General features: G+C 46.7%; 1 protein-coding gene across 1 annotated transcript; it reads left to right on the top strand.

Annotated features, from left to right (window-relative positions):
* Positions 1-15,115: 15,115 nt before the first annotated feature.
* Ube2ql1 (ubiquitin conjugating enzyme E2 Q family like 1) lies at positions 15,116-55,328 on the top strand. The gene is made up of 2 exons (XM_036207208.1): positions 15,116-16,571; positions 53,988-55,328. The coding sequence occupies exons 1-2, from the start codon at positions 15,774-15,776 to the stop codon at positions 54,117-54,119; spliced, it is 930 nt and encodes a 309-aa protein (XP_036063101.1). The 5' UTR covers positions 15,116-15,773; the 3' UTR covers positions 54,120-55,328.
* Positions 55,329-72,089: the final 16,761 nt, after the last annotated feature.

Here is a 72,089-nt window from a genome sequence, read left to right as displayed (position 1 = left end):
ACACACACATACACACACACATACACACATACACACACACATACACACACACATACACATATACACACATACACACACACACATACACACATACACACACACACACATACACATACACATATACACACACATACACACACACATACACACATACACACACACACATACACACACACACACACACACACTCATACACGCACACACACACACACACATCTTGAACAAGTCCCTTTCTCAAAACTCTTTAGAAAACACAAATGTCTTCTTAAATTCTCTAAGTTACAAAAAACTTCTACAATTCTAAAATCCTCTAGTCAGAACCAAAATGCTGTTTATATAAGAAATTTGAAAATAAAAGGGAAATATTAGCAGACATTTTTCATGAATTCCAATAAGGATATACTCTGTGCAGAGGCAATCTAATTATAAAGATACACAATAAACTTCCAGTCTAACAGAGTTATTCTTTTCTATCAGGCAGATGGTAATTGCTTTTAAAAATATCTATGTATGTGTGTAACTCGCATCTTATCTGTTTGTGATCCCTTTGGAGGGAGGAATATCTATCCTTTTAAATTGCCTGCTTCTTTATTTTGTAAAAGCTAACTCTGAAGATATTATCTTCTTAGGAAAATATTGCTGGCCTAGGCCAAAACTTTAAAGGTACTAAAAAATAAAACACTATTTTCTCCAAAAAATAAAAATGAGATTTCAACGTGGTGGTAAGACTGGGGGAAATGGAAACGTTTGCCACCAGCTACTTAAAAAGGCAGAAAGAAAAATAAAGTTACCTGGTAAAGCGCTAGCTAGTCCCTACCCCACAGTAAAGTGGCAGAGTTCTGTGAACATTGTGGACAATTTTGTGTGACTGTTCTTAGGGTCTCATCAGAATGATTCAGTTTCTTTGAAACTTAGATTCAGACCAAATGTCTTAGCTCTCATTCTTTGCTGATGTGATGGTTGGTCTTGTCAACCTGACGACTTTTAGAGTTATCTAGGAAACACACCTCTGGATGTGTCTGTGGGTGCATTTTCAGAGAAAAATGCTAGCCTCAAACTGAATAACACCTTTCTACTGGAGGGAGGCCTGGATATGAAGAGCCCAGGGGAAAGGAAGTGTTACCTCCTGAGCAGGTGTAACTATCACTGTTGCTGCCCTCTTCCATGGGGACCACACTCCAGCTTCTTTGCGCTTTCAGTGTATATCCAACACCAGAGAGTCTCCAGGGAGCTCTGGGAATATAAAGATGCTACCTGGTTCTTCCATTATACCATGTCAAGTATATGAAAGAAAGACCTCAGAAACACTGCACCCAAGCTCCAGATGTGTAAGCACTTCAAAGTGCACACTGAGACCATCTCTCCTCCAAGACAAGCTTACCAAAAACCATGACCATTCAACCTGCTGACTTACAACACCTGTTTTTAAGTCCCATCCTCAAATGGTGTCTGTAGCAACCATGAGATCACTGCCTGGAAGAGTAGGGTTATGGACCTTGAGATGGGGGTGTGAGGAAGAACTCTGATCTGCCAGGGAGCATTGAATTTCCAGGTTCTGGTGGGGGTTTTGTTGTTGTTGTTGTTGTTGTTGTTGTTTTTGTTTTTTGTTTTTGCTTTTCTACCTTTGGTGGCATTTGCAGCCCCATCCCCTATGACATTGCCCTCCCTGCCCTTGACAGAGGTACGACAACCCCATTTTGTCTTTGGAACTGACATTCCCAAAAGAGATGCCAAGCTAGGTGAGTCTGCTGTTTCTCAGTGCCCACGTATCTAGACCTCTAACCAGATCCATTCCAGTAGGGTCCTTGTGTATAAAATATTTCATAAAAACAAGTATTTTGTGAGTGTGTGAGGAAGCATTTACTTAGGAGTGAAAACTATGCAGAATATGATTACCACATGGCGGATGAAAGACTATCAAACAGTAGTGAAATTAATGAATTAATGTGTTGATTGATTTTCTTATCACTGTGACCAAATACTGAAAAGAAAGGCAACTGAAGGAAGAAGGGCTCATTTCTGCTCCTGGTTGGGCAGTTTTTCATCATGACAGAAAAAGAATGACAAAAGGAATGAGCTATCTAACCACATCACATCTGTGATCAGGGAGCAAGAGACCAATGCTAGTATTTAGATGCGTTTCTTCCTCATGTTTGGTCTGGGACCCAAGTCCATGAGAAGGACCCATCTACATTTAGGGTGGGCCTTCCTCCCCTCAGCTAAAGTGTTCTAGATATATTTGCTTGCACAGATATGGTCTCCTAGATTACGCCAAATCCAGACAGACCGACAAGCTTCGGGATAAGACAAGTGAGAACACATCAGTATCTCCCTGACAGAAAGGGTTCAGGCTGCTGATGGCATTTTCTGCTATTCCAAACATACTAAGAAGACCTGCAGTGTGGCTCAAAGGAGCAAGTACCACATGGCAGCAAAGGACCATGAAATTCTGCTGGAATGTGAGGTTTGGGATCAAAACTGCATCATCCCTGCCTGGGTGCCCAGAGACAAGAAGCAAGCCCCTGGCTTTGTCTGTGTCTGGAGCTAATGACGATGGGGTACATATGTGAAGCAAAGTGGAAAGGATGTTGGTGCCTCAAGACATGCATGTGTACTAAAGGCAGATACAGACCCTGCAGTCGTTTTCAGGGTCCCTGTACTTCTAACACAGTGCTGCAGATTTGTATCCCTGTGATGCTGTATATCTTACAGCCTACCTCGTTATCTCAGGTGTACAAAATATATTTCTTGCTGAAAGGTTCACAGTGAAAATTTGAATTTTCCAAAATAGATGACAAATATTCCAGTGGAAATTTCTATGTCCTGGTCACACCCCAGCCTGTGGCACTCTCTCCAGACACATGTTCCTGCAGCCTGGAGGACAGAGGTAGCTTCAACTCAGGAAACCCAAGAAGTCATTTCCTTGAGGCCTCCTGCACTCCCGCACGCTTCTATTTAGTTGTTCCTGAGTTTATTAAACTCTAAACCATAATGGGATGAGACAGCCATGTCTTATGAAGCCCCTCTGTTGTGATGTGTTCACTGAAGTCATTGCCATGTTTGACAAACTAAGATTGTCCTGTCTTTTATTCCTCATGAACATCAACTCTAAGTTGAGGTAGAATTGAGTTCATCATTGTCGCCACCGCCGGTGTACATTTGAAAGGATTCTATGCTAGGCTGTCCTCTCAGCCAGTGTGTCCATCCAAGAGGCTCTTATCCCTCAGATGCCAGACACCCTTCTCTAGTCCTATGTGAGGAACTCTGGGGAAACACAAACCCTGAAAGAAGCCGGGGCATCATCGTGGCCTCTGCTGTCAAACAGCAGTTCTTGTCTATTCCTCGCAGGGAATTTTCAGTGGTGATTTCTCTACTACACATTGCCAACTGACTCCGGGGTTATGTGGACACACACACACACACCCCAGCAGTGAGGGACTCCCAGGAGTTGAGTGCCTGAGCTGAGACACACTGAGAACCATGAGAAAGGTTGTATACACAATGCTGTCCATTTATAACCCCAAAGGTCAGTCAGCTGAGGGCTTGGTGACAGCTGCTGACCTGCCTGTCTGGTGGCCTGGAACTGCAGGGGAAAGGCTGCAGGAACATGTATCTGGAGAGAGTGCCACAGGCTGGGGCGTGACCAGGACATAGAAATTTCCACTGTAATATTTGTTCTTGAATTAGTTCATTTCATCCAAAAAGGACTCAACAATTCATAAAAGCAGCTTATCCAAAGGTAACAGATGAAATCTTCTCTTACATCTCTCTTTTCCATTCCTTCTTCGAAGGTTTCACACTGTATACAATATATTTTAGGCACAGACCCTCCCCAATTCCCCTCAAGCTCCTCCTGCCATACCCCCTCCCAATCCCGGGTTTCCTTTTCATGACCCACTGAGCCCAATCACTGCTATCACTGTGTGCATGGGTGTATGTGGTGATATACTGTGTCCCCCCAATATATTGTCACCTTAATAAATTTATCAGGGTCAGAGAACAGAACAGCCACCAAATAGATACATAGAGGCCAGAAAATGGTGGCATTCACACCTTTAATCTTGTCATCTGGGAGGCAGAGATTCATCTGTATCTCTGTGAGTTCAAAGCCACACTGGAAACAGCCAGGCATGGTGACACATGCTTTTAATCCCAGGAAGTGATGGCAGGAAGCAGAAAGGTATATAAGGCGTGAGGACCAGGAACTAGAGCTGGTTAAGCTTCTAGGCTTTGAGCAACAGTTAAGCTGAGATCCATTTGGATGAGGACTTAGAGACTTCCAGTCTGAGGAAACAGGATCAGCTGAGGAATTGGCAAGATGAGGTGACTGTGGCCTGTTCTGTCTCTCTGATCTTCCAGTGTTCACCCCAATACCAGGCTCTGGGTTTGTTTTCATTAATAAGACCTTTTAAGATTCATGCTATAGGTATAAGGTCATCTACAAAAGCAAAGGCAACCTCCCAGGGGTCACAGCCCGGGAGAAAACTGACTGCCTCTGCCAGGAACCTTCAGCTGCCAAAGCTCCTCAGCCAAGGGTGAGGAGATATTCCTCGCACTGATAAAACTCTCTCTCCCTCCATTCTCCCTTTTCTCCACTCTCCCTGTCTCTGTCTCCCCTCTTCTTCCTCTCACTTTTAGCCCTGTTCTTCAGGCCCTGGGCTGTGGTTTCTCTTTCTCAAACGTTTGGTGCTGTTTTGATCTCTGAGATGTTGAATGTTTGGGAGGCCTTGCTCACTGTCTCTGGGGGATGATTCTGATTGAGAACTGGTGCTTTACCCTGAAGGGGTAACGTGGTATGTTTCCTGTGGGCGACCAATTTTTCAGTTCATCCTGGGGTGTGCAGCTGCACCCATGTTTTCTCCTAGACTGGAATGCCCAACAACCAGGGGACAGGAAGCCCCTTACCCTGTTTTGTTTTTTAGTCCAATCACATCATCATCTGTCTTGGTTACTTTTCTATTGCCATGATAAAAACACCATGACCCAGGAAACTTATCAAAGAAAGCATTTATTGGGTTTACAGGTCCAGACGATTAGCATCCATGGGAGTGGAGCAAAAGCACGCTGGCAAGAATGGTTGAGAACGCTCATCTCAAACTGAAGCTGAAGGCAGAGAGCAGGCTGGGCATGGCAAGAAGGTCTTTTGAAAAGTCAAAAGCCCATCCCCAGTGACACACCTCCTCTAGCAAGGCCACACCTCCTAATCCTCCCCCAAACAGTTCCACCAATGAGGACCAAGTGTTCAAGCATATGAGCCTAGGGACGCCATTCTGATTCAAACACAAAACTCCTGCTGTGGACACCCTGGGATATCTTCTCTCAGTATTGTTCATTTCTGCCATAGTCTTCCAGATATTCCTCTGAGATCCAAGCTCACAGATGAGCTTCTTTCATGTTCTCTAGCAGTTATATTGAAGGAATGTAAAATGCCACATAACCTTGGAAGTGTCTGGAATTTTCATATGAAGTTAAATACATACCTACCCCTTGACATAGCCAGGCCATGCTTTGCCAGCTGTGAAGAAAAGTAAAAATGCATCCTAGAAGCCATATGCACAGCAGCCCAAGCCAAAAGCAAGCTAAATGACCTCCAACAGAAAGACAGGTAAACAGTCTCTGGTGTCTGCATCCAAAGTCCATTTCCAGGCATAAAAAGCAAACTATCCCACACACAAGATGGCCAGTCTCAGCATGATAGATGCTAGGTATTCAAGAAGACATTTTGCATTATTCCATCCACATACCACTTGCACAGAGAGAGAGAGAGAGAGAGAGAGAGAGACAGACAGACAGACAGACAGACAGACAGACAGAGACAGAGGAGAGAGAGAGAGTATGTAAAACGAAGTTATGGTGATAAGAACCAAAGCAGGGTGCCTATGGTGATGGGGTAGTATGGTCTTGACTAGAAAATGGTATGGGAGAACTTTCTAGAATGATGGGACTCCTCCATGTCTTGATTGAGGTATTTTCTAAATTACATATGTGCATAGTTTTGAAAACCCAGAGTTATGCAGTGTTAAGCTCTGTGCCTTCTAGTGCAAGTAAATGAATGCTCTATTCTAAAATCGGATTCTCGTACCAAGCTGCTAGCAGAGTTTGAGAGTTTATTCTTGATTGTAGTTTTTCAAAGCTGACATTGTAGCAATAGACAGAATGACAGCAAAGTAAACACCCAGAAGAATCCACTCCGTTCTAATGCTCTGATAACCAGGATACACGTCCCATGCTTCAACTAATTATGGGATTCCACTCACCACCCTCAGCAACTGGGAAGCCGAACCAACTTCCTTTTCTCTGGGTACTACGTGAGAACCTATATTTAGACCTAGCATTGAAGGTGACATGGATAGAGACACCATCTTGTCACAATGCCAGCTGTCATCCTGCACTTCCACACCACCAGAGAGCGACTGCTTTGCCTGAAGCCAAGATAAAAAGGACAGGAGGAATGAGACTATCCCCTGGGAGTCTCTTTAGGATTGAACCATTTCTTCCTCAGCGCCACTCAACTGCCAGAGAGAACCTGCATTCCATAACGACAAAAATCTCCTCAGATCCCTTCTTCCCTGCTCAAAAGCAAAGCACAGCCCACAACGAGCAGCTGAGGAAGCCACATAGATACTGGACCCTCCAGGAGCCTACAGACCCACCTGTGCTAGGACCTGACCATTGGACATCTGGAGGTGACAGATGAACAGTGGGGCCATGATGCTCCTAACAGATGCCATAGTGACCATGAAAGGAACCCAACAACCATGCAGTGCTCAGTGGCAGCTCCAGGGCCATGACCTAGGTATGGGCTTGTGCTGTGAAGGGGTGTCAGCAGAATTCTCAGGATCACAGCCCTTCTACTCACTTCTTAAACATTCTCCTTCTTTCTTTGGTCCTTTAACACCCTAGCATTTTATGACCAATTATCTGGATTAAACTCTTCTGTTGGAACACACGGTGTACCCTGTGTTCCTGATTAGAGTTTAACCAATTCAGGGCTCAGTGTGAGGAATGTATCCAAACACAGAGAGCTATCTAATTGACTTTGAACCTGACCCTGGCCACGGTGTTAGTGCCACTCAGAAAGGGTAGTTGTTAGGAAAAAGCAGCTGCCTCAAAAATCCCATAATTAGCAATGACTGTGGTATCCCCCCCCCACCGCCCACCCGGTGAAGCCGAAAGCAAAGGGAAGTTCTGGGAGGAAGGAGCTGCTGCCCTTGACTGACTGCTGGGAAGGAGTGATGTTGACCATGGGAAAGTGGAGGCTGCAGAACTTGTGAAACAGGTAGAAAATTTGTAACTGTTTATATGGGAGAGAGAGAGACAGACAGACAGACAGACAGAGACAGAGACAGAGAGAGAGACAGAGAGAACACAGAGGGACAACCTGGAATGTCCCTAGTAAATGAGCATAACTCAAAGAGCCACGGAGCTGACCTTGTTGAAAACCAGCCTCAAAGATTTGAATCTTGAGATCTCAGAATTTACATAGTGCCTTGAAGTTGCCATCTTGCCAAGCCTATCATCTGAGAGTTAGATTGTGACCTGGGAATAAGGAAGACACCGGGATTGCTTGGACTTTGAGAACCTACATCCTCACACTCTTTGCCTCCATTGACACACCAGTCATTCCTTCTGACCAGGCAGGAAAAGCCTCCCATCTGAAGACCCAGGGCTATGTAGCTGTATCCTCCAGACTGAAACACCCCCTCCTGGAAGGAGGGGGTGGTTCATAAGGCTCACAAGATTCACCAAGATGCTCCTAGAGTTACAGTAGTGAGCACCTGCTAGGGAGAGATGGTGGGTGCTGCCTGTGAGTTGCACAGAGGTTCCAGTGATGTGGTGTTCATGAATGATGACCACCCCAGCTGGAATGGGGCTTTTGGTGATGATGCTCAATTCATCCATGCTCCCATAAGTAACAATTAAACATATTGGCTCATCAAGCCAGACTTGATAGAAGTGTTTCCTTGGCCTGCCAGTGCCCTTTATATCTGATGTGAACAGGCAGAGATGCCCCAGTAAAAGAAATACAATACCCAGTGCTGACTGTACCCTGGCAAAGGCTTTACCTGTTCTCTATTGTCAAACCAGCATCCAGCAAACCACCAGGGCACCGATGCTGTGTGTGCCTCAGGAAGAGATAGCTTACATCCTCAAGGAATCACAGTGCAGTGTCAATGAATCCTGGCAGGAACCTGTGTCCCAACCAAGGGCAGTGGGGAGAATTGCTCTAGTGTAGGTGAGAGGAAAGGCCAACAAAGAGGATGGCTGTGGTTAGTTGGAAACCTATGCTTTAGTTTTTCTTTCTGGAACTGAGCTGCAAAAGAGGAAGAACACACCAACTAGTTATCTGATTCCAAAATGTTCAACCCTGAAAACACGCATCCAAGTAACATTATATAGACTGAGAAGGTTATATTTATGTATTTAAGAATATGCATGCATATACATATGTGTATGTAACAGCAATTAATAAGAAAGAAGCCACAAATTTGAGAGAGCAAGAGAAGTATATGGAAGGGTTTGGAGGTAGGAAAGTGGGGGGATGATGTAATTGTAATCTCAAAAAATAAAAAAAATAATTAAAGTCCACTTAGGACAGTCACAAAGTAAAGACTCTTACTACTACCCTATGTTCATTGGTCCCATCTTATTTCTAGTGAGAAATTATGTGGACTCACACTTTCCTTCCCTAGACCACTCTATAGCTAGATGGAAATGAGGTCCATCACAGGTGCCGTAGAAATGGCCAGGTTATTTAATTACAGAGTTTTCTGGAAAAGGTAGTAGCTGGAGCCCCTATGAGAAATGTGTTAACTCTCCTCTCCTATTACATAGGAAAGAAACAAAAACAAACTTTTTCGATTGGCTCTTGTTAAAGCAGTCTAGCATGCTCTATTGAACATGAGACAGATTATTACAAAATGTGAATTCTGCTAGGGAGCTATGTGTTATCTAAAATCCATATTACTTATGTTAGCCAAATTTTCTTCTAGATTCTATATAGTTAATTAAGTCCAAGTCCTTCTGGTGTGGGTCTGGATTCTCCCAGCCCCAGAATATGATCTCCTGAAAGTCTCCCCGACAGAGTGCTGTTGCCACTTCTGCTGACTGGTCCAAACTGGTGAAGTGATAAATACTCACCTTTCCTGACTTAGGCTTGGGTGGAAAACAGCAAACACATGGTCACAGAAGTGAAGGCTTTGAGAAGCTAAAGGCAGGGGACAGCCCATGAATTAGGGAGGAATGAGTGATTGATAGCACAAGGTATGTGTGAGTGAGCACTGTGAACAAACACTATTCCAAGCAGGGGCCATCTAATGCACACAGTAAGTCTGTCCTTGGTCATAAGCAATGGGAGTCATCTCAGCCATTGCAATCAGAAAGGAACATACAGAAGCTACCTTAAGATTTTATGATAGAGCTGGGTGTGGTGACACACCTTTGATCCCAGCACTCTGGAGGCAGAAGCAGGCAGCTCTCTGGGTTCCAGGCCAGCCAGGAGCTGCATAGCAAGACACTATATCCTACCAAAAAAATCTGTAACAGGGTTAGAAATATTTATCTGGAAACTCTGACGCCTAGGATGTCACCCAGGCTGGTCTGGGAAGGATGAGGGAACCATAACTCCTAGGCTTCAAAGCCCTGTGAGGACTCTGGATGCAGCTGCCCCCAGCAGCATGTGGTCCTCCACTGCCACCCCCGTCACTCCTTCTGGGCTTCCCTCTTCACCCTGAAGTTTCACTATAGGAATCAGACCACATGTCTGTGCCTGTCTACAAGGCAATCCTAGAAAGTGGATGCCTGGCTTCTGGAAAGAGTGGCTATATCTACATAGACAATGTACAATTTACCCACTATTTCATCATAAATGGTCCCAAAACATAATGGCTTGACTCAAAAGGATTTCTTTGTCCACCTCTCACAGTTTCTGTGGTTGAGGAACTCACTACAAGACTAGGGCCTCATCTGAGCTGCTCAAGGCTGAAGACTGGAATCATTGATATGGCTGCCAGGAACGGTCTTGGGCTGTCTGCAAAGACCTCAGCTGGGTTAAGGACTTGGATACTCATGAGGCTTGGTCTTCCCCACATGGTAACTGGGTTGCAGAGACAAGAGTTCTGACAGAAAACGAGTCAACTCGGCGTCCTGTGATGATAACAACCTCAAGACACCTGGCTTTGCTGCAGGCTCGTATTACCTTGGTCTGATCAGTCAGCCCCAGCCTGGAGTTGACTGAAGGGAGCATGGAACCCACTTCTCCCCATCAAGAACAGTGCAAAGAAGGCATGAGAGGCAATGATGTATGGGTGTGTCCTTGGAAAATGCCATGTACATCAGGGAAATTCTCCAAGGGTAGGAAGGATTGCTGATGGTGTCCCTGGGGCACAACTAACATGCAGATCTTCCCTTGGTGGAAAACCAGCTCCAGGAAAAGAGGGCTTTCCTCCCAGCAGCCCCACAGTGATGGCATTCAGGGGCCTCATGGAGCTGTGGAGCAAGCACCACCAGGAACCAAAGCTGGGGACTTAAATCCTGGCTCCCCTGGGACAGCTTGACCTCTTTGCATTTTAGTTCACCTGACTGTAAAACTAGGGTGGACACATTGCCTACCCAGGATCCTTGTGGGAATTAAGCAGGATCTGTACACAACGTGCTTGGGGGTGGTGCTTAAGATATGGTGCATGCCAGCTCAGTGCAGACTTTGCTGATGAAGATGTGAAGGAGAATTGGTCCTATGACCTTGTAGTATCACAGGTCCGTACAAAGAAGCATTTATGTCAATGTTCACAGTGACCCTAATACATGTCCTTGAGAATATACAGCATGTGCAAATGTAGGGCAGGAATCTCTTGACATGATTATTGTTGATGTCTTTTTACTGACCTTGAGTTTGGAGTTCTGAAGAAAATAACCAAAAGCACCTGGAGCCAGTCTTTTTATTATCCATTCATCTGTTCACTCACTGAAACAGTCTTAGTATGTAGCTCAGGCTGATCACAGTCCTGTAGGGGGTGGATGTTGGAGCCATGCCCTAAACCTCTGCCTCTAGTGGGGTAGCAGGTAGCTGTTACACTTGCCTATGACCTTGAGGTACACTCCCCCAGGGCATGGCTGCTGGGGGACCCTTAAGACCTGGGATGCATGTATGTGCTCTCTCTCTCTTTCACTACCTCCTGGTGTTTTTGGATACTGGTATGGACTAGGGCAGAGCTTGCTAGAGAACCACGTTGGACCGTGCCTCAACCTTGCAGGATCCTGCAATAAATTCCTTTATTCTGTCTTGTGAATTAACCCCCAAATAAATTCCTTTGATCATTAAGCAGGCTCCATGGATTGCTAGCAATATAATCCCATTATCTGGTGCCCAACTCCCTGACTAGCATCCAGCAGCTTACATCCATTGGCTGGAGAGAGCGAGGAAAGACATCATCCACCTGCTCTAACATAGTGACTGCCATTCAAAATGCCCTTGCTGGTCCTTTATTCTCGGCATACCCTAGTGTGCCTTTGTAACTACTGTGTAAGACTATGGACACAGCTCCTCACTCTTCTTGCTCATTTAAAGGTTCTGTGTGAACCATGAATACTTCCACTCCCTATATAACCTGTGTAACTGCCATGGCACTGCTACATGCTAAGTTCCCGAGTGGAATATGTGTGACTCCCTTCAACATCTCCACTTACAAATTTTGGTTATTTTTTATTTTTTAACTAACATTTTAAATGACATTTGGCTTTGGACATGTCTTTTAAGATTTCATTTTATTTTTAATTATATGTGCACATGGAGGCCAGAAGAGGGCATCAGAAACTCTGGAGTTACAGGTGGTGGTGAGCCACCTGACCTAGGTGCTGGGAATCAAACACAGGTCCTCTGGAAGAGCAGTCTGTGCTCTTAACTGCTGAGCCATGTCTCCAGCCCTGGCTTTAGACTTTTGTAGAGTTGGTGGTCCTGGATTCCGTGAGGCAGATGACACAGGAGTTAACCCTAGTGTCTGTGGGTCAGCCAGTCCTGATTGGACCTCTTGACCCAGCTCCGGCATTAATCCTGATCATTTCATTCTCTAACAGTGTCTACAACAAGACACATTACATAAATGTTTTATCACTCTGACTTCCATTGCTACAATAAAACTCCTGGGTCACTTGCAAAGAAAAGTTGTTTTGGCACACTGTTGTGCAAGCTGAAAATCCAAACAGCGTGGAACCAACTCTTTCTGACTGTGTACATTGTGGTGGATGGCCTTGCAGAAGGAGTGTTTACAGATGGAGCCAAAGACTGGAGAACACCAATAATAATGTCCCTCTAAGCCCATCTCTTAAAAGACTCATGGCTCCTAACTTCTTGAGGGTTTCAACACATAAACCCTTGGGAGACACACCATATCCACCTGAAACAATCACCCCAGGGATAGTCCCTCAGAAGCAGGTGCAGATCAGTTACTGTCTAGGACTTCCAATGGCAATCCTATTCCAGGGGGATGGACCCATCACTACCCAGGTTCTCCAGTTTAGAGATCATGGCAATTGCATTCAGCCAGGCTTTCTCATCTTCTCTGCTGGGGCTAAAGCACAGCAAATCAGTCTCAGGCCAGCTGTCAGCAGCAAGCCTGGAGAGCCTGAGGACTTGGGGGCCTAGGTACCTGGGGGCCTGGTGGTAAATGGTCACCAGGATATGGGTTCCTGCTAGCACATCTCTCTTAGCATATGGCAGTGTGGAGCCAGCAGCTGGGTCTTTTTAGAACTCAGTTTCTTTGCCAATAAAATGTGCCTTAGAGAACTTGGGAGAGCTTCCACAGAAGTTAAATCATAAGGCAAGATAATTAATATTGATTATCAGCTTGGTGTGATTTAAAATCACCATGGAAACATACTTCTGGCACATATCGATGAGGACATTTCCAGAAAGGTTTCCCGGAGCAAGGAAGACCTACTCTGAATGTGGGTAGCACCATGTCATTAACCTGGGCCCCTGACTGAATAAATATGGGGGACAGAAGAAAGCAAGCTGAACGTCAGCATCCATCTCTACTTCGTGACTGAGGATGCCATGCAACCACCCACCTCTGGCTCCCACCCCTGTACCTTCCCCACTGTGATTGACTATGCCTTCAACTATGGGCTAAAACAAACTTTCCCTTCTGTCTTAGTTGGGGGTGAGTATTACTGTGATCAAACACCATGACCAAAAGCAAGTTAGGGAGGAAATGGTTTCTTTCAGTCACCCTTCCATATAACAATACATCATCAAAAAGCAATGGGGGCAGGGACTTATGCAGGGCAGGAACCTGGAAGGAGGAGCCGATGTTTATTAGCTTGCTCATCATGGCTTGCTCAGCCTGCTTTCTTGTAGAACCCAGGACCACCAGCCCAGGGATGGCCCCACTCACCATGGGCTGGGCCCTCCCCCATCAATCACTAAGAAAATGCCCTAGGACTTGCTGCAGCCCTATCTTACAGAGACATTTTCTCAATTGAGGCTCCCTCCTCTTTTGATGACTCTCGCGTGTGTCAAGTTGACATAAAACTGGCCAGCATTCGGTCCCTAAGCTGCCTTTGCCAGGCATCTTGTCAGAACAATGAGAAAAGTAGTTGATACCAACGCCTGACCAGCCTCCTTCGGTGCCCGCTTTTCACCTGCTTATGCAGCTTGCTTGCTTAAAGGAACTCCCAGGAAGCTGCAAGCAGATACTTCTACCCTCTTGCCCTTCCTTAGTGGTGTTGATGATGATGATGATAAAGACTGTCATGGGGATGCAAATGATAAAAATCAGAGAATGGTATAAAGCCATAAACCAAACCATCAGAAGACTTGGAAAAACAGACATTGGGTCAGCTTCGCTCTGACTTCACCAATAGTCTGAGTTGTTCTTGGCCCAAAACACTGTGTGGGTCCCGCTGAAAGCCAAAGAACCGCCAGGGTCTCTGGGGAACCCCCCTCTCCGAGCGCAATGCCGGGTGAGCAGGAACCTTCTGCTCCTCTCTCTACCAGGTAGGTTGCTCCCCGTCCCCCCATTACACATCTATCTCCAAATCTGAATCCCCAAACCCTTCCGGTCTGTGCCTTCACAGTGACCTCACCAGTTATTTTCCACGGTGAAAATTCAAAATTTGGTAAAAGATGTCAGAAGCAGAAAGGCGACGTTCTGGCATCCAGAAGGAATGAGAACTGAGCGACTCCCGCGCCTCAGCATCCACAAACCGGCAGCGGCAGTAGAACCTGACGTCAGTTAGGGTGGCATCAGGATAGTGTCTGTACTTGAGGGATTGATTGTTTTTGCCTTCTCAATGGGGCCACACAGCTTCACAGTTGGAACTCATCTGAAATACCTTTTAGTTGGAATTTTCACCAGATTTTAAATGTGAATTTCCACAGGCTAAAGGAAGAAAAGGCAGGGAGGGCCGGGAATCTGCAGGTGGAAGGCGGATCCCTCCCTTATTCGAACATTGGGACGGTCCCTCACGGAGGGGAACAGCGCTGGAGGCGAGGGAGGTGCTGCTCAGAAGGTCCTCTCCGGCCCTCGGCACCAGTCAGCGCCAGGGAAGACATCTGATGTGCTTCTCTACAGCATTTTGGAAAGCCGCCACTGCGCACAGCCTGGCCACGGAAAGCGGAGTGTCGGCTGCCAAGCAGGCGGGAGGGAAGCGGCCCAGTGAGGTCTGGGTGCGTTGGCCAAAGGTTTGCTTTTACTTTAGTCGTAACCTGGAGGCTGTGCTTTTAAGGTTTGCGTCTGGTCTGGCCTCTCACCCCGCTCTCGGGACTGATTCTTTGATCCGTCCTTAAGTAAGTGTCCCTCCGGCGGTCCTCCGCTCCACCCGCCCAGAACTGTTGCGTAGAAACATTGGGCTCATCCGTCTGATTGGAAGGATTAATAAAGAGGTAGATTTCCACCTTTCCCCTGTACGTTGTCCCAAGGAGGATAAATGGGATATGAGACCGGGACCCCAGACACAGCATCCAGAACTGGGGACAGAAGAATAGAGTGAGTCTCAGACCCTATTAGTGCGCTCAGGCCAAGCCTTCTCCGGCTCCCGGGCTCAGGCAGCTCGCACTCAGCCCAGAGCCAACGGTGCGAGCGCGCACCGCTGTCTCCCCCCAGCGGCCGCGCGTGTGTCGCCGCAGGAACCCGGCGGCGGGGGTGGCACGGCACAGTCAAGCCCGCGGCTCCGCCCCGCGCCCCCCCCCTCTCCGGGCCGGCAGTGCCGCCCCCTCCGCGCCGTGCTCGGCTCAGACGGAGCAGCCGCCTCTGCAATGTCAGCAGCCGCAGCGGCGGCGGCGACGAGAGCGGCAGTGGCCCGGGCCCCCCGGTAGCCACCAGCGCCGCACGGCCCGGCAGGCGCACGGCGCGACTCCGCGGCCACCTCGCTGCCTCCGGGGCGCCGCGGGCCGCTCTGCGCACCTCGGTGCTGCTCTCAGACTCCGGGCCAGGCGGTCTGCGGCCGCGCACAAAGGACCACGGACACCGGGGTCCGGGGACTGCGCCCTGGGACCGGCCAGGGACATCAGCGGCGCCGCGTCTCCACGCCTCCCCTCCCCGGGCGGCCGGGAGCCCTCGCCGGAGCAGACCCGTCATATGACAGCGGCGACACAGCGGCCAGCGAGCGCCGGTGCTACTACCAGCTCCGCTGCGCCACGGCCACCGACTCCTGGGGTGGCCCTCGCCGCGCCCCGCTGAGCGGTCGCCTGCCGCCGCCCCAAGCCCGGCGCCTCCCAGCAATCCGGCTCCCAGATCGGGAGCCCCGGGGAGACCCCTGCCGGAACCGAGCCTAAGATGGCCACGCTGCTCCGTAAAATCGGGCTCATTCGCCTGCACAACCGGGACACGGAGGACCCTAAGCACCACCACAACCACCGTGGCGGAGGCGGCGGCCAACAGAGCGCGTCGCTGCGCGGCAAAGGCGGCGGCAAGAGCAGCGGCCACAAACAGCAGCAGCTGCAGCAGCAACAGCAGCAGCAGCACCCCGGGGGCGCGGGCGACGCTAGCCCGGGGCCCGGCAAGGGCAAGAGCAAGCGCGCGGCGGAGCTGGCCGCGCGCGACAAGCAGCCGCAGCCGGCCGCGGGGGCGGCGGGGGCGGCGGGCGCCGGGGGGCCCCGGGAGCGGGCGGCGGGCGCCAGGGCGGGGCCGGGCCCCGCGGTGGCCGCGGCGGCGGCGGGCGGTAGCCTGGTGCCCGCGGCGCGCCAGCAGCACTGCACACAGGTGCGCAGCCGGCGGCTCATGAAGGAGCTACAGGACATCGCGCGCCTCAGCGACCGCTTCATCTCGGTGGAGCTGGTGAATGAGAGCCTCTTCGACTGGAACGTGAAGCTGCACCAGGTGGACAAGGACTCGGTGCTGTGGCAGGACATGAAGGAAACCAACACGGAGTTCATCCTGCTCAACCTCACCTTCCCGGATAACTTCCCCTTCTCGCCGCCCTTCATGCGGGTGCTCAGCCCACGGCTGGAGAACGGCTACGTGCTGGACGGCGGCGCCATCTGCATGGAGCTGCTCACGCCGCGCGGCTGGTCCAGCGCCTACACCGTGGAGGCTGTCATGCGCCAGTTCGCTGCCAGCCTGGTCAAGGGCCAGGTAAGGCTGCGGAGCCAGGGGCCGGGGGTGGGGGTGGGGGGGGGTTTGAGGGTAGGCCGGAGATGGGAAGTGGTGTCTGACCCCTCTAGGGGCAAGTGAGCTCTGATCCAGCTCATCGCCTGGGGACACTTCGTCCCACGGTCTCTGCTTCTTTTCCCTAAGGGATTTCTTCCTGTCTGTTCTGCGTCCCGGCCCTCTGGTCTCCAGCACTGGTCCTACTAGAACCGCTGGGCTCTCTGGCTTGTCGGTTCCCTTGCTTTCTGCTTTCTGCTCACGGTCTTGCTCCACGATCCTCACTGTTTTTCTCTACTTCTTCGCTGCAGGCTACACTTCACTCTCTCTTCCTCTTTCCCCAGCGACGGTCCTGCTTCCCTCCTCCTTCCTTTCCCACAAATCCCTTCCGCGTTTTCCACCCTGAGTTTCCCATACTCTCCTGCCCTTCTCCGTTTCTCCTCCTCTCCACTGCCTGTTTAACTGGTCCCTGGTCAGCACGATTACCACGAAGGTACGAACTTTTCCTGAAGCTTAGGATGTAACTATCCAGCCCAGCACATCAGAAACAGGCACATACACTCACACAAACAAGCACACATATACCCGCACTCACACACACGTGCACAAGCACACACACACACAAACACAGGTTTCTTCAAACCTCCCAGGTGGACTCTATACAGACCAGGCCAGCTGCCTGCTATGAAGCTCTCTCCCCTTCTCCTCCCTCCCAGCAGCCACCCTTGTAAAGGCCAAAGCCCCCCTGGAAGGCTCTCTCCAGGCAGAAGCGTGATTGAGTCTTTCCTAGTGTTAGCAGGCCGGACTCCATTCAGGGAACGCTGCCCTGACCATCTCAGCCTGGTACTTGCCCCTTGGAGAACATGTCTGGAGTATAGGCTGGGCCTCGGTCTCTTTCAGACCCTATTTCTTCTCTTTCTTTACCTGCCCTCCCCCCTCCCAGTGCGCCTGCCCCCATGGGTTTCAGCGCTAAAGATTCGATCAAGCACAGAAAGGAATGCTAAGCAGGTCACCTGAGCCTTCTCTCCTATGGCATCGCAGAGCTACTTTACAGAGAAACAGCCCCAAAACTTACAGGACATTAATGTGTTTTCTGAGATATGCCTCCCACCCAGCTGCAGAGAAGGGCATGGCAGTTTGTTTTCTCATGTTCTATGTTCTTGGCCACATTCAAATCTATAGTGGGCATTTCCCAACACCGTTTTGTCAAATCACATTTCTTTCTATCTGGCATGGACATCTTCAATATTTACAGAGAATTCTTATTTTCTTTAAAAGACCACAATGACCTCCATGTGGTCTTTGCACAGCCAGCTCATCAGGAATGATCATTTCTTCCCCAGTGCCTGTGGCTGCCCCCTTTCACTGCAGGTACACACACTAACTAAACACACTAATCAAATGGAGCGTGTCCTGCCCATTTCTCTCAAGGCTAAATGCCTGGGATTTTAAAACAGAAGAAGAAAAGAAAAGAAAAAAAGGCATCCCCGTGCCAGCAAAAAGGTCACTGCATCCTGAGCCGTCCTGCCAGTCCGCCTTTTCCAGGAGTTCCATTTCCGGCAGGAGTAGGCTGGGCACAAGGGCTCCAGAGCAAGGCTGTAACAGAGTAGGCCAAGGCTTTGACAACCAGTTTCCTTCATCCCGTAGTGAGACACTGGCTGGAATACAGTGTGCATGTGATTAAGTGCATGCCACTGGGAGACGGGGGAGCTAGCTCTGTTTCCCAGTGAGGTTTATAGGAATGCAATGGAAAGATGGTCCTCAGAAACGTCATGGTCATTGGCTTCTCAAACACTTCTTCTTGGGGAAGATGATTTGGAGGGTCAGAGAAGAGGAATGTAATTTGCCCCATAGACTCAAATCTGTGGCATTATGGACTTGGGAGGTATTTAAGGCCCCAGCCTGCATTCTGAGATATGAATGAGAACGTAGGATTGGTAAATAGCAATAGCTTGATAAATAGTTTTACAATTTTCACTTAGTGCTGGGAACAACAGCTCCCTTGGTGTCCTTCTTCCAGGTCTTAGTGTTTGTGTTCTGTTTCTTTATAACCAAAACGGAGAGTCTTTGCAGATGAGAGCATTACTCACGGAAAACAGAGTTAACAGCATTTCCTTCCTTAATTTGATAAGCAATTAGACCCTGCTCCTTCCACCTAGCAGGTTGCATTGGATCATCTGATGAGACATGGCACTTTTTAAATGATGGTCAAGACTTGGTACTTTTTAAAAAGCAGTTTACTTCCTCTGTATTTCCTATCTCCTGGTTTCAACATACAGTTTTCAAAAAGAGGGTGATATGTGGTACACATAAAATATTCAAATGCAATGAAAGAATTGAAGAGATGAGCAGTCATTAAAGATTCAAGGGCCTGGGTGCAGCAGGGCAGCATCTCTGGTAACCTAAGGACTGTGATGCCTTCATCCTTTGCAGATCCATGACCAAGGGCTGTTCATTGCACATGTGTTAGCTACCAAACCATAGTTAGAGGTAATGTGCTTTGAACCCATCCACGCACTTGATAAGCTAGTCAAAGGAAGCAGGCCCACTACTCACCTGTAATCACTTAAGGCACTGTTACACTCCAGTGGCAGTCCCTGTCCCTTTGCATTCCTCTTTTAGGGTTTTTTTTTTTTTTTTTTTTTTTTAAGCTGCAATAAGAAAGACCTTGTTAGTCTTTTTCATAGAGGAAAACACTCACTTAAACTTCTGAATTGAGGCAACACTCTTCCAGGGTCTCCAGAAAAACCTCAAGACAGCTTTAAGAGTTTAACGTGTAACATTCAAAAGTATCTGGTTAATAGTGTTGTTCACAAAGTCAAAAGCTCAGGATTGTGCTCTGTGTGAAGAATTCAGGAACTTCATGAGACTTAGCCTGGGATGAATGTATATCTTGTGTTTCCAAAGTGGTTTTCACATTGCATTGTGGAATATTCTGAATTAAATGGATACATTTGTCTCTCATGTGCTATATTCTGTGTATAAAGAGACATAAGCCTCTTACCTGTTTATGACTAAATAAGGGATTCTTAATAGGGACATTCTTTTTTTTAAGATGATACTGGAACTCAAGGCAATCCTCTTTCAGCAACCTCCTAAATGTTGGGGTGACAGGTGTGACCTCTCACATTCACCAAGAGAGATTTTGGGGAATGTGTAGTTCTCTACAGTTGGGTGGACAATTTCTGGGCCTTTGAAATAATCCAGTGCAAATAATAAAAGCTTTTAAAGTAGCATTTGGCTTCTTGGTCACGCACAGAGCCCCAAGAACACAATGCGTAGCTCCACTGCAATGCCGCTGGCATTGAAAAGCTTTCCTGGTTTTGTCCTGAAGCTGAAGGGAGCTGCATAGAGTTCACACTAGCAGGCGTCACAGCAGCGAAACTCCATGTTCTGAGATTGCTGAGAACAGAGCCTAGGCCGTCTGGCTCCAAGACTGAAGAGGAAAGCCTGGTCACAGAGTACCTCCAAGCTCAGCAGCATCTATCTCCAAGGGCACATTTGAAGGCTGCATGAGTGCCAGACAGCCCTCCCACTGCTGCAGATAAAAGGCACTTGATTATGCCCTAACTCAGGGTTCTCTTCAGACTCTTGCACACCTCCTGAGTGTCCCCATTTTAATTAATTAGCTATGTCATCAGAGAACCAGATGGCCCCTGATTGACAGTTTCTCTCCCTTCTCCTGCCCCTTCAGAACTGAGTGTCTGTATTACAGTGACAACAGCAGCTAACATTTCCTGTTTTCGATGCCACAGTCTGGCCAGCCTGAGCACAGCAGCCACCAAACTTTCCCTGGGGTGGATTCTTCTCATGACTACCATACAGGTGTGGAAACCACAGCTCCTAGAAGTCAGGATGATTTAACTCTCCACTCTCATCATAAGGTCTCATGAGAGGCCAGACTCCTGAGTCAAAGGTGTGAGGAAGGGCAGCAATTCATGCTGGGCCACCTGGATACCTTTGCTGCTTCCAGGTGGCCATCCATTAATTGCCACCTACCGGATCCCCACGGTCACCCGCAGAGAAGCAGTGGTACCTGCAAAAGGTTCCCAGGCCCTCAGGACCAAACCATCCTTGAGTCTTAGTGTTTGGATAAAAGCTGGCCAGCAACTGAAAGAGAGCCACATTTCTAAGATTTTATTGATGAGGAAGCCCAGCAGGAATCACCGCCGGTCTGAGTGAGTGCTGGGCAGCCCTGCAGACTCAGCTGCAGTCCAGGAAGGTGGTATGGCCCAGGAATCACTTTAGAGCTTACAGTCCGCATCCACGCCTGTGCAACCTTTGTAAACATATATGGGATGATATTTTATTAATTTTTTGAGAATTTTATAGATGCACACAATGTATTTTGATCACATTCACCCCTCACTTCACTCCCTAACTCCTTCCAGATCCATGCCCTGTGGTGATACTTTGTGTATGCTCTAACAAATAAAGCTTGCCTGAATATCAGAAGGCCAAGCCAGCCACTAGTTAGCCGTAGAGGCCGGGCGGTGATGGCACACACCTTTAATCCCAGCACTTGGGATCTCATGCCTTTGCTCCCAGTACTCAGGAGGCACACATGCCTTTAATCCCAGCACTAGGGAGGTTGAGACAAGAAGTGATATGGCTGGGCAGAGAAAGGAGTATAAGGCAGGAGGAGAAAGGAGCTTGGTCTCTGAGGCTGAGGATTCGGTAGAGGTAAGAAGTCTTTCTAGTGGCCAGCTACTCTGCTTCTCTGATCTTTCAGCAAGCTTTATTTGTTAGATCATACACAAAACATCACCACTGTCATCTCTCCCAAACTTCATATAACCTGCTGTCTAATTTATGTCACTCATACTCAGGGACGTGAGCCCATCAGTGGTGCCTGGGTGACTTACCAGAGACTCTCCCTCCTGCAGAAGCTATCAGCTGCCAATAGCTTCTCAGCTAGATGTGGGAGCTCATGAAACACCCACCCCCCCCCCCCCCCCCCCCACCCCACTGCTGGGCTGTTTACTGACTAGATCTGATTCAGATCTTGCAAAGACAACTACAGCTGCTGTGAGTGTGTGAGATTAGCAGCCCTGTCGTGTTGAAAAGACACTGCTTTGATCCAGTCTTCCCCGACCTCTGACTCTTCACACAGACACAGATACAGGCGCGCGCGCACACGCACACACACACACACACACACAGACACACACGGGGGGAGGGGAGGGAGGGAGGGAGAAAGAGGGAGGCAGACTCTCTTTGATGATCTCTGAGGGTAGGGACCTCTTACCTTCTTGGTAGGAAGGGGGCTACAGACATCTCATTTATAGCTGAGCCCTCTACAGTTACTTTCTCTCTGCATTTTTGACCAGTTGTGAGTTTCCATTCTGTCCAACTTTTTGACATTGTAAAACCATGCCGTTATCTGCGATACCCACACTCATGAATGGCACAATAATCAAGTGGCAGCTGTCCTGGAACATGTGTGACATGTAGCCCTCAGGTTGGACGTGTCGCACTGTGGCAGAGAGTAGAGGTTCAGGTGCACACACAGTCGGACGTAAAGCCCTTCTTTAGACCTCCCTTCCTTAGACCCCACTCCAGAGCAGCAGACCAAGCAACAGCATTCATTTATGACTGCACAAATACACACCATCATAAAGAGCGGCACAGGCCGTCAGCCATTGAGCTCCTCAGACCTATGGCTTCTAACCTGCTGGAACAGACATTGTGTGTCCAGAGCTTTGTTAATTTGCAAGAGCTGTGTCCTGGAGGTACTGTGGCCTGGTGGTTCCCATGACAGACCTTCACTCTCCCACAGCTCTGAAAGCTAGACATCAAAAGTCAAGGTGCAGTAGATAGAGCCCACTTCTCCTGAGGCCTCTGTCCTTGACTTGAAGATGGCATCTTCCCCCTTGGTCCCTTCACATCATTCTTCCTCCATGTGTGCCTCTGTCTGGCTTCTTATGATGATGCAGTCCTAATGATTTGGTCCTGTCTTGAGGACCTCATCTTAACTTGATAACCTCTAAAAGACCCTATCTATAGATAAGGTCATGTTCCCAGGTTCTAAGGGCTATTGGTTCAACATTTATACTGGGATGAGAGAGACATACCCATAACCAACTCATATGGAGATTTATTAACTAGTTCAACGTATTGGTTCCAAAGAAGCTGCTACTGGCTCGTAAAACACAGAGAAGCCATGCTGTGAAGGCAGAGGAGATGAATCTTGCCTGCAGTGCCAAGCCAAGAAATGCCAGTGCACTCCAAGGGAAGCCAGGGAGCCTACACCCCGAATAGTGTCAACTAGGGTTGGAGTAGCAAGTGTGTCTGATTCACCCCAAGAGACAAGGGTTTTTATTCTTATGAGTCACAGTGTCATTTTGTCCTGTGCTGCATGGAAGGGGCAGAGATAATTACCAATGACGTTGACTCTGCAGTTAGAAGTATCGATACGCCTGACTATTTGCAGAAAAAAATTAGCTACTTGTTCTCCTATCAAGTAGGGCAGGCAGGAGGACACAGAGAGGACTCTGCATCCTAAAAATAGCCCCACACCAACCCCAGTGCTCCGTTGAGAGCTCCCGCCTCCAGTACCTAGCACAGTTAATAATAGGAGCTACTGACTCTCCTGCCTTGTGAGTCCAGGAAGTCGTTGTTCGCTAGAGCAGGATGCCCGAGTGTGCTTGCTTACCTTTGTGATTTAAAAGATGGGGGAGATTAGTCTGCTTGAAGAGACAGCTTGTAGTTACTATTGTGTGGTGGGATACTAAGTTGAAATTCTGACAGTAGCACAGCCCTAAGACTCCAGCGTCTCCTCTATGTCTCTTCTTTATACCCAGGAATGATTCTTATGGATCCAAGTCTAGAGGAGGAACAGCTACCCTAGTACTTAAACCATGTTGGGAACAGATAAGGAACCAGCCATAGTGGCGCTTATGTGAAAATAATAAAATAATAATAATAATTATTATTATTATTATTATTAAATAATAGAATAGAATAAATAAGCCACTTATACGGGTCCTCTGTGCCACATTGCCAATATCCCCATTGTGGATTTTGTGGCTTGGTTAATAAGGAAAGAGAGGGGAGGTAATCACATGACTGTCCTTTCCTCTCGGCCAGCGGTTCTCACACGTAGGGATACATTATGTACCTGATGATTTAACTCTCCCAGTGCTAAGGCCCGGCCCTCAGAGCTTGACGTTGTGGTCTAGCTTCAGACCCTGCCAGAGGCTGCAGGTAAAGCCTCTCAGGGCCACTGTGAAAGCAAGTCTTTCTTCCCTCCAACCATTTACACAGCCCGAGGAGGAGAAGGCTGGGGAGAGACAGCGGCTCAGGTCAATCCACTCAGCATCCCCAGGTCCAGCTGGGCAGAGCTGGGGCCAGGGAGGGGGACACCATCTGTGCATAATCCACTAGTTAGAGCGTTCTCAGGGATGAGCACACAGAGCCCTGGGGCTTCTAGGTTCTATGGCTGGAGAAGCCTATGGAGGACCTGCTTCAGAGAACCCACTACCAGTTAGAATAGTGCACAGCCCATTTGTGGCAGTGTTTGCTAAATTTTTTGTAATTTTTTGAGGACATGCATATTCATAGAATGTCCACAGCCCTGGCAATGGACCATGGCCTGGATGTGTACCAGGGACTTGGATGTGAAGAGTCTCCAGTTGCTCTAAGTGATGTTTTCAAAGATAGCATCCAGCTTAAGGAAGCCAAGCCTTGATGGGGAGCTTGGTTGTTCTTCTGGTGTGTTTTGTTGCTAAAAGACAGAAGGATGGATATTTCCAACAACCAAGAACCCACTGCAACAGCAGCAGTTACTTCCAGCAGGGGCCATACTTTCCCACCTGCAACTGGGTGTGGTGGCTCAGATGACCTGCTGTTTCCTCCATGGCCCCCACATCAGTCAGTCAGCATCCGCTTGCTGAGGGTCTATCATGACGTCATCAGCCTCGACATTCCTGTGATATCTTTTCTCTACTCTGTGCATGGTCCTAGGTCCTCCTCATGGTTTGTTCGTCCCATGAGACTCAGAGGAAATCCTGTGAGCAAGGATACCAGACTAGGGAAGCAAGGTGGGGAAGCAGATTTGGGACCATCCAGAAGAAAAGGCTGGCCAGTGAGGATGGGTATGGCTGTGAGAGCAGGGGAGGAGCTAGTGAGGTGTGCCCTTCCCCCAAGCAGCAAGGCAACTGTATTCAGGAGACACATGCACCCGAGGGATCCTCATGTGTGCTTTCCCAGCCTCCAATCTCCCTATGGCTTCCACCCTCCCCCACCACTTGCATGGCGTTCTCAGAAATGCAGACCTCTTTTGTTCAGACTATGCATTATGAAACTTCTAGAACACAGCCATAGTCCACCAGTACTGCTCACCACAGTGGCAATCTTTCATTCTCCATGGCCCCCACTGGGGTCCCACCAGCCCTTCCTGCTGGAATGCCTTCTGGCCTTATTCACTGGAAAGAGCCCCTGTCCATCCTTCAGAACTCTACCAACACACCCCCGCTCCTCCAGTTACAGCAATGGCTTCCTCCCCTGAACCCATCTGCACTGATGGCAAAACACTCCCATCCTACGTGCCCTACTAGGTGCTGTGGGTTGACAATTGTATTTTTTTTTCCTCTTCACGGTGTCCATCTGTTTGAGCAGATGTCCCACACCCTTCACTCCCCACTTTCTGCAGTATAACCTAAGAATACGAATATGCATCAGGTGCTTCTGCTGTCAGTAAAGGAGGATTGTGGGTAGGCAGGCAAAAAGAAACTCAGCAGTGGCAATCCTGAGGGTCCAGAGGCTTACAGCTCCTGAGAGCTGAGGGCCTATTGCCCCAGACTTTAGAACCCAGAGACTTAGTGGCCCTCACCTCTCAAATTAGAGGCTCTCTCATCTGAACTCACAGTTTCCTGGGACTGGCAGCTATCATGAGCCTCAGCCTCTAGCAGCAGTAAGTGGTGACAGCAAACAGTGGCAAGCAGCAGCTGAGGGAGCTTTCTGGTGGCCCAGCACAGTGTGGGCCTCAGATGCTGGGGTCCTCCGTCTTATGGTGAAAGTGTCACAGCTCCGAGATCTAGGATGTCAGGACGCTCAGTCCTTGACAGTGACTAGTACTGCAGCTCAAAGGCCTCCGGTGCCTGAGACCTTTGGTCCCTGGACAGCTTCACGGAATTCTTCCAGAAGCCAGGTCTCGTCTTCACCTCTCTGCAGGCCTCTGCTCTTTCTGCTCCCCGGATTTCCACGCCCAGAAAAATCACTCAGATGTGTCAGCTGTTTCCTCACCACCACCTCTGCTGTGGCCAGCACTGTTGCCCACTTCCTTTCTTCCTGTTACCAGCTCAGCCCCCTGGATTAACAATAAAGACAAAATGTAGGCCAAGGGAGGCTGATGATAAATGCCTTTCCTTGTCTAGATGTTGCAACACTGGATTGTGGCACAAGAGGCTCCTTGCTGACTCCAAAAGTGAGGAAGCTGCTTGCATTCTTAGCTAGAAAGGGCACCTGATGATCATGGTCCTGGATGCCAATGAAAGATGACTTTATGCTAGTCACTGTGGTTTCTCATGCAAATCAATGACCATTTGTACCAGCTACCAGCCTCCTGCTGGGCCACGAGGGAGTGCTTCACCTCTCACCTAAGCAAAAATGGACTGGCAGGCTCATCTAGAGCTCCCCACAGCTTGTGATAACAAGAGGTCTGGTGCAAGCTGTTTTGAAACAGTCTTTGGCAGCAAGCAGCTGTGATTGCTATGTAGCTTCCTCAAGGCATCGTGGAGTGTTCAAAGCAGCCAGTGCTGGTATGAGGACAGTCCAGCTGGCTGCTTGGCTGATAATCCTTGGCTTCAGGCATCTGCATCTGGGGCACAAGATAAGTGCCTAACAGCTGTCAGTTGGGAAATGGAACTGTCCCCACATTTTAGTTTATTTAAAGGATAAATAAATATTAGGAGGAGTGCTTACAGTAAAGACTTCTCATTAACATAACAGTGTTTTGAGGGTGTTTAATGGTGCTCTGACAATGCCTCATGCCTGCACAATTACCCCAGGGAGAGTGAGGTCCCTCTAATTGGTCCCCCTTCCTGTGAGCCAGCTGCTTGCACATGCTTCCATGGATCATTTCATTAAATCCTGGCAGCAGCCTGTGAGGTGTTGCTGTTTTTATTCTTACTTCACAGAGGAGGAAACAGAGCATGTTTGGGTGAGGACTCGTGCCAGAAGCAGAGAGAGAGAAAGGGACTGGGCTGAGGTACCATCAGAAGCTCCAGGACCAGAGCCATCCACTCCAGCATCCACCTAATAAGCGGCCACCACCCAAGTGCCATATAATGCCCCTGTGTGCACCATGGGTGACTGTGGATGGCATGACACACTCAGAGTGCCCACATGGCCTCAGCCCTCAGGACTGAACCAGGGGGAGGGTCCATGTGTCCATCAAATTGGGGCCATGGCTCTGAAGTATCAGCAAAGCCCAAACTCCACAGAAGCTTGTTGAGTCTATTGTGAGAACCATAAGTATGCTTTAATTCTTTGAAACTGTAAGAGAAAGATAATTATCACCATTTTATTTCTTCTCTATACAAAAGAGAAAGGAATTTTAAAGATTCTGAAAATAACTCAAGAATGAAGTGCTTTTTAGAGATAATTATCACATTGGCAAAATCAGTAAGATTGAAGAAATTACTACTTTAAATATAATTTCCGTAAAATAAATACCAATTCCCCGTCACAATATTTGGCAAGCATTTCCCCTCACCCCCAGAAAAATTGTTAGATTTTTTGATGAGGGAAATGAGGAAATGCTATCTCTATATTGATAAGATCATACCTCAAGTTAAAATGTGCTCTGCCCATCAGGAATTGCAGAGAAAATCTCCAGATAAATGCCATTAAGGGTTTTTTCTGGTTTTAATCTTGAAAATCAGACTTCTACAAAATTCAGAATATGGACTTACAGATTTTCCTTTATCATGGCAGGGGTACATAACAGCTTTGTGGGGTGGCGTTTGGGCCTGCTGGAGACACGGCTGTTAAAACTGTGCTGCCACACTTCCCACGGCCACACTTCCCACGGCCATACTTCTTCCCACGGCCACTGTGACTCCTGAGAGTCAGGAGCAGGGCGATGTGACTTCACAGGAAGAGTTAGCTGGGATTTGGATGTGACTGTATCAAAAACATATCGATTGCTGCCAGCCTTCATGTGTGCAGGGATCCTTGGAGGTTAATGGCACAGCTTATGCAATGTGCCTTCCTGGCCAGGGGACGTAGAGATACTATAGGGGAAACCTACCAAGAGTGGAGTTTGTTACAAATTTAATGAATTGTAGGTAGCTGCGCATCACAAGACTATGAGACATAGCTTTTTAAGAGTCATCAGAATATCTCTTCATAACACTATATTCTAGTTCCCTTCCTTGAAAGAAATGCAGAATAGTATGTGAATCATCATTTTGTTATTGTTGGTTTTTTGTTTTTGTTTTTGTGGGGGGCATGCATTAGACATTAAGGCACACCCCATCTCCTAACAGGAGGAGAGACAGAGGACTAATCTCAGGTTTCACCCTCCACTATCCATCTTTATAAACAAAACAAACAAACAAAAAATCAGTCTCTCCCTGGGCGGTGGTGGCGCACGCCTTTAATCCCAGCACTTGGAAGGCAGAGGCAGGTGGATCTCTGTGAGGCTAGCCTAGGATACAGATACAGAGTGAGATCCAGGACAGGCTCCAGAGAAACCCTGTCTCCAAAAACAAAACAACAACAACAAAAAAAAAAAAAAAATCAATCTCTCTTCACCAAATAGGCTAGACTGTCTGGCAAATGAGGCCCAGGGTACTGCCTATCTCTTGGTGGGGTCCAAGGCTCCAACTCAGGTGCTCAGGGTTGCAAGGCAAGGGTGGTCCAGCTCCTCTACCTTCTCAGCCTCTCATGGACAGAAGCCCTTCCTGAGGTTCACACCTGTAGGTATCTGAGGACTTGTCATGGAGTGAGTGTCTGCCACCCCTTCTTTTTGTCTTTGTTCCCTTCCTTCCAGGTTGTCCTGGAGAAGAGAGAGGGCACAGGGGAGGTTTCTCACCTACAGTAGCAAGGCCGTGTTCTCCAGGGACAGCACCTGCATTCCACGTACAGGCAGGCAAGCAGGACACTAAGGATTTAGGACCCAGCTCAGTGCTCAGTGTCCTTTGACTGACTTTATGATGGATGTTATAGAGCATGACAATCTGAGAGAACTCAGATAAGAACGTGGTTTTTGTTTTTTGTTTTTTTGTTTTCTTTCTGTATCAACCCATAAAATTACATAAAACTTTAAGGATATTATCTTGATTCATAAATAAGACTAACCTGATTTTAAAAAAAGTGAGCTTGAACTCTACTGAATTGGATTAGGGTGATGATTTTATTAGTAATTTTGTTTTAAAAGGATCCTGGCATCTGCCTTTTCATTAACAGGAGTGATGGAGGTCTTGTGGTTGTTCCTGAGGATCAGGCGAGGAGAAATAGAGATTCCTGGAGCCTCTCCCCTAAGCATGTGGCCCTGCAAGGTCACCTCCACAGAATAATGCCTTTAGAAGCACAAAACAAAATGCATTAGAAAACTGTCTTGGATGGCTACAGTTACTACATGTGTAATGTGATGAGCTTAGCTATGAGTTAAATGACAATCTACTAACACACTACTGGGACCAAGAGGCACAGCCAGAAGTCCCTGCAACCGACAGTCATGAGCCTCTGCGAGGTTTACAGATGTGGACAGCTGTGATGTGTCTGTTTTCAAATGTGGAATTCCTTTTTGTTTCTTCTGTTGTTTGGGTCAGGGTCTCACTCTCAGCCCAAGCTAGCCTGGAACTCAATGTGTAACCCAGGCTGACATGAAGCCCATGGCAATCCTCATGCCTCAGCCTGACAAGTGCAGGGATTACTACTCATGACAAAGTCATGGTGTTGTTGTTGTGATTTAGTTCAGAGCAAGTCAGTGAAGAGAAAGAGACTTTCCCATTAAGAGTCACAGCCCCTGGGAGCACATGGGTCACAGCCTCTGGGAGCACTTAGATCACAGCCCCTGGGAGCATTTGGGTCACAGACCCTGGGAGTACTTAGGGCAGGTAAGAAGCTTCAGGTGGCATCAGCTTTGAGGTAATGGCAGTCTGGGGAATGCTCTTAAAGCTTACTCTACTGCTCATAGCAGAACCTTTGGGAAAGAGGGTTACAACCCTGCATGTCTTGGTTCTGCCTTGTTACTGTTGGATGGGATTAAGATAAAATCCTGGATCTGGAGGTAGACTCAGGTTCCAATCTCATTATTCCTCCTGACCACACTTGAGGGCTTAAGGTGCCTCCCCTAAAGATGAAAAGCACTCACCCCACCACACAGGGGAACCCCACACTCTGGAAATGATGGACATGATGATTCCTAGAGAGGAAGTGATGAGTAGATGGCCCTTCTTTGAAGGACTAGAACTTGCTAAAATACAATAAAACTATCGCCAGAGGCCCAGCCATGAGTTTGCACGCAGCACCCCCTATACAGAGTGATCTGCTGTTGTGTTGGTATCTCCTGCCCACACTGACATCCAGTTGGCTCAAATTTCCAGCACTAAGCCCCAATTCAATCCGAAGAAGCACAAGGTAACCCCCTTTTTGTTTTCTCTCAGGATGAGCCCTTGCCATGGCCTTTGTAGGCTTCATTTCACCCCTCATCAAAGCATTACACATCATCAGACACTGACGTCTGACAGTGACCTACCCAAGTCCGACAGCTGAGGCAGGCGGTGCTCTAGCTATAGCCCAGTTCCTGCCCCTTGTACTGTGGTAACTAAACTTTACTTTTCATTGGAAGTTGGGAGTTTTCAACTGTGTGACTCTGCTCAACTCTGGTCCCCGAAGAATCCCGTTGTATGGCTGGGAGATGGCCTAGTGACTGAGAGGGCTTGTTGAGCAATCATGAACCTGAATTCAGATCCAAGTACCCAAGTCAAAAGCCAGGCTTGGCCATGCATGCTGTAGTGTCAGTGGGCAGAGGGAGGGGGAGCTGCAGGGTACAGAGACAAAAGGATGGCTGGCGTTTGCTGGCCTCCAGGCTAGCTCCGGGAAAGGACCTCATTTTTCCATAGTGGAGTCTATAGGGATAACCTAACCAATCTGGGGCCTGGATGTGTTGCCATAACTACCAATGTAGGCATGACATGGTTTTGAGCATCATGGTCAGCGAATACAAAGAGTTCTGCCCAGCAGCTCAGACCGCTCCCTTGTGTTTATTTTTCACGTTTCTTCATGCTCAGTATCTCTTTCACTGAATCTAATCTCACCTGAAAGCTTTTCAGTCATCCTGTCCTCCACGAAATCTTGAGCGTCTTCCGTTTCCAGCTTTGCTCCACTTGTGTCTCCAGCTATGAGGACACGCTCAGGTCTTAGCATCATCATCCTGGGCATTCCCGGCATCCTCCAAAGTCCCTGAAAATCAGCCAGAGCCCTCCCCAGTCCTAGGGATCCACACTTGGTTGGAAGGGCAAACCCAGCAGGTTCTGCAGTAGCTTTTAGTCCGTGATGGTGTTCTGTGTCCCTGGTGAGAGCCGGTGGCTTGATGGCCATAAGCAAGGGTGACTGTAAAGTGACCTTCTCAGGACTGTTGAATACTCTTACCATCTCTGTGATCAGAAGAAACGCGAAGCCTTCAGAATGAAATGCTTATTGCTGTAGCAGTTTGAATGAGAATGGCCCCCATAGGCTCGAATATTTGAATGTTTGGTCCTTAGTTTGTAGACTCTCGCTCTGTCTCTCTATCTGTCTCTGTTTCTCTGTTTCTCTGTCTCTGTCTCTCTCTGTCTCTCTGTCTCTGTCTCTGTCTCTCGTGTGTGTGTGTGTGTGTGTGTGTGTGTGTGTGTGTGTGTGTGTGCACGCGTGCCCTCCAACTTGGGGGTAAGATATAAGGTCTCAGCTGTTTCTCCAGCCTCATGCCTGCCTGCTGCCATGCTAGCCCAAATGTGGGAGGAATTGCATGAAGGATGCCTAACAAGCCACTCTCAGAGGTATCAGAAAAGGAGTGGGGGCTTGACCCCCAGGTGCTGGGGTCTATAATTGAGGTGCTAAAGACCAAGCCTCTGATTTGTATTCAGCTTTAGAATAAACAGAGCATCTGACAGTTTCTGGAAGGGATTTGGGTATAAGAAACAAGGAGCCGGTAGTCTTGTGAAGCAAGACAAGTTCACCGATTTCATGGGCTCCTAAGGGTAACATGAATGAACCATGATATACCAGACTCTGGCTCACTCTCCTTTCTATGGAGCATAAATCTCAAGGGCATCTTTTTCCCCTCCATATGGTCTCTTGTCGGAACATCTTCATACAGGATTTGCCAAGGATCCAAGACTGACAGACCTCTAATTAGAGAAATGTCTACCCAGCCTGCAGACTGAATAAGTGAGCCCGTCAGAGGATTCAGGAATTACAAGACCACCCAACCCTAACTCTGTTGTACCCAGGGTAGAACAAGTCCCTCCACAATTGTGGGACCATGGATCTGAATCTGATAGGAATGCCCATACTTCACCATGAAGTTAGGATTCCCAGCAAGGCTAAGGGAAATGTTAAAGTCGCTGCTGCGGGAACATGACTGACATTTCCAGCTATGAAATATACTATAAAAGACTGTTTTGTCAAAATGGGGTCTCAATAAAAATAACACACTGGTATCAACTGGTCCTGAAAGTCAAGCCCGGTGGAATGGTACAAAGAAGGGCATATAAAACGTCTTGTCCCCCAGAAGCAGGTGTCTGTCCATCAGGCAATGTTTGCCATTTAACTTTTCCTCTGCATGTCATTCTTGCTACACAATTATAATGAAACTTGGTACAGTCTCAAACTTGTACCCACTCTTAATTTTCTTCACCTCCCTTCAGTTTCTTTTATTTTTCTCTCTACTGCTGTTCTTTTAAATCAAAAAGTCATGACATTCAGAGATGAATAAGATGTTTTAGAAAATATTGTAGAATATTCAAGAAGGTTTTATTTTGAATCGAGGGAGTAAATCCTTTATACCTAACTTTTGCATACCATATCTTAAACGTAGCATATATATAGGGGAAGATTATGAGTTTGGGGAGCAGAAACTACAGGAAGAAAATGAGTCACATGAGTACATATAGGGGTTCATAATGTGTGCTCAGAACAGACATGGGGGAGGGCTTGTGACAGGTGACACCCCCACACACACACACTTCTTCTTGTTCATAGTACAGTGGTGCAGATTTGTGATAGGATTTTATAGCAGAGTTTCATTCTAGAATATTCTTAGGACTTTTAAAACAAATGCCTTAAGTCTCACACTAAGAAAAGTTAGAAAAGTAGGCCTAATGAGCAAGGTCACATGCAAACCAAGAACCCAGTGATTTGTGCAAAGCTGGGATGAGTTTAGCACCATCTCCTTATTCTATGAAGATTCTTACCTTATGCCATATTAAGTTTTGCATATGAATTACAAATCCCACCTTGGACAAAATTCCAAATACGAGGTGATGAGGTGCTGCCTCTAGACAGAAAAGAACTGAGAAGCAATACATGTCACTTCCTTCAGACTACCACGGACACTCCCGGGTGTCCCTCTGCTTGTCTGTTTTAATGTTCCAAGGCATCATCAGAAGTGACTGCTTCACTGACATGATGGAGGTCACTCGCTCACTCCTTGCCCAGCTAGAGAAGGACTTGGACAACACATGGCAGTCACCAAGAGGACAAAATAACTCCTGGGTCTGAGCTGCCAAAAGCTGGCAGCAGGTGACTGGACTCTGGAAGGTATGGCAGGAGAGACCACCTTGGCCCTAGAGACTTTATTGTTTATACTGCAACCATCCCAGGGCACCCCAGTTTAGCAAAGCTAAACACAGTAATGGCCTTTTGAGAATGGATCCACTCTGACTCAGGCACAGGTCTTTTTCCCTCCAGGTGTTCTAACCCTTCAGAGATGAGCATTCAGGACTCTTAAGGGCCCAGAGAGAAGCTAGAGCTTGCAGGGATAACGAATATCACCCTTATGTAGGACCTTTGAAGCCTCCTCACAAGAATTGGGACACTTCTTAAATGTAACTACCAATTTTTATTTTGTAGACTTTCCAAATTTCAGAACTGAGGGGAGTGTCTGGTACTCATGAGCTGGTGTCTCTCTGTAAGAGTAAACATTGCAATTTCATAACAGGAAGTCAGGAGGGGAGCTTGTCCCCATATCACTTGTGCCAGGTTCCTGTGTTTCTCAAGTTCGGTTAGCGCCTTCTGCTCCCTAGGGATCTCTGTACCACATTAGGACAGGCTCCATGCCAGCACACCCTTTCCTACTTGCCTACCTGGATAATGTTTCCGGAGACCCAATTTCAAACAACACACACAGCTGGCTTGGTGTTAGGTCTTAGTGAATCTTCACCTTCCTGTCTCATCTTTCAAAAATCAGAGCAAGCAACCGTCTACCTCCTGCCTTCTTTAGGACCCAGTGATCTGTGATGGGCAGTGTTTGGCTTGTTGCTAAGTGTGTATGAATAGGTCACAATCTGCTTTCAGCATCCTAAAGTCAAAGCTCCCTGCTGTGTTCTACTCATCCACCCAGGCTACCTCATTGCCCCATTCTCCATGAAGCCTCTTCCCTCCTTCCAGGCTACCGTTAAGTCAGTGCCTTCCTTCCAACCCCAGAGCATTCCCTTGCAGCTTCCTTGAACAGCCAAGCCATGTGTCCCCACTCCCAGGAGAAAACAAGCCCTTAACACAACATGTCTGTGTGGTACCCACAAGCCATTGCAAGATGTGTCTGTGAAAGCACTGTTCCTCAGCCATCTGTGTTGGGGTTCCATTCTCATTTGTCACATGTAGAGAAACTCATGAAAATATCCCCTGGGGGGGGGGAAGACTGGCAGGACTGTGGAACTCCTTGGACACGCGCAGACCTTGCACCTCGAGGACACTCAGTGGATGTCACCAAATGAAGCAGCACAGGTGCCCTTGGGGTACAGCGAGATTATGAATCATTAGAGAAAGCTGGAGGGTGCTGAGTGCCTGGTAATTGCGGTGTCGGAAGAGTGGACATTTTTAGCAACAAAGCCACACTCCATGCAAGGACATTCTGCAGTTAACAGCAAGGACAGAGCAGCCTCAACTCCCAGCATCATGAGCATTCCATGCAGTCTGAAGTTTCTGCTCTTCTCTCAGCATCACGTTTAACCAGTCAGGGTGTTTTTGTGGATGTGAATTGGCTCTGTGGGTTTTGTTTGTGACTGGTAGCTTTTGAAGTGTTGTTTTGCTGTTTGCCTGGAAACCAGCAGATGGACACTGGAGAAGTGAAGGAATTGCTCCCTGTCCTGAGCCAGGCAGCATGTTCAGTGTGAAATATAGTCATGTTTGAAGATGTCTCTGCTCCTCTTTGGTTTTTCTTCTTTGAATGATAGGATTTTTCTTGCCTGGTTATAGTCACATCCGAGAACAATTAGGAATTGGTAGTTTTAACAGTCTGGTTGAGGCAAACACTGAACAACCCTGAGTGAGACCCCAGATCACTGCAAGGCATAGCAGGGAGAACTGTGGGCAGCCATTTCTTTCCCACCTACCAATTCCAAATAACCACACAGAGACTTATATTAATTACAAATGCCGGGCCAATAGCTTGGGCTTATTACTAACTAGCTCTTACATTTTAAGTTAACCCATATTCCTTATTTATGCTCTGCCATGTAGCAGTTCCTTTATTAGCATGACATATTTATCTTCTGTTCCCTCTGCCGATTCTGCCCTTCTTCCCAGCATCCTCTGTGTCTGGCTGTCCCGCCTATACTTCCTGCCTGGCTACTGGCCTGTCAGCTTTTTATTAACCAATGAGAGCAATACATATTCACAGTATACAGAAGTATTATTCCAGAGCATAGAATATCTTGTTTATTAGTGTGTACCTTGCATCTGTTCTTACTTTATTCAAAAGTAGAGACATTTGTTAGACTCCCAAACATCACCGCCAATCTGTCACCAAGGCCCAAGAACAGACTACCATCACCCTTTTGGCTCCCAGCAGAAGCTGATAGAGTCTGTGCCTCCAGTCACCACACATTTTCATCTGTGTTCTTCTCATTTTAATTCTCCAAGAATAAAGTAGGCTTGGTTTCATGCACTGAAGTCCACAGAGGGTAGCAAAGCTGCCAGAGGCCTGACTGCATCTCCTGGGTCCAGCTGCTTAACTGCTTAGATGGTCCTAGGCATGTTTCCACACCTGGCTGCCAAGGCTGGCCAGTACCAGATGTTCAGGACAGTCTCCATAAACCTGCTGAGTCATATATAGCCTGTCAAGATAGCTGAGGCTTAAACATAGGCAGAGCTTGGGGAATCCTGCAGAAGAGGGCGAGGAAGCATTGTAAGAACCAGAGGGGTCAAGGACACCACAAGAAAATGGTTCACAAAATCAACTAAGTAGGGCCTAAAGGGGCTCACAGAGACTGAAGCAACGATCGTGGACCCTATAGGGTCTGACTTAGGCCCTTTGCATGTAAGATATGGTTGTATAGCTTACTGTTCTTTTGGGACTCCTAACAATGGGAGCACAGATGGTCGCTGACTTTTTTGCCTACTTATGGGACCCTTTTTCTCCTACTGAGTTACCTCATCCATCTTAGTGTGATAGGATGTGCCTATTCTTATTGCAACTTAATATGTCATGTTTGTTTGATATCCCTGGGAGGCCTTCCCCCCACAAGAAGCAGGGGTAGCTAAGGCTTGATTCTCTATATGTGCATCATACATATATGTACGCAAGTGTGTGTGAATATAGGCATAGGTATATATGTTTCTGGGATATCTGTAAAGTTAAAATGGATATTTAAAAATACTTATATAAATTTTTATTCAAATAGAATGCGTGTAGCTATTTACATCTTAACTTCAGGGAGATATCCCCAATGTTTGCAATATGACAATTAAAATGATCTTTGATTTTTTTCTTCCTCTTAATGTACCTAACCTAAAAGGTAATTAAATGACCAATGGCATAAATGGATTTTGTCTATTGCTGCTGACTTTGGTCATCTGCCCCAAGGATGGTAACTGTTTAATGGAGAAATAGATGGTTCCCCATTCCATTCTCCAGTGATGCTTTACGATAAAGCTGGAGTGAGACCTTGCCAGAGAGAGAGAGAGAGAGAGAGAGAGAGAGAGAGAGAGAGAGAGAGCTGACTTTGAGGGAGCTGGTGGTAAAAGGCTGTGCTGCCATTCTGGTTCATTGGGTGAACTAGCAATGAACACAGGATTTCTCCAAAAATGCAGAAGTACCCAGAAGATAGAACATAGCATTTTATCGATGACCTCTCAGAATGCATGTCCTCCCCAGGAGTCATCTCTGTCCCTCCATTGGCCCACAGCTGTCTGGGTACCAACAAGTCCATTCTAGTTTGGTATGGTGGCCAGTATTACTCTATGGTTCTTTCTGTCATTGTCAAAGGCTTGTCTCCTCCTGAAAGGGCCACAAAGATCCCAGACAGGATGACAGTGTGCGAGATTGTGGTGGTGTGTTGGTTGTCTAACATCTATAGCTCTCTGACTAGAGAGCATCCTAGATTTTTATATGGGGTCTATGTAGCAGCCCAGCTGTACTCATGTGACACACACACACACACAGAAACACAGGGCCACTCCTGCACAGAGATCTGGAGCTCACACATCTTTCTGCCTATATCTACCAGCCTTCTTTCTGGTCTGTTACCTCTTTAAAGACTGCTAGCCCCAGCACACCCCACTGAAAGAAGAGATGCCTTGGATGACTGAGCAGACAGCCAAGGTCCTGTATCCCTTCCCTGCCATCAATGGTGTGCATGGTTCATAGACTACACTTCAGATCAGATTTCTTCCTGTGCTTCCATTACCATAAACGAAGCCTCACAGGTGGAATGCTGCATCAGAGGGTGGGGTCAGGCTGCTTACTGATTGGATGCATATCAGCAAATTGCCTCAGGAGGAGTTATCATGAATGAGCCTGTGAGCCACACCCTCAAACACTGAACTGCCTACTCTCACTGATAAAACATGGCTCATTTTTAAATTTACATTTTCTTATGCTATTGAGACTAGGCATCTGTGCATTAAGTTTCCTGGTTGCATGGGTTTTGTTACCAGTTTCTTAGAATTCCTTCATTTCTAGATCTCTTCCTTGTGGGTTTTAGATGTTCCCAGTATTTCCTACATTTTCTCTGTTCTCCTCTAGTGTTTTAATGGAAAAGCAAACTCTGGGTGGGAAGTAGTGGCATACATCCATCTTCGGTGGTAGACTCTGCCTGTACAGCACCTCTCTCCAAGCTCTCACAGAAGGCACTCCGTCTGCACCAACGGCCTTCGATTTCCCTTCACCTGGAGTCTCTCTCCATCATGTGGGCAAAGATCAGCCTCACTTCTCTGCACACAGTGAATGGCTTTCTTGTCCAAGCTTTTTGTGGCTAATGAGAAAATTTTGATTATTTGCCAAGAATTTTACTCAGAGCAGAAAACTCTGGTCCCGAGAGGTGAACAGGCCTGGCCAATGACCTGCAGTTCAGAGCCAAGGCTCCTGCATCAGGTCCCCACCCTGACCCGAAGTGTGTCGGCATCGGGTCTGCAGATTCTTCCTAGCTGTACCCACAAGGGACTCACATTGCTTGGCTTGCCATTCCCTGTGGGAAGTGCCCATGCAGCCAGTCCAGTTGTAAAAGAGATAGAAATATAAGAATCACACAGCAGTTTGGGGGGGTGCCAATGTTCCTTATCATATCACATTCTTCAAAAGTAGCCTGGCCCTTACCACTTCTGCATACTCAATTCCGCCATCTTCAAATAGCAAAGTCAGTGTAGTATTGTGTCTCGGAGATAAGAAAAACCCTCGATAACATAGGCACAAGGGAAACAAAGCCAGAGGGAAACTGACTGGGTCACTTCAAAAAGACTGAATAAAGTTGGTGTTTGTGAGCCTTTAAATCGTAAAGCAAGCCAAAGTCAGTACCACAATAACAGAGCAGAAGGGAATTAACTTATTCTGCCAGTGTACAAAATACACCTGGATGAACTTTCCCATTGTGAGGAAAAGGGAGTTTGGGTGGCTTCCTCTTTATCTCCTTTTGATGTCCTCTAATGCTCTCCCAGTAGCTCCTCGTGGTGTCTCCGGCAAACAGCCACGGCACTGCCCGCTTTCAGCAACATTGGTAGATGTTTACTATGAAACCCTAAGTGTTCTGAAATTGCTTACCTTGTGAAGGATAGTCACAGAGACTCTGTGATCAGAACTTGAGTGTGGTTGAAGGTCCAACTCTGTGGGGCTAAAATGGCATGCGTGTGAGATCTCATAGTATATGAGGCTAACAACAATAATTGGTGAGGTCATGTTGGTTACCTGGCCTGGGCTCTCGGGATGGCAACGGTGATGGTAATGTGTGTGGAATGGTGAGAGCCGGCTATTCTGTAGCTCAGTGAGGCTGCTTGTCCTGGCTCACTCAAGAGGCAATGAAGGATTCCAGGAGTCCGCAAGGGGCTGACATTTCTGGTAAATGTGCTGGCATTATGGGTCGAGCCCTAACTCTGGAAGGAGAGAAAGATTTATGGTGCCGCCCCCCTACCACAGAGAAGTTATTTGCCTCCAAGTCTCCAATCATCCATTTGCAAAAGTACAACTTACTTAAAATTAGCCCAGCTATCACGTGTGAAACACCATGTGGGCCACACTGAGAAGTGGCGATGTGTACACCATCCCTCCGACCATGGTATAAGGGCTGCACTCCCTGTTATAGGGGGAGAATTCTACAACAGTCGCTGTGTGTTCCTCCATGAACTTGCCTGAGCACTCACCAGATGCCGGACACAGAGAGCTGTGCAGGGCTTGTGGAACTCAGTACCTGAGCAATGAGGTCAGGTCACTTGGAGTGAGAAGTGAACGCAATCATAAACTCTACAACCCAATGTTGCACAGTCTACAGCTGGCTGTGTGACTCTGTGCTCCTTAAACTGTGCCTCAGTTTCCCCTCACCAGGAGAGATTATGGAATTCTCACCTGGATGAAGACTGGGAAGTTTAAACACAATGCTCAGAGCAGGACCTGGCACAGGCTTTCCAAAACCACGCCAGAGTATGCAGTAGGCATTGTTCAAAGGTTTCCAGGGATGCTCATAAAATCAGGTGGAATTCTTTTCACTAATGTAATTCTTGCTCAAAAAGCAAAGGCTATATTGCCGCATACTCATACAAATTAAGGAACAGTCAGAACATAACTCCAGAAATGTCTTGGAAGTACTAGCAGCCATCCCAGTTATTTATGGAGAATGTCTTTTCCATTTTATTAGGACAGAGAAAAAAATCAGTTCCTCTGTTTTCTAAGCTTTTCAAAAGAGACTAGAACCAGGCAGTGGTGGTGCACGCCTTTAATCCTAGTAGCACTTGGGAGGCAGAGCCAGGTAGATCTCTGTGAGTTGAGGCCAGACTGGTCTCCAGAGCGAGATCCAGGACAGCTACCAAAACTACACAGAGAAACCCTGTATCAAAAAACAAAAAGAAAGAAAGAAAGAAAAAAGAAGAAAGAAAGAAAGAAAGAAAGAAAGAAAGAAAGAAAGAAAGAAAGAAAGAAGAGAAAGGCTAGAAAGTGGAATTTAGAATCAGCTTCTTTGCTTGATTGCAATCTTAAGTGTATCTTATGATAATAGAACACTATGTTTTAGACTGAGGTCTCCAACTTGTTTTGGCAACACTCACTAAGCTGTTTCTGGCCATATCTCTACCCTGTTCCATTGGCAACATAAAAAAGTGTTGGGTCTCATTTACTCTGGAGCCAGCCCCAGTTGCTCGGAGCACCTGTATAACGCCAGCAGATTAGAAAGAGTTTTGAAAGACATAGTGCAGCCCTGAAGTCATATGGAGCCTTTCTTCTCCTCCAGCTGGTTGCAGCACACTGTGTGGTTGGTATTTTCTTTGTACTTGGGGCTCTGAATTGCACAAGACATCATGTCAGTCAACAATGGGGAGTAGGAAGGTGATGTGGGTGGCAGTGAAGGAGTGACTGGAGGAGGCTGGGGTGGGGTGGAGGGACCTTCGCACTCTGGCGAAGGCCTGGAATCCACAGCCTTACAGGACACACGTGCCCTGAAGGTGTGGGGAGAGCAGGCAGAATAACCTAGAAGCACTGATGCACAGGCCTACAGGGCTTAGCCTCTGCTGGTGGCTGCTGGGTTTCACAGCCAGGCCTGCATGGAGCAGGCTTTTGGAAAGAGAGTGATTCTGTAAAGTGTATTGGGATGACTTGGGTTAAGTGCATCACACCCACTTAAATGACTCAAAATAAGCCCTTTGGGGCCTTTGAAATCAGGGTGGTGAGCAGCTAGGATCCTAGGGATCGGGACTGGGGGGAGTGGGAGGGGCAGGGGGGCTCCCCTTCCTCCTTACAGCCTGAGTCCTAGCAGAGAGGGGAGTCTTCACTCCTGCAGGAGTGGATGCTTTCTTCAGCACCTACAGCCTGCCACCTCATTAGCGCCTCATTAGCAGACACTGCACAAAACAATCCAGAGGGTGTTCTGGGGGCAAATGTATCCAATGCTTAAGGCTTCTTGTAGGGAGTTTGGTCATTAAAAGTTTCTCAGGGCCTAAAGGTCCAATTTTCCACCCGGGGAGGCATCAGCTTAAAGACGGTGTTTGGAGGTTGCCCGCTGGGTCACAGAGTGGCTGAATTCTTGCTGCCTCAGATAGGACTCCCCTGTGCTTGCTCATTAGGGAAATGGGCTGGTGACCAATGTAGGCTAGGCACGAGGTTCAAGGCCAAGGGCAGAGGCTCTGACAAGCATGCTACTGAGTTCAGCTTGTTTGGGAGAAAGGGCTGCAGAGGACAGAAGTACCTGTAAACCACAACATGTTTGTGACAACACTCTTCTGTCCCTTCAGGGGATGGTATTGCCTTCAGTCCACTTGCTAATGACAGTTTTCTCAGCAGGAAAACATAGTTGGCCTTTGTGATCATCACCTCACTTGTCCTTGTTAGACACTCCTGCAATCAATAAGTAAACCAGTGATCCCCACCAACTCCAAGAATTACAAACCCCACCCCCACCAGAGTCTACCTAAGGTAGCCACACATCTAAGCCCTTAGAGCAGTGGCCAGTGTTGATGCTGAAGTTTCTAGATCTTTGACAGTTTACTCTCTCCTGGCATCAAGGGCCTCACGGTGGATCCACCTCTCATGCCCACACCCACACAGCCACCCACATCCCTCCAAAGAGGCAGTAATAACCACAATGTTGCCTCAGACTGTCCACCTTCACATACCTATGTAGACTCACTAAACCCCACCACCTGAGCTCAGCCCTGGCCAGGATCTCCTCTGGGTCATGCTGATGCAGATGCAGACACTGCAAGTCCACTGGGAATTCAGCCATGGCAAAAATTCTCCATAATCGCCCTGAAGCCAAGCGCTTCATGCTAAAGTAGTGCCTATGGAAGCCGCCCTTCATCCCTCACCCAGGATAGCTGTGGCTGCACCGGACATGCACTCCTGCCCAGAAGATGGTGTGCTCCACCAGGCGTCAGGGCGACATTACAGACTTTAGAGAAACAGCTCCATGGAAGTTGCTGTAGCTTCTTCCACCATGAGGCATTAAAAGGAGACACTTTGGGAAGAAAGCATTTGGATCTTAAAAGATGTCCACTCTGAGACAAGGAGAGTGACCTGGTGACGTGTCTGGATGGAGTGGAACTGGTTTTTGGATAAGTGGTGGAGACAGAAGCTGTAAATGTCATGTCCCTGAACACAGTGGTAAACTAAGGACCAAGTGGACTGTCGATAGAGCGTAGGCCGCTCTATAGAGACTTCCCAACATTCACTGTTCTTCCCTGAGGCTCAACCCTTCCCCACAACAGGAGTTCAGTCTTCACCTGATGCTGTCTGAAAAAGCCACACCTGGTACACCAGGCTGTGTCCCTACAAACAATGCCGCAACACCTGGTGGGCTTCTGCCCAACAAGTGTGTGGATATGTGTATTGGCTGAAAATTCAACTTCCTGTCCCCAGGGACACATTTGGTAAAATACATGGAATAAATGTCCATATAGTCTCATTGCTGTGTTTATATGCCAAGAACAAATTATTCTAAAAGAGTGGTGTGTATTTTATGTGGTGTGTGCCCAAATCATAACATTTTCTCATTTGAATTTTCCAGAAAACATATCTCAAGTGAGTTTTATTTGTTTAATGCCACAACTCTTTCCCCATCTGCAAACGCGGGTGCTGTGATATGCAATGTGAACTTTCTCTGTCGTTACAAGTCCTGTTGCTGACAGAACAGACTACAGCCGTGAAATGCCACAGCAAGTGCAAAGGCAGACTGGTCCCTCAAGGTTAAAAACGATCTGCGGAGTGGATTCCAGGCTGTCCTGGCTGCCTGAGAAATCCCATTCTCCTTCTTAGTGCATTTTTTTCTACAACAATCAATTTTCCTCCAATTCACGACGTTCTGCAGGAGCAGACATCAGAGCACGGTTGCTCTCTCTTTGCACACACCAATCCCCTGGCACTCTCTGCTGTCACATTATCTAGTACCATCTTGGACCTCCTCGTTTGGGAGGGGTTTCTTTTCAAAGGCATTGCCTATTGTCTGTGCTGAGGGAATCGAATAGCAGGAGCGGTGAAATAAAAAAATGTTCCAATGGCTTGATGGTGGAGAGTGATCGAGTCAATGGCAGCTGAAAGGGGCAGAGTCTGGGGTCACAGGCAAGCATAGTCCTATGTGGGGAAGAGGGAGCCTTGCCAGTGTCCGGCTGTCTGTAGGGAAAGGGCGGAAGGCAGGAAGTGTGAGTAACTTTGATCACATGTGTCTCTCTGGAAACCATCTGCTCAGCTGTGTATATCCCTGGGGGGCAGGGGAGGGGTCCTCCCTGGAGACAGAGATGGTGTAACCTCTTCCACAGTGTGGCTAGCCATGGGTCCATCCATGTTTATGTGACATCCTAGGAAAGCCCCTGGCTGGGACAAGGACTGTAAGAACAGATGGAGACATTAATGACATCATGGGCTTGCCACAGGTGGGTGGCCCCAAACTGGAATGAGCAAAGTTGTCCCCAGCCCCAACAGAAGAGGAGTGGGAATGGATGGGTACAGACTTCTGTGGTGCTGGGGGATGGATGCTTGATTCTATTTTCTAAATGTGTCCCAAGGAGATGGAGAACAGAGACGTAAAATCTGAAGGTAGGGAAGAAAGCAAGCCAGGATCTGAAGCAAGAGGCCAAATTGTCTGGGAAAGCATCCTTGTTCTTGAAAGTCACCATCAGACAGAGTCATCTTTGACTAGGGGACCAGAAGCGTTGCTGAGAGCAGTGATAACATGGATATACTCTCATGGAAGAAAGACCTGGCATAAGATGTTTAGTGCAGAATACCAATGTAGCATAGTCTATAGGTCTACCCATGAAATGAGGTGGGCGCATAAGGATATTTTCATAACTGCCCACACAGAATCGAGAACTATAAAATAAAAGACACAGGGGTGACTATGTATCCCAGTTTGGTCCATGTAAAGCAGTATCTAAAAAAATGAAGAGGGCTGGGAATCTTGCTCAGCTGGTAGAGTGCTTGCCTGTCACACACAAGGCCCGGGTTCTCACCTCCAGAATCCATAAGCCAAATGTGGCAGTGCATGCCTGTAGTCCCAGCAGCAGGGAGGTGGAGGCAGGAAGATCAGTCAGGGTCATTCCTTACTTCATTTGAGTTTGGGGGCTAGACTGAGATACATGCAGCTCCATCAATCAACCCATGGACAGGAATATACCTCAACTGTAGAGTGCTTGCCCAGCGTGTATGAGGCCCTAGGTTCAATTCCTAGCATAGCACAAAAATAATGATTCAGAACAGTGCCAGTTACTCCTTATCTTGGAACAGGACTGCCCTCGTACTGCATTAACTACCAACTCAGTGCAGCCTAGAGTCATCTGGAAAGTCTCCACTGAGGAACTATCTCTACCAGGCTGATATGTGGAGACACATCTTGACTGTGAATTGATGCAGTGGAGTACTGCCTACCGTGGCACCGTCATTTCCTGGGCAAGCGGTCCTGGCCCCTATAAAAGAGCTGGCTATGCATGAGCCTGAGAACAAGCTAGCCAGCAGTGTTCCGCCTTGTGGTTTCTGCTTCAAGTTCTTGCTTGTGTTCATGCCCTGACTCCCCTCAATGATGGAGTATGGCCTAGAAGTGTGAGCCAAATAAACCATTTCCTCCCCTAGGTTGCTTTTGAACAGTGTTTTATTGCAGCAACGGGAAGGAAGCTAGAGCAGGTAACGTGAACAGATCAAATCTCTGGGAAGATGGGGAAGACCAGAAGTGTCAACCAAGGCAGGGCTATCATGGCAAACTGGAGGTTTATGCATAGTGGCAATAATGAGGCACAGGCTTGGAGCTCTAGACTCAAAGAGGGGTTATTAGTAGCAGCAGAGAGCTCCCTGGGAAGGGCATCACAGAGAAGCCAAGAGAGGAAATTTGTGGGGAATGGTGGGGGGGTGTGTGTCACTGCCTTGCTTGTCCTGAAGTTATAGGTCACCCTAACTTCACAGCCAAAGATTCCTTTGTGAGAATCTGGCTGGGGTGTTCCGAGTTTTGTGACTTTAAGCGCCTCACTGATCTTTCTGTGTCTCAGTTAGTTCACGTGCATAGCAGGTCACTGAGCCCAACTGCTAGGGTGTCCCGGCATATCTCATGTGAGGACTGCCCCAGCCTGAGCACCGTGTCTGGCACAGCGGGCCGTGTCTCCCTTCACTCAAGTCTTGCTGTCTCTCCACTGTGGTAGGATAAGCTCTACTGGACCCCACCCCGAGGACCTGAATGCTCAAGCAGAAGTGTGCTAGTGAGTCTCAAAAAGGCAACTTTAAAATGGTCATCTGATATCACGCGCATTTTTAGCAGAAATGTTGCTTTTTCTGTGCTTGATTCTTCCGACAAAACACCATCCGTTTCGACGCAGGCTCAACAATCGCCAGAACTTTCTTTAGGCTGCAGAGGAAAATGATGTTCTGTGTTTCTGAGACTCTGTGAAGTATGCCTTTGGCATTGCCAGCAGTGGCTGGGGAATTTTTATGGCATTGTTAATTAAAGGGCCTTCACTTTAAAAGCTTCTCCGTGAACACCATCAAAATGTACACAAAACAAGTGATAGTTTCTCCTTCCAAGATGTTTCACAAAATTAAGAGTGTACCTAAATCCATAAACAGCTTAAGAATTGGGAAAATATTTGGGACTGGGTTAAACAATCTGTTGTTCTGTAAGATTGCTCTGTGAGGAAACATTTCCTCTTGAGTGGAGTGTCTTGCATTGAGATCTTTTCTCCTACCTTGCACCAAAGAGTCAGATTCTTAGAAAAATGATCTATTATCCTCCCATCACATCATGGGGTCCTTAATCTGCCCATTGCATTCATTCACTCCTTTATTCATTATTTCCTATACTTACTATTTCACTGGAGGCCCCCTTCAACAGGCTTGCCAACTGAGGAGTAGGAAGCCCCATGCATTTGCTTTCCCAGTGTCTCTAGCAATCCCTGGAGACTCTTCAGATGACAGTTACTTGACCAGTTCCTGGGGACTTTCAGACTGCCCGCTTAGGGCTCCTTCGTGGATAAGCTGCACTTTCTGTTAAAGAAACATATTTCTTCCCAAATGCAGCAACTACTAAAACATAAAAGTAGGAGAGTTCTCAAGTAGCCATCTGCATTGGCTAAACTTTTCTCATTCACTGTGATCAGATACCTGACACCAGAAGCCACTTGGGGGTGTAAGGATTGATTCCGGCTCTTGGATGGAGATGATGAAGTCCATCATGGTGGGAAAGACAGGTAGAGTGGCTCTGTGGAGGAGGGAGCATCTCAGCAGAAACAGACCTTGATCCAGAACAGCCTTAGAGCCTGCCCCCAACCATCTACTTCCTCCAGCTCAACCCACTTCCTACCTATTCCACTGCCTCTTGAAACAGCACCCCAATCTGGGGACATTTCACATCCAAACACCTTCACACATTTAAGACTCCTTAAGAGCTGGCGCTGTGGGTGATTTGGGGCCACATGTGTGTCCTCACTTGCTCTCTCCATGGACCACAGAAGTTCACCCCTATAGTGGTTATTGACACACAGGACAAGGAGAACACTGGGGCCAGGCGAGAGTGACTCCTGAGAGGCTTATGGTCCACTAGAGAGTGGAGGCAGGCTCCTTCCCTCCCTCCCATCTGTCCTGTGCACCTTCTTCACAAAAATTGTTCAGATTCCTTGATGCGAGAGCCAAGCCAGCCATCCCTACCCCTTCAGCCTGGAGTTCTGATGTTCATCCCAAACCCAACCAGCGCAGACTTAGCACCTAGTCCTGGAAACCTGCTTTCTCCTTAAGCTACTCTGGTATCCTGTCCTCACTGATCTCTCCCAAGTCCTGCCCACATATGTCTGGTTGGACTGACACAGGGTTGCCTCTGCCAGGCCTTCACCCTTCTTCTCTGCACTGACAGTAGCTAAGCTGACCTAAGCCCCAAGCCCACTGAACCACCTCCCAGGAAACTCATGCCAAAGACAGCCTTGACCCAGTGTTCTGTCTAACCTTGTGCTCTTCCGGGCCTGACACACTGCATCCCACTGGGAGTACATGCTACTGGGACATGGGGAAAGGTCACTCTCTACCCACTGCCCCCTTTTGTGTGCAGAATTACATCCTCTGAAAACATATGACTATTCCAAACATATGACTTACCCAAAATGCTCTGGATATGAACTGCTTCAGATTTCAAATTGTCTGGAGCATCATGCCAGAGAGGGGTTTAAGTGAATCTGTTACAGGGTGTCTATGAAAGGAATCCTGAGCCACACTTGGCAGGCAGAAACCTTTCGATGAAATCCCATCTGAGGACACAGAAACCTGAAGCTCAGGTGCTGGAGATTGGAACTGAGCAGATGGGCTGACAGGAATCATCAATGGTGGGGTCACTGGAATGCTCTGGGTCCCTGAGGGTGACCCACCATGCTCGGTAAATCTTCCTCCAGCCTTCCCAGGAAGCCCTCCTCCCTGGTGTGTTCTGGACCCCTCCCAGAGGCCCTGACCATCATGTTCTTCCCTGGGTCTTGTCAAGATCTCCTGGGGTCCAGGACCTCCAGTCTCAGCAGATCAGGCTCTTCTGTAACCTTTAGAAATCAAGGAATAGAATATCTGGCTCAATACAAGTCCTGAGGACCTGATGAAATGACCTATGTGAAAACAGCCAGGCAGCAGCTGTTCACCAGTAACTGTGGGTCTGTGACTGTCCTCCAGAGGCGTGAGGGAAGTTAGCAATCTGGGATTTTCACTTTAGACAACCCCCACTGGCATTCCAAAGCAGTACATTTTTGCACCAAGGGCATGCTCCCACCATCTCAGGCCCCTTGGTCTCTGTCCTCTTGACCCTCAGTGTTGATTGCAGTTGGAAAGCCTGGGCCTGGACACAGAACTGACTGACCTCCAGACTAACCCATGCAGCCTGGGGCTCCCTCTGTTCAGCAAGAAGCTGGCCTTAAAGTCACTGCTGGGCTCTAGGCAGTGGTCATATCCCTTCAGGGAACTTATTTGTCCCCACAGTTTGAAAGTCACCACTATGGTGTTTACATTTGCACAGACTCGACTATGACAAGCTATGTGCCTGTGCACACTGACACACACACACACACACGTGCATTTACAGATACTCATGCATATGAGTGACATACATGCACTCACACATGCATGCACACATTCACAGGTCATGCTAACAGCTGCATGTGCTCCAAGCCCTTCCATCTGATGCCTCGGTTTACCCCATCCCGAAAGGTCTCTTTCCTATGGTATAAGTGTCCTTTGCTGTGACTGGGCAGCTGGTTTCTTTGAAGCCGACTTATCTGTGTTGTATCTTACCTGCCCCTTTGGAAACTTACAAATGGATTTTGCTGAGGATTTGCTTTGAATTTCCAACCTTAAAAGAAAGTCTGCCACCCGGTGGGTCTCCTTTCAAGTCTCCAAACACCGGGGTGTCCCATTTTCCTTCAAGGTAGGAGCCAGTGAGGTTTATGCATCTCCCCAGGGAGTCGTGTGACAGAGAAGAAGCCTGGGGAAGGGCTACCAGGCTTGGAAGCTGTGCTGCAGCACAAGGTTCCTGAATGCCTGAAACCAGCAATTATACTTCTAACTGGTTTGAAAGGAAGGCTCAGCTCTAGAATTAGGGCTCAGAGGAAAAAAAAAATGTTCAGGAGCCTGGAAATTCTACAAGAGGAATCTGGAAACATTAATGTACACTCAAAACCCACAAACAAATGGAGCACAAATACCAAACAGGGTTATTTATAGATAAAAACCTATGGAAGTGAGCAATACAGAACTGAGGTGTTCAGGTCAGTTACCATGAAGATGAAAAGTCCGAGAAATTAGATAACACAACGTGTCTGGTCTGCCTGAAGGCGGTTTTATAACAAATAACCTAAGTCATAATAACCTCCACTTTAAAAGACAGAGTTTCTGTGACTGTTCTGAAAGGAGGCAAACTGACGTGATCTTAAAGGTCGTGGACGGCATGGTGTCTTGACAGTAAAAACCCATTCACCGCTTTGCACTTGAATCTTTTTGGAAACCTGGTGTCTTCTGATACAACGTGATGCTTCTTTTACAGACAACAAAACTGAGAGCTTGTCCCGGCATGCACGTGTGGAGGGAGTACTGGGATAAGGACATACCAGCAAATCTGCTGAATTCTACTCCTCCCCCACTCCGTGTGTGTACGCATGCGTAAGCATACACACGTGTGTGTGTGTGTGTGTGTGTGTGTGTGTGTGTGTGTGTGTGTGTGCGCGCGCGCGCGCGCACGCCACAAAGCCTAAAAATTCCATATGTAAGCCCACAGAGCATCTGCCCGTGGCTCCCAGAGTACAGCAGTCTATTTCAAGCCTTTACTTAGGGCTACATTTCAAAACTAATTCCAGCACCACCAAGAAGAATCCCTGGGGACACAGGCATTGTCACACCTCTTCTCTTGTATTTTTGGTCGTGAGTCTAGCCTTGAACAGCTGAGCCATCTCTCCAGCCCCACATCTTTTCTCGTTGCTCCTTCCTCTCCTTTTCCTGAGCTGGGCTGGAAGACATTTAGAATCTGACTCAATCCAGCAGCCAGCACTGCTCCCAGTCCAGAAACATGGCTACATGAATCTGATGAACAGTAAGGATGGGCCCAGCCCCCTTTGCTTGTCCCTAAGCAAGATATCCGTTGGTAATGAATGTTCTCCTGGGAGATCTGTCATTATCTGGTCAAGAACACGTCATACCGAGCACCTAGTGGGATGAGGCCAGGCATGATGCTTATACCAATTCTGTACAGAATAACTCACAGCAGACTCATCTAGCCCCAGTGTCAACAAAGCCACAACACACTTGTACCCTCATCGTGTCCAGATGCTGGTCCCAAAGCTCCTAAAGGGGGCATCACTTTGTCTTCTTTAACCCAGTGCCCAACACGCTAAATGGATGAGGCCACAAGGCAGCTGAGGGTAACCCTGGCAACTAAGGTACAATGGGAACCATGCAGAGTTAGAGAGACCCTGTCTTTGGATCCACCTGTTAGCCTGTTGGCTGTGTGGGAATGTCCTCATGTTTAATCACATAGCTGCCCTCCCACCTCCAAAAGCCAGAGCCTGGTAGGTAAAGTGTTTGCTATGTGAGCCTAAGACCCTGAGCCTGACATCCAGAAGCCATGTAGAAAGAGCATGGTGGGGCATGCTTATAATCCTAGTACTGGGGAAGCAAAGACGGGAAGATGGCTGGGACTCAGCTCAGCCTCATCAGTGAGTTCCAGATAAAGTGAGAAATCATATATCACAATGTGAGGTGGAGATGGATGGTACCTGAGAAGTGACACCGAGTTTGACCTCTGGCTTCTGCACAAGGACGTGCACACACACTCGAGAGCACACACACACACACACACACACACACACATCTTTTTTTTTTTTTTTTTTTTTTTTTTTTTTTTTGAGACAGGGTTTCTCTGTATTGTTTTGGTGCCTGTCCTGGATCACGCTCTGTAGACCAGGCTGGCCTCGAACTCACAGAGATCCACCTGGCTCTGGTCCCGAGTGCTGGGATTAAAGGCTCGTGCCACCGCTGCACCACTCAGATCTATATTTTTTTTAAGCCCTCAGCAAAGCAAGATCAAACCAAAGGCACACTTAATGGTTTTGTTTCTCGAGTGCAGGTCCGGATTCTGTGTTCTCATTAGCCCTCTTTTTTAGCACTGTTCAGCTGAGCCCCTAAAGGCTGAGGAGACAAACACTGTGTTTCCCTGGTGCCACCTTAACAACCGCAGCTCCGGAGAGAGAAAGAACACCACGAATATTGTCATAGACTCCGGAGGATGTCACCAGGCTCTCCTAGTGAAGGGTGAAGAGTGTCACATCCGAGTCTTCTCTCGAGAGATGCAAGTAGAGACAGTTGAGAAGAAATGAGAGTTATTCAAGAGAAATATCTGAGACTAGACTCTGGTTGTTATACGGAAACAGACCGGGAGGATGGACGCTCTGAGCATAAGACAGACAGTCCTTAATTGTATCTCCTTCACCGTTTTCAGTGTTTCCTATTCCTTTTCCTGTCTCAGTGAATCTGTAACGAGTGCTTGGTTAACTGTTCTTGTCACTACCAAAGTTCTGACAAATGTAACTTAAAGAAAGGCGGCTTCTCTGAGCAGGCAGATCCAGGGTACAGTCTATCACCACAGGGAAGTCATGCCAGCGGAAGTGTGAGGCGGCATCCCATCCCGCGCTCTGTGAAGAAGCAGGGAAAGTTGAGCTCTGGGTGCTTGCTGAGCTGGCTTTCTCCTCACTCAGTCTGGGACCCTGAATGTTGCCTGGAATGTTGCCAGCCACATTCAGGGTGAGTCTTGCCACTCAGCTAATGCAATCTGGAGACTCCCTTATAGACTCAGCAATGGCCACAGGACGTGTGGGAGAGGGGGTCTCCTCTCCCTGTCTCGTGGCACTGCAGGGCACACCAGTGAAAACCACTCAGCCACTGGCAGAACCAGAAAAAGAAATGCTGCTTTGGAAATCTAATGTTGGCCTGTGTAATACTGAGGTGGCCGACAATCTGAAGCAGGCAGGCCGTGTGTGCTCACTACAGGGCTGGGAGCCTCCCACTGGCTAGCCTGGTGGAGAGCAGGCACTGAGCTGCAGGCTTCTGGCAGCCTCTCTCCGGCCATCAAATTGACTTTGCACTGGACTCTATGTTCATGACCCTCCCGGGAAGAGGAAAAAGGCAACAAAAGGCCACTTGTTCCACTGGGAGTTTGTCGGTTGTGTCTCGTAACAGTTGGGACTTTCACGAAGAACAGGCCAAGTTTATGTTCGTGACAAAGCCATTGAATATTCCAAAATTGCTGCAAGCCTGTTTGTCTGGGTCCTTTTATTCAGGATTCTCAGTCAGATCATCAGTCATCAGTGCCGGACAAAGGAATAAAAGAGATGGTTAAAATACTCACATTATCTCAAATCGCCTGCCCTCATGGATGTACGAGCCAACTTTCCTGCACAAACATTTTCCCCATGTGTGATGCCAAAGCTTCGGACTCTGACCGCAGCCACAGCTTTGGGAGTTCTAGACTTGGGTGGCCCCTTGTTATAGGGTATATCCACCCTTCCTAAAATGTCAAAGTACATAAGTAAGCATGGAGCTCATACTCGGGCGAGACTGATGGACGTCGTTACAGTCACCAGGCAGCTGCTCCCTCCCCTCTCCTCAGGTCCTCCTTCTCCCTCTGAAAGCTCACTTGGTCTGACTGGAACTTTATAGGGGCGTCAGGTGTCCTGGGTAGCAGGAGACAGCAGTAAGCCCGAGAGCCATTGGAAATGGGGAGAGCACCCCTGCCTAGATTTCTGGCTTATGACTAAGAAGGCCCCATCGGACTACAAGCTCTGATTTCACGCGTGCAGGCTGCTCTTCCATCCTCAGGTTTCCAGGATCTGCACCCTTGGCCAGTCCAGCACCTCTCATTTGTTAACCAGAGAGAGCTAGGGTTGCAGCAAGCTTCTAGCCTCTGGCCCCACAGCCTGGGCGGAGGCCCCCCTCCGTGTATGGGTGGTAGAGCAGGGCTGTGGTGTAGTATGGAGACCTGACTCCAGTTCAAGGCCCAGGACATGCACACGGTCACACTGTGACATCAGTGTAGCACCCCAGGAATACACAGACCCTTTTCAATTACCAAGAAGTAGTGGGCAACTGGAGGCAGGTGGCCAGCTGATGGAAGGCAGTTGTGTCTTGTGAGGTGTTTGGGCCCCATCTGTGTATAACATGTGCATGGTTGCTCAAAGAGAAAACTAAACCCCAGGAAAGCATGACCCTGATGAGGAGTGAGCATGCCCACAAGGTCAAAGGTGACAACTCAAGTCAGCAGTCACTTAAGAGGCTAGATGACTAAGAGCCACAGCAGGCTATCCAGTAAGGATCCACTGTCATCCCAACTTCTGGTGACAAACCACAGGCTCTCAGATATACGTTTGTTTCAATCCTGACACCTCTTTTCTCATCTCTCATGGCCTAGCAGACATGTCCACCCCTCCGCCTTCAGGCCACATGTGGCTGAGAATAGTTATGAATTTGACCCAACATGAAAGCATGAACTTACTGAAAACATTATGAGACTTTTTTTTTGCATCCTTTTAGTTACTCAATTATGTGGTTTTTCAAAGAGTGAATTTTGTAGATGAGAACATGTTGTCACCTATCAAATGGTTGGACACACCCAGCTTCTTCTCTGAGTCTTCTCAGCCACCTTCAGGTGGAACAGGTTCTCTGGCCCACGGTACGACCTGGTCCTCAGTCCTTCAGAACACACACAGTCTTTTTGAGAATGTGGTTCTGACCTCTGACCCCCCACACACCTATCTCCCAAGCTATATAATGCTTGAAATGACAGGAATTCAGTAATTGTTCCCAAGCGTGGATTTTAAATTTTAGTTTTTAATTGCATTGTGAACACATAATATACACATCTATATATAAATGTATTTGTTTCCGTGACTATCAAAGAAAACCCAGAAGTTACACTTGAACCGTTCTAGTGAGAAGGCTTCGGTCTGAAATGATGCTCTTCTCCTAAGGGATCCTTCAACTGTGTCTCAGAGATGCAGGGAGGCTGCCTTCCAGCCTCACAGACTGAACAGTTTGGATAAAGCTGAGGCTATGGTTTGGAAACAAAAGTGTCTGCACCCCCAAAAAGTTTACAGTCTCTGGCTCTCCATTGTGCTCTCTGTCATAGAAAGCTGTAGCCCCCTACCTGTTCCATGAGAGTGCCCCATCGTCCTTGCTGGTGGTCAACACTTCACCTCCATTCTGACATCAGAAATGCCCACTACTTTCAACAAACCTATCAGGAGACCGGTCCATTGCTATGGCTCTAACCCGGTGTCTCTTTCCATCTCACACAGGGTCGGATCTGCAGAAAAGCCGGCAAGTCAAAAAAGTCCTTCAGCCGCAAGGAAGCCGAAGCTACCTTTAAGAGTTTGGTGAAGACTCACGAGAAATACGGCTGGGTCACCCCGCCCGTGTCTGACGGCTGATGCTTGCTCGCACCCTCGACGCTTCAGCAGCCCGTCCACACTCCACCCTGCCATCTCCTCCCACCGCTGCGCATCTTCTACCCTTTTCTACTCCAGCCAGAACTGTGTCCCGAATTCAAAGGACACACTTAAGTTATTTATGAACTGGTGTGTTTACGGAGAGAAAGAGCAAACTGTTCAGGATTGTGTTTCCATAATAAACGACCGTCTCTAAGTCACTTTAGAACAAACGTCGAGATGATGATGTTTCCCAGCCCCCGGCCCCTCCGCCCACCTGTCCCATAGCCCTTAGCTTCTTTCCCTGACAGCAGCTCTGAGCAGCGGCCGGAATCTCAATGCCCCGCCCTCTTCATTTCCATGTACAAGGCGTTGCTCCCAGGTCTGGAGCACGGCGCACCACTGGGCCCTGCTGGCCCCTCCCTGTTCTGCTGTGCTCTTTATCTCTTTCTCTTCCTGGCAGGTCGACATAACTTGAAGACATATCTTTCTTTCTGTGGCCTGTGGTCTGCTGTGATGACATTTAGACCTCATTCATGCTATGACCTTTGGCTCATGAAAACACAAACCTTCACATTGCCGGGTTCTAGTGCTGACTTAAAACTACAACTGTCCACTTGATTAAAATGTGCTCCCTTGCTTACCTTGTGCTGTTCACAGGTCAACCAGTGCCATTGGATGAGAGGCAGGGGGTGCTGGGGTCACCAGGGGGGTTCAGGACGGAAGGTGCACGCCCCTGGGGCTCAGAGCAGCAGACCCGCCAGAGGGAACGTTCTCTTCAGACATTAGGGAATGCTCCACCAACAGTGCGTCTGTGTCCATCTCCTCTCGGCCACCAAAAGACAATTGTCCGTTCGCTGAGGTCATCGGACTCATTTTGTCTTCCGTGCCAGTGACAGAAGACACCAGGACTGCCAAAGGACACCAAGTGACACGTGGAGGACTTGCATGACCCGGTCTGTTACTTCACCCACCAGTCACTTGTGTGTCCCTGAGGTTGAGGCGGGAGCACCCTCACTGCGGTGCAAACTTCCTGTTATTTAATCTCACCACACTTTCACTTTGCTCTTCTGTTAAATTACCTAGACCTTTCTAAGGTACTCCATGAAATGAGGAGATGATGTTTATGATAACATTTGGAAAACGGTAAAATGTTCATTCCAAGTGGAAAATCTTATTGGACACATTTTAAATAAAACCATGCATACCTGACACCTGGCCTCCAGGATCAATTATTGTGAGCTAGCCTTCTACTGGAAGTCATTCTTCCTCCCTTCCTCCCTCCCTTCCTCCCTCCCTTCCTCCCTCCCTTCCTCCCTCCCTTCCTCCCTCCCTTCCTCCCTCCCTTCCTCCCTCCCTCCCTCCCTTCCTCCCTCCCTTCCTCCCTCCTTTCCTCTCTCCTTCCCTTCCTCCCCTCCCTTCCTCCCTTCCTTCCTCCCTTCCTTCCTCCCTTCCTTCCTCCCTTCCTCCCTCCCCTCCTCCCTCCCCTCCTCCCTTCCTCCTTCCCTCCCTCCTTTCCTTTCTCCCTTCCTCCATTTCTTCCTTTCTCTGTCTGTCTGCCTTTTTAAATGTATATAGATGTTTGCCTGTATGTATGTCTGTGCGCCACATGCATGCCTGGGGCCTTCAGAAACCACTAGAGGGCATCCAGTCCCCTGGAACTTGATTCACAGATTGTGATGAGCCACCATGTAGGTGCTGAGAATCAAACCCAGTTCCTCTGGAAGAGCAGTCAGTGCTCTTAACCACTGAGCCAGCTCTCCAGCCCCGCTGCAAGTTTTTCATCTACATTTAAAGTATTATTATTATTTCACACACTTCCAATACCAAAATACCAAATGGAGCAACATTTTACAGGATGGAAACATATCTTAGGAAGCCAGTCTTGCAAACACCTGGTTGACGCAAATGGTTCCAGGGAGCTGACTGGAACCTACCAGAAAGCATGGCTATAGGACTGGCCATGCTCAAATGGTGCCACTTTGGTTTTCCAACTGTGAAAGGAGAGCCAGCTTCTGGCTGATTCCAGCAATTGCTTGGGCAATGTGGGATTCTCATTGTTCAAATGTGCTTAGAGACCCAAAAAAACTCATCTCAAAGGCCAGAGACTGGCTCTTCCCGGTGTGCCTGGGAGCCAAATCATCACTTTGTGTCTTATCACTTTTTCCTTTTTTAAATTAAGGAATGTTTTATTCGTTTTACATACCAATCACAAATTCCCCCTTCTCTTCCCTCCTCCCTCCCCTCCAGCCTTCCCCTCCAAACCACCCCAAGAAGGCAAGGCCTCCCATGGGGAGTCAGCAGAGCCTGGTACATCCAGTAAAGGTAGGTCAAAGCCCCTCCCCCTGCCTCAAGCTGTGCAAGGTGTCCCACCACAGATAATGGGCTCCCAAAAGCCAGCTCATGCACCAGGGATGGATCCTGATCCTACTGCCAAGGGCCCCTTAAGCAGACCAAGCTGCACAACTGTCTCCCATATGTAGAGGGCCTAGTCCAGTCCCATGAGGCTCCACACCTGTTGGTCTAGAGTTCATGAGTTCCCACTAGCTTGGTTCGGTTGTCTCTGTAAGTTTCCCCATCATGATCTTGTTGCCCCTTGCTCACAGAATCCCTCTTCTCTCTCTTCGACTGGACTCCTGGAGCTCGGCCTAGAGCTTGGCTGTGGATCTCTGCATCTGCTTCCATCAGTTACTGGAAGAAGACTCTATGATGGTAGTTAGGATATTCACCCATCTGATTACTGGGGTAAGCCAGTTCAGGCACCTTCTCCACTATTGCTAGTAGTCTAACCTGGGGTCATTCTTGTGGGTTCCTGGGAACTTCCCTAACACCCAGTTTCTCCCTATCCCCATGATATCTCCCTCTATCATGATATCTCTTTCATTGCTCTCCACTCCATCCCTGTTCCAGCTTGACCATTCCACTCCTTTATGTTCTCATCCCCCATACCCTACACTCCATTGCTAACCCCTCATCCCCAGTTTGCTCATGGAGCTCTCATCTATTTCTCCTTCCCAGGGTGATCCATGCATCCCTCTTAGGGTCCTTCTTGTTTCCTAGCTTCTCTGGAGCTGTGGGTTACAGTCTGGTTATCCTTTGCTTTACACCTAGTATCCACTTATGAGTAAGTACATACCATGTTTGTCCTTCTGAGTCTAGGTTACCTCACTCAGGATGATATCTTAGTTCTGTCCATTAACCTGCAAATTTCATGATGTCATTGTTTTTCACTGCTGAATAGCACTCAGTTGTGTATATGTACCACATTTTCTTTATCTATTCTTCAGTTGAGGGGCATCTAGATTGTTTCCCAGTTCTGGCTATTACATATAATGCTGATATGAACATATTTGAGCATGTGTCCTTGTGCTATAATTGAGTATTCCTTAGATATATTCCCAAGAGTGATATATCTGGGTCTTGAGGTAGATCGATCCCCAATTGTCTGAGAAATTGCCATACTGATTTCCAAAGTGGTTGTACAAGTTTGCACTCCCACCAACAGTGGAGGAGTGTTCCCTTTGCTCCACATCCTCTCCAACATAAGCTGTCATCAGTGTTTTTGATCATAGCCATTCTGACAGGTATAAGATGGTATCACAGAGTCATTTTGATTTGCATTTTTCTGATGACTAAGGATGTTGAGCAATTCCTTAAATGTCTTTTGGTCATTTGAGATTCTTCTGTTGAGAATTTTGTTTAGCTCTGTAGCCCATTTTTAAATTGGATTTTTCAGTATTTTGATGTCTAATTTCTTGAGTTCTTTATATATTCTGGATATCAACCCTCTGTCAGATGTGGGGTTGGTGAAGATGTTTTCCAATTCTGTTGTTTTGCCTTATTTACTGTGTCCTTTGCCTGAAGCTTCTCAGTTTCAGGAGATCCCATTTATTAATTGTTGCTCTCAGTGTCTGTGCTACTGGTGCTATATTTAGCAAGTGGTCTCCTGGGCCAAATGGATTCAAGTCTACTTCCTACTTTCTCTTCTGTCAGGTTCAGTGTAACTGGATCTATGTTGAGATCTTTGATCCACTTGGACTTAAGTTTTGTGCATGGCAACAGATATGAGCTTATTTATAATCTTCTACTTGTTGACATCCAGTTATGCTAACACCATTTGTTGAAGATGCTTTCTTTTTTTCCCTTTGTACAGTTTTGGCTTCTTTGTCAAAAATCAGGTGTTCATAGGTGTGTGAATTAATGTCAGGATCTTCCATTCAATTCCATTGGTCCACATGTTGGTTTTTATGTCAATACCAAACTGTTTTTATTACTATAGCTCTATAGTAGAGTTTGAGGTCCAGGATCGTGATGCCTCCAGAGGTTGCTTTATTGTACAGGATTCTTTTAGCTATACTGGGTTTTTTTTGTTTTTCCATATGAAATTGAGTATTATTCTTTCCAGGTCTGTGAAAAATTGTGTTGGTATTTTGATGGGGATTGTATTGAATCTGTAGATTGCTTTTGGTAAAATTGCCATTTTTATTATGTTAATCCTACCTATCCATGAGCATGGGAGATCTTTCCATTTCCTGACAATGTCTTCAATTTCTTTCTTCAGAGACTTAAAGGTCTTGTCATACAGGACTTACACTTGCTTAGTTAGAGTTACCCCCAAGATATTTTATATTATTTGTGGCTATTGTAAAGGGTGATGTTTCTCTGATTTCTTTCTCAGCTCTTTTATCATTTGTATATGGGAGAGCTACTGATTTTTTTTTAGTTAATCCTGTATCCTGCCACATTACTGAAGGTGTTTATTAGCTTTAGGAGTTCCCTGGTAGAATTTTTAAGGTCACTTATGTATACGGTCATACCATCTGCAAATAGCAAAAGTTTGGCTTCTTCCTTTCCAATTTGTATCCCCTTGATCTCCTTTTGCTGTTTTATTGCTCTAGCTATGACTTTGAGTACTATATTGAATAAATATGGGGAGATTGGACAGCCTTGTCTTGTTCCTGATTTTAGTGGGATCACTTTGAATTTCTCTCCATTTAATTTGGTGTTGGCTGTCGGCTTGCTGTAAATTGCCTTTATTATGTTTAGGTATGTTCCTTGTATTCCTGATCTCTCCAAGACATTTATCATGAAGGGGTGTTGGATTTTGTTGAAAGCTTTTTATCATCTAATGAGATGATCATGTGGGTTTTTTCTTTCAGTTTGTTTATATGGTGTATTATTTTGACAGATTTTCATATGTTGAACCATCCTTGCATCTCTGGAATAGAGCCTACTTGGTCACGGTAGATAATTTTTTTGATGTGTGCTTGGATTCAGTTTGCCAGTATTTTATTGAGTATTTTTGCATCAATGTTCATGAAGGAGATTTGTCTGTAATTCTCTTTCTTTGTTGCATGTAGAATTCTGCACTGAAACTATCTGGTCCTGGGCTTTTTTTTTTTTTTTTTTTTTTTTTTTTTTTTGGTTGGGATACTTTTAATGACTGTTTCTCTTTCCTTAGGGGTTATAAGTCTATTTAAATTGTTTATCTTGTCTTGATTTAATTTTGTTATGTGATACCTATCCAGAAAATTTAGATTTTCCAATTTTGTAGAGTAGAGGTTTTTGAAGTATGACCTGATGATTCTCTGGATTTCCTCATTGTCTGTTGTTATGTCCCCCTTTTCATTTCTGATTTTGTTAATTTGGATGTTCTCTCTCTGCCTTTTCATTAGTTTGGATAAGGGATTGTCTATCTTGTTGATTTTCTCCAAGAACCAACTCTTTGTTTCATTGATTCTTTGAATTATTCTCGTTGTTTCTGTTTTATTGATTTCAGCCCTCAATTTGATTATTTCCTGCCATCTATTCCTCCTGGGTTAGTTTTTTTCTTTTTGTTCTAGAGCTTGTAGTTGTGCTGTTAAGTTGCTAGTGTGAGATTTCTACAACTTCTTTGTGTGGGCAGTTAGTGCTATGGCTTTTCCTCTTAGCACTGCTTTCACAGTGTCCCATAAGTTTGGGTATGTGGTGTATTCATTTTCATTAAATTCTAGAAAGTCTCTAATTTCTTTCTTTATTTCTTCCTTGACTTATTGGTGATTCAGTTGAGCATTATTCAGTTGCTTGATTTATTGTTGTAGGCTTTCTGTAATTTGTATTGTTGTTGAAATCTAACTTGCCATGGTGGTCCAATAAAATACAGGAGGTTATTCCAATTTTTGTATCTGTTGAGATTTGCTTTGTGACTGAGTATGTGGTCGATTTTAGAGAAGGTTCCTTGGGGTGCTGAGAAGAAGGTGTACCCTTTTGTGTTAGGGTGGAATGTTCTGTAGATATCTATTAAGTCCATTTGAGTCATAACATCTGTTAGATCCCTTATTTCTCTGTTAAGTTTCTGTATGACAGATCTGTCCATTGATGACACTGGAGTGTTGAAGTCTCCTACTACTAGTGTGTGGGGTTTGATGTGTGATTTAAGCTTTAGTAATGTTTCTTTTACATATGTTGGTGCCTTTGTATTTAGAGCCTAAATGTTCAGAATTGAGACTTCATCTTGGTGAATTTTTCCTGTGATGAATATATAATGTCCTTTCTGATCTCTTTTGATTAATTTTAGTTTGAAGTCTATTTTGTTAGATATTAGGATAGCTACTCCAGTTTTCTTCTTAAGTTTGTTTGATTGGAAAGTCTTCTCCCAGCCTTTTATTCTGAGGTAATATCTGTCTTTGAAGTTGAGGTGTGTTTCTTGTATGCAGCAGAAGGTTGGGTCCTGTTTTTGTATCCATCCTGTTAGCCTGTATCTTTTTACATGCGAATTGAGTCCATTGATATTAAGGGATATTAATGACCAGTAATTGCTGATTGCTATTATCTTTTGGTGGCAGTAGGCATTTGTATTTCCCTCCTTTGGGATTTGCTGCTATGGGTTTATCTATTGCCTTTGTTTTCATGGGTGCATCTAACATCCTTAGGTTGAAGTTTTCCTTCTAGTGCTTTCTATAGGACTGGATTTGTGGATAGGTATTGTTTAAATCTGGTTTTGTCTTAGAATGTCTTGTGCACTCCATCTACAGTGATTGAAAGTTTTGGTGGGTATAGTAGTCTGGGCATCTGTGGTCTTTTAGTGTCTGCATTATGTCTGTCCAGGACCTTCTGGCTTTCAGAGTCTCTATTGAGAAGTTGGGTGTTATTCTGATGGGTCTGCTTTAAAAGTCACTTGGCCTTTTCCCTTTACTGCTCTTAATAATATTCTTTCTTTATTCTGTATGTTTAGTGGTTTAATTATTATGTGGCAATGGGACTTTTAGGGGAGTCTAGTCTATTTGGTGTTCTATAAGCTTTTTGTATCTTCACAGGTATTTCCTTCTTTAAGTTGGGAAATTTTCTTCTATGATTTTGTTGAATATATTTTCTGTGCCTTTGAGTTGGTATTCTTCTCCTTCTTCTATCCTTACTATTCTTAAGTTTAGCCTTTTCATGGTGTCTCAGATTTCCTGGAAGTTTTATGTTATGACTTTTTTAGCTTTGGTGTTTTCTTTAACTGACTGGTGAATCTATTTCCTCTATTGTATCCTCCATGCCAGAGATTCTCTCTTCCATCTCTTGTATTCTGCTGGTTATACTTGCATCTGTAGTTCCTGTTCATTTACTCAGATTTTCCACTTCCAGCATTCCCTCAGTTTGTGACTTCTTCATTGCTTCTGTTTCAATTTTCAGGTCTCAAACTGTTTCCTTCACCTGTTAAATTGCTTTTTCTTGGTTTTCTTGACTTTCTTTAAGTGATTTATTGATTTCTTCCAATTTTTTGTTTGTCTTTTCTTCAATTTCTTTAAGGAAATTTTTCATTTCCTCTTTAAAAGCCTCTATCATCTTCATAAAGTTTTTAAGGTCACTTTCTTCTGCTTCTTCTACATTGTGATGTTCAGATCTTGCTGTTGTAGAACTGCTAGGTTCTGGTGGTGCCATATTGCCCTCTCTGCTGTTGCATTTTTTTACTGGCATCTGCCCATCTCTTCCTCCAATAGGTGCAAGAGGTACCTGTGTCTGAGCAAGCTGCTCTTGGTCCAATCTGTGCTTGCTGTGTCTGTGTCTCAGGAAGCCACTGAGGTTGCAGGGGCATGGGTGGGTTTGGAGTAGGGAGTGATTCTTGTAGATTGCAGGGACTGATGCAGGGGTAGTGATGAGGAAGCCTGCCTGCAGGGGTCTTCTCTGCTGGCCAGCAACTGGATGGGGGTTTCTGGGCACAGGTTGTGCCCCCAGGCCTAGATCCTAGAGGCAGGACTCTCTCGATGGGAGAAGAGTCATTCACATCTTGGTCCGATCCCACTTCTTCTCTTGAGACAGGGTCTCATGTATTCTTGCTAGCCTCAATCTCGCTACATGGGTGAGACTAGCCTTGAACTCCTAATCTTTATGCCTCCAACTCTCAAATGCTAGAATTACAGACATGCGTCCCCTTGCCCAGTATATTCAGAGGCGGGGCTTGGACACAGCTGCATGTACCTAGGCAAGCACTCTACCAATTCAGCTACATCCCGGCCTTCTTACCACTTTCTTACTCTCCCCAAACATGCACAGCCGCTGCTGGGCTGAAAGGACAAGCTGTTGAGTAGCTTGCCTACTCAAGTTCCTCCCAAGCAGCCATGATTAGTAGAAACTAGATGACAGTAAGCTGTGGCGTCTCCTGTGGCTGCCAGTTGTTACAGTGTTTCTTCAGCTGTGGATTTTGAAACAAACTGTTCCTCAGATACCAAGGGAGACAGTCTCTAGACAAGCTCCTCTTCCAACCAGTACTTTCAGGAGAAAAAGCTGAGCTTGCAAAGTTAGGTCACTGAGTTTTATTTATTGGCTGAATGAAGAACTGTCCCTTCCTTGTTCCAGGGTGGGCTATTCCAGAAGTGCAGCCAGGAGACTTGGTATCACCCCAATGGCCCTGTGATGTGGTGATATTGTGTTCCCCAAAATATTGTGCACCCTAATAAACTCATCTGGGGTCAGAGAACAGAAGAGACACTAGATACTGAGGCTAGAAAATGGTGGCACTCACGCCTTTAATCCTAGCATTCCAGAGGCAGAAATTTGTCTGGATCTCTGAATATACTGGGCAAGGGGACGCATGTCTGTAATTCTAGCATTTGAGAGTTGGAGGCATAAAGATTAGGAGTTCAAGGCTAGTCTCACCTATGTAGCGAGGTTGAGGCTAGCAAGAATACATGAGACCCTGTCTCAAGAGAAAAAGTAGGATCGGACCAAGATGTGAATGACTCTTCTCCCATCGAGTTCAAGGCCACAAGTATACAGCCAAGCATGGTGACTCATGCCTTTAATCCCAGAGAATGACGGCAGAAAGAGAAAGATATATAAGGCATGAAGACCAGAAACTAGAAGCATTTGTCTGGTGAAGCATTTGGCTGGTGAAGCATTTGGCTGGTTAAGCTTATCATCTTTGGAGCAGCACAGTTCAGCTGAGTTCCATTCTGGATGAGGACTCAGAGGCATCCAGTCTGAAGAAACAGGATCAACTGAGGAACTGGTGAGGTGAGGTGGCTGTGGCTTGTTCTGCTTCTCTGATCTTCCAGCATTCACCCCAATAACTGGCCTCAGGTTTGATTTTATTGATAAGAACTTTTAAGATTCTTTACACTGTGACTTCCAGCCACCAAGTGGGGAAGCATCACACTCAACTTTACTTTTTCTGGCACCTGGAGTTTAATTTATTTTGCATGGCCTTCGGTGTCGCTTTTGTATAAATCTATGGAATCAATCGATTATTTGATTTTTTTTAAATGCCATTTCCAGGTAGGGAGATGGTTCAGTCAGTGAGACACCTGCTGTGCAAGCTTGAAGAACTGCATTCAGCCCCTCAGAGCCCATGTTAAAAGCCATGCATAGTAGCGTGTGGCTATAACTATGGCCTAGGAGGGAGTGGGGGTAAAACAGGCAGATCCCCAAAGCTCATCAACCAGCCAGTATAGTTGATTAATCATTGGACTCCGGGATCACTGAGAGACCCTGTCGCAAAACAATAACAAGGAAAGACACCAAACATCCGTCTCCAGACGCCACGCAAGTGTATAATATACACAACAAAAGAAGCTTTTAGTGAAAATTTTTAAAAGACTGAAATGGGTCAAGTTTCTAATTTTAAAGGCAGTAGGAGATCCTTTAAAGTTCAAGTATTGCTACGACTCTGTCCACCAAAAGCCACCTTCCCTATGGTCTGAGCCATGACAGGGCGGTGTAGATGCACCATGTCCACTACATGCTGACCACAACTGTTGTGTGCTGCTTGGGCCTCGCTGTGTCCCTCTTAAGGTCATGCCTGTTATGGAGCCCAGTGTGAGAAGGAAGCTCACTCCAGGCCCAGCCAGTTCCTGGAATCTCACTTTCACAAAGCTAACAAATTCATCCCCCTTCAGGCCAAAAGGTGACTGGACAGTGGGCAAAGTCGCTCATATCCCACCATCTCCCCCCACCCAGTTGGAAGTCAAATCAAGCCAGAGGTCACAAAGCCACAAGAACAAAAACACAAACAGTTGAGCTTCCTCACAGTATAAAACTCCTTCCCCAGCAGAGCATCTTGAATACTCATCACAGCCTTCAGACCCTTGCTGGCACCTCCTGTGGTCTACCAGGTAACTGTGGAAGATGAAGAGTTACTGGCATCTTAGAAAACTCTGCATGAGACCTCTGTTACTGTTCCCATCACCCTGGCTATACACACGATACTCCTGTAAGAGTCATTCATGAAAGTTCATCATTTTATGATCCAAGGTATAGCTCCTAACTTTTCAGTCCCTGTATTTGTGCCATCTACTGAAATTGGACCTCATTGCTTTTAGAGAAACAAGTCTAAACCAGTGAAAAAGATCCTGGGTTGCCAGAGAAAAACCCCCATAATCATACAATTGGATCCATTCACCTGCCTGGACCTGGGTTTCCTCGGCTGCAGTCTCTTAACTAGACACATGTCACACTGACATGAAGGTTGGAAGGAAAGCACTTTGAGACCAAAGACTAGTGTGTGAGCACACTCTTTATAAAGCACCAAACCACAATCCAGCTTTCCTTCTACCAACCACAACAAAGGTCACATATCCAGGAGCCTCTCTGGGCATAGCTCAGCATGAGGATCACAAAGAGGCCATGCACCCATATCATCTCTCCTGACCCCAAGAACCAACCATAATTTTTGGTAAACAAGTTAGGTCTCCACCCAGCTCAGTTCCTCTCAGCGCCATCTTTGGCTTTTGCAGCCTGACATGTGCTCAGCATACCCACAGAAGGACACAGCCCAACCCAATTGTCAAGCATGGCATGGAAAGATGCCCTGTGTGTGGAAATTGAGTGTTGATGTTTCAGCAGAGCCCTTCTGACAGCATGAGGAATTTTAGTGGGACTAGCTTGGTGAAGAGGTAGAACTTGTGTCCCAACTGTGTAAGTGCCATCATTGCATCTCTTTGACGCACTCTATAGACATAGAGTCAAGACCAGGCAATTAGTGGCTTGGCCAAAGTCAACTGAGTCCAAGCCAAGGCTATCCTGCTGTGGCTTCCTGCCACTTCACAGGTGCTTCTCAGGAGACCACTAGACAGTTCATATGGACACACATGAGTACATATTTTCTCCTAATATTAGATCAATGTGGCCACCAGTCTTCCATGGTGTCTGGGCAACATCTGGGGTAATATACTCCATGTTAAAGTGGTGGGTACATGGGTAGAGTTTCCACTACTGCAGCCTTGGGAAGCTGCAGTGAGGAGCTTGTAATAGCAGTCCTGCATTTATTTATTTGTTTATTTATTTGTTTGTTTGTTTATTATGTCTTATTATGCTCTGCCTCACTATGTTTTACAGCCTATGGCTCTCACGGTATTATCATTAAACCCTAGGACCCATCGAACCCACAGCATGTGGCCAGTGAACTAGAAAAGCCAGAAAATGTTGACACTTGGTAATGAGTAAGGTTAGCTTACTTCTTGAGCAAACAGAGGAGCTAAGTGTGCTGGCCAAAGAGATGAAATCAGAGCTTTCAAAGAGAGTGCAGATCCAAGAGGAAGCAAGAGTGTAGTCAAGACTGTAGCACTCTAGATAAAAGCAAAATGGACTGAGGAGTTGTGCTGGAGAGTTTTATGTCAACTTGACACAAGCTAAAGTCATCTGAGAGAAGGGAGCCTCAACTAAGAAAAAAAAATTTCCGTAAGACCTGGCTGCAGATCTACAGACTCAACGCAATCCCCATCAAAATTCCAACACGATTCTTCACAAACCTTAAAAGAACAATGCTCAACATCATATGGAAAAAAAAAACAGGATAGCTAGAACAATCCTGTACAATAAAGGAACTTCCAGAGGAATCACCATCCCTGATTTCGAGCTCTACTATAGACCTATAGTAATAAAAACAGCTTAGTATTGGCATAAAAATAGATATGTGGACCAATGGAATCGAGTTGAAGACCCTGACATTAATCCACACACCTATGAAAACATGATTTTTGACAAAGAAGTGAAAAAAAGAAAGCATCTTCAAATAGTACTGGTATAACTAGATGTTCACAAGTAGAAGAATGCAAATATATCCATATCTATTACCATGCACAAGTGGATCAAAGACCTCAACATAAATCCAATTACACTGAACCTGATAGAAAAGAAAGTAGAAAGTAGTCTTGAATGCATTGGCATAAGAGACTACTTCCTAAATATAATACCAGGAGCACTGACACTGAGAACAACAATTAATAAATTGTTGGAACTTCCCATAACTGAGAAGCTTATGTAAGGCAAAAGACACAGTAAATAGGACAAAAAGACAGCCTACAGAATGGGAAAAGATCTTCACCAACCCCACATTTGACAGAGGGCTGATCTCCAAAATATATAAAGAATTCAATAAACTAGACATCAAAATACCAAATAATCCAATTTAAAAAATGGGCTATAGAGCTAAACAGAGAATTCTCAACAGAAGAATCTCAAATAACTGAAAAACATTTAAGGAATTGCTCAACATCCTTAGTCATCAGGGAAATGCAAATCAAAATGACTCTGAGATACCATCTTACACCTGTAAGAATGGCTATGGTCAAAATCACTGATGACAGCTTATGTTAGAAAGGATGTGGAGCAAGGGGAACTCTCCTCCACTGTTGGTGTGAGTGCAAACTTGTACAGCCACTTTGGAAATCAGTATGGTATTTTCTCAGAAAATTGGGAATCAATCTACCTTAAGACCCAGCAATACTATTCTTAGGTATATACCAAAAGGATGCTCAATCATACCACAAGGACACTTGCTCAAGTATGTTCATAGCAGCATTATTCATAATAGCCAGAACCTGGAAACAACCTAGATGCCCCTCAACCAAAGAATGGATAAAGAAAACATGGCACATATACACAATGGAGTACTACTCAGCAGTAAATGACAATGACATCATGAAATTTATAGGAAATTTATGGATGGAACTAGAAAATACCATCTTGAGTGAGGTAACCAAGACTCAGAAAAACAAACATGGTATGTACTCACTCATAAGTGCATAGTAAATGTAAAGCAAATGATAACCCAGCTACAATCCACAGCTCCAAAGAAGCTAGGTAACAAGGAGGGCCCTAAGAGGGATGCATGGATGGCCCTAGGAAGGGGAAATAAATGAGATCTTCTGGGTAAACTGGGGGCATTGGGTAGAGGGAGGGCTAAAGAGGAGAGGATAGGGGGATGGGCACATGAGGGATTGGGATGGCTGAGTTGGGAGACAGCTGGAAAGAGAGAGCAATAAAAGAGATATCTTGATAGAGGGGCCATTACGAGGTTAGGGAGAAAACTGGTGCCAGGGAAACTCTCAGAAATCCACAAGGAAGATGTCAGCTAAGACATCCAGCAATAGTGGAGAGGGTGCCTGAACTGTACTTCTCCTATAATCAAATTGATAACTACCCTAATTGTCATCACAGAACCTTCATCCAGTAACTGATGGGAGGAGATACAGAGATCCACAGCCAAGCACTGGGCTGAACTCCGGGAGTCCAGTTGAAGAGATGGAAGAAGGATTATATATGCAAGGGGGGGTCAAGATCATGAGGGGGAAACCCAAAGAGACAGCTGACCCGAGCTCATGGGAGCTCATAGGCTCTAGACCAACAGCTAGGGAGCCTGCATGGGAATGACCTAGACCCTCTGCATGGGAGTGACAGTTATATAGCTTGGTCTGTTTGTGGGGTCCCTAGCAGTAGGACCAGTATCTGTCCCTGATGCATGAGTTGAATTTTTGGAACCTAATCTCTTTGGTGGGATGCCTCGCTCAGTCTTGATGCAGAGGAGAGGAGCTTGGTCCTGCCTCAACTTGATATGCTGTGCTTTGTTAACTCCCGTGCGAGGCCTGCCCCTTTCTGAGGAGTGGATGGAGGGGTTAAGAAAAGAGATGGGGGAGGGAACTGGAGGAGAGGAGGGAGGGTAAACTGTGGTTAGTACGTAAAATAAAAAAAAGTTAATTAAAAAAACTCTGGCTGCAGGTAGGCCTGTAGGGCATTTTCTTGATTAGTAAACGATGGAGGGGGCCATGTCCACTGTGGGTGATGCCATCCCTGGTCTGGTGGTCTTGGGTTCCATAACAAAGCCATGGGGACCAAACCAGCAAGCAGTACTCTCTCATGGCCTCAGCATCATCTTGTCTCCAGGTTCCTGCCCTGTTTGAGTTCCTGTACTGACGCCCTTCAATGATGAACAGTGATCTAGAAGCATAAGCTGAATCCACGCTTTGCTCCCCAACTTGCTGTTTGGTCATGGTGTTTCATCACAGCCATAGTCACCATAACTAGGACAGGGGTCAAGCATAATGTCTCTGGGTCTCTGAGGCATGCACAGTGAAAGGGAGAGCCCTTTGCCACTTCCCCAGCAGAGGTGGGATGGCCCTGCCTGGTAGACCTGCAGCCACTCTGTCACTAGATCTTGGGCAATGGCTGGTGGTGACGTGAGATTGGCTGGGATCAGAGCTGTCCTAATCTTGCTGCGTGGTGTGACACTATGTGACTAGAGTTCCCATCATGACAATGTCAGAAATGGGTGCTGGCTAAATGTCATGGGTTCCTGTGAACTTTTAAACCAGCCCCATAATTCACCCTGACATTTTAGTGATTACTCTTTTCAAACATATTCTGCAGTCCTCAGAAAACAAAATGCATTCAACCCTAAAGTGCAGACGAAGGACGTGTTTGTCCCCCAGAAATGGCAGGTGTACGAGTGTATCAAACTACCCCACCCTCCTGGGGAAAATAACGATTTTTGGAAGGCGAGCCTTTGAAATCAATAAATGAAATGTCTCTGCCTGGAACATCTGCTGCGCCCCTGGTGTTCTGTGCCTGGCAGTACTTGGGATTTCTTCGGGTTTCCCTGTGTGTCAGCCTCTGAGATGCGAAGGGCGGCTTTCTGCTGTGTCAGCCTCTGAGAGGCATCAGGGCAGCTTTCTGCTGTGTCATGCCCCCGGGTTTTCCAGGCTTTGACTTCCTTGTGATTTGCTAAATGGAAACTCTGAAGCATGCCTGGGTCTGCTCCCTACAAATCGCTGAAATATAACTGAACCGAAACTAATTGTGCATCCGTGTGATGTGGGAGGTTTTTTTTTTTTTTTTTTCTTCCAACTGCACTCTCATTGTAAAGATGTGCAGACATGTTTTCTAAAGAGGTTGGTATGGTTTCTCAACATAACTAAAATATTGTGCTCAGCACAAGACATAGCCTGTAACAGCACTGAATTACAGAGACCCTGTCTCGAAGAGTTAGGGAGCAGCAACTCTGCAGTGACAGTTCTAAAATATCTTAAGCATGACTTATTTAAAAGGAACTTCGGCTCATTTTTACATTAGTATATAAGTCAAGTCAGGTTTTATTTTAAACTCCTTAACGGAAGGGTTTCTCAATCCTTGACATAATTCGTAGTAGGCTTTTTCCTAATAATGAGCTTTTTTTCTTTTTCTTTTAAGCTCTGGAAGTGTGGTTTTAGGATCTGCTGGGCACGCGCTGTGGAGTCACACAGTCTGCATTTCCCTGTCACTGCTCTGTACAGATGCTGGGGAATGGAGCCCCTGACACTCGGGTTCATGCTTTCCAAACTGAAAACTTGGTGTGAGCATCTATTCTTTTTTTTTTTTTTTCATTTTTCTTTATTAAGAAATTTTCTACTCACTCCACACACCACCCTCAGACGCCCCCTCCTCCCTCCTCTCATCTCCCCAGCCCTCTCTCCCTCCCAAGCCACCTCTCATCTATTCTTGACGACTGCACTTGGTGCCTGGCACAGGACTCCTATGATTTTACAGTGAAATGGACTTGGTGCAGCCAAGGGGTGCCTGTGGTGGCTGTCGAAACCAGGCTGCGCTTTCCTCCATGTTTCAGTCCCTATCTGAGGCATCAGAGGCACAGATCTGCAGGCACTGACAGTGATCCCTAGTGAGTGGAGGAGTGGGCAGAAGCTGGGCGTGCACTGTCATACACGCCAGAGTCAAGCCAGCCACATCATATCTGAGAGGTGGCAGGTGGTAGCCGGCAACCCCATGTGTGTTCAGGGACATAGTTTTCTTAAGGCAAAAGGATGGACTCTAGATCCTCACAGCAATTTCAAGTGAGTTCAGTGTCATTTTGGTGCAGCAAAATTATATCAGATAAATGTTCTAGATTCTTCCTTGAGTGCCCCGATGTACTGTGTAAAAGAAGTCTGCTTCCCTGTCAGAGTACACAACCATGTCTTATGAGTAACAGGAAAAAATAGAATTATTGAGGCAGGTTCTACTCAGAAACTGTTCACCAAGTGTAGTTAAAGTGTCTGGCTCTCTGTTTGGGGAACAGGTTTTTATACGTGCAGCGACAGCCTGGGCGAAGGTCACAGGGAGGCGACCTGGACAGTTCTGAAACATTGTCTGGTCTTGAGACAAGCCTCAGTGCACATCTCTGATGGCCTGACTGAAGCCCAGGCTGGCCTTCACCTTACTGCCTCCTGTAAAAAATAACTTTGAAAACCTGTTTCTTATAACCTGTCACTTATAAATGGCTTTTCAGATTATTGCTTCCTATAATTTTGAGTGTCAAACTCAAGTATTCTAAGCACCATGTGTAGATGTTCCCATGATAAGCATTTATTTTTGTTTCTTTTCCCTGGGTTTGCTATGACCCACCATTTCTCAGTTCTGCGGACAGCACAATGGAGGAGATGTGGTCACAGTAGCACACGATTTACAGGAACAGACGTTAAGTGTAATTGATTTTTCTAATCTGATTTTACTTAAATGTGGTCAATTACTTTCCCTTGTCACTAAAACATTACATTGTGTCAATACAAAAGCCAGGTTTGAATCTAACTTGAGGGGACAGGTCAAGCTAAAACTTTCCAAAGTCATACTCCCTTTCAAATGGCATTAGCCATTCGCCACTAGTAGTTCTTACTTTGGCCAAATCTGATGTCATACACAGGTGCACACATGGCTCATGTGTTTTTCAATAGTATTTCCAGTTGGCAGACAGAGCAGCGGGTTCATTGTGGTATTTTCATAATATATGTCTCTGTATGTTGTTCCTCTGGCTCATTCCCATTCCAGAACCTTCCTTTTGCCTTTAGCTCCCACACTTCAGCTTCTCCAGAAAGCATGGCTTTCCAACATAGCACATACTTCCTGTCCCTCTTCCCCCTCTTCTGTGACAGAGAGTCTTCTGGGGACCTTAGAACTCACCTGCTGGGGGTCTTGTGTCCTCTGCTGCTTGTCTCCAGAGCCCTGGACATTTTGGCATCCATGAACCAGACATCTCCACATCCAGATGTCAGGAATAGAGACTGAGTTTGTCAAAGTTTATTCTGTCACAGGAAACAAAGAAAGTGTTGATATTAAATAAAAGCACTTGGAAGAGCCTCGAAGGTTGCTGGGAATGGACCTGGTCATTATTATTAATTATTGATCTGCTATCGGCTAAGGACTCCACTCCCAGCTAACTTATATTCATTTCAATTCTGCATCAGAGAGGCTTTCAATTTCTTTTCTTTT

This window comes from Onychomys torridus, chromosome 15 (assembly GCF_903995425.1).
Source record: "Onychomys torridus chromosome 15, mOncTor1.1, whole genome shotgun sequence".
NCBI lineage: Eukaryota > Metazoa > Chordata > Mammalia > Rodentia > Cricetidae > Onychomys > Onychomys torridus.
The sequence above is the reverse complement of the archived record's forward strand: the minus strand, read 5'-3'. Positions and strand labels throughout refer to the sequence as shown.

Coding starts and splice junctions, on each gene's coding strand:
- Ube2ql1 (XM_036207208.1), top strand. CDS start 15,774: ATGGCCACGCTGCTCCGTAAAATCGGGCTCATTCGCCTGCACAACCGG. Junction 16,572..53,987: donor CCAGCCTGGTCAAGGGCCAG/GTAAGGCTGCGG, acceptor CATCTCACACAG/GGTCGGATCTGCAGAAAAGC.